The 72,089-nt window shown below is 33.8% G+C and overlaps 2 protein-coding genes across 3 annotated transcripts; one reads left to right on the forward strand and one right to left on the reverse strand.

Moving 5' to 3' along the window:
- Window positions 1-22,042: 22,042 nt before the first annotated feature.
- LOC131595703 (protein indeterminate-domain 5, chloroplastic-like) lies at window positions 22,043-28,380 on the reverse strand. Of its 2 annotated transcripts, none has more exons than XM_058868140.1 (4): window positions 27,935-28,380; window positions 27,418-27,814; window positions 23,939-24,768; window positions 22,043-22,478 (listed from the first exon to the last, which is right to left on the reverse strand). In XM_058868140.1, the coding sequence occupies exons 1-3, from the start codon at window positions 28,077-28,079 to the stop codon at window positions 23,985-23,987; spliced, it is 1,326 nt and encodes a 441-aa protein (XP_058724123.1). In that variant the 5' UTR covers window positions 28,080-28,380; the 3' UTR covers window positions 22,043-22,478; window positions 23,939-23,984. The 2 variants fall into 2 exon arrangements, with proteins under 2 accessions (XP_058724123.1, XP_058724122.1); XM_058868139.1 differs by having other exon boundaries at window positions 22,048-22,488.
- Window positions 28,381-63,570: 35,190 nt separating this feature from the next.
- Window positions 63,571-64,188, forward strand: LOC131598195 (uncharacterized). Its single transcript, XM_058870820.1, has one exon. It carries the CDS (start codon window positions 63,571-63,573, stop codon window positions 64,186-64,188), a length of 618 nt encoding a protein of 205 aa, XP_058726803.1.
- Window positions 64,189-72,089: the final 7,901 nt, after the last annotated feature.

Below are 72,089 nucleotides of genomic sequence, written 5' to 3' on the forward strand. Positions count from 1 at the left end.
AAGTGTCGTTTTATAATTTAATATTATAGTTTGTCATTTATACCCTTATTTTCTCAATAACTCCACCTCAAAATTTTCAATTAGTTATTGGAAAAAGAGAATGTATGATTGAATTTATTTGGAAAGAGAAAAATAAATAAGGGTATAACAGGAAAATTAACTCTAATAATCCACTATCTTGGTTGAAGAGTTTTTTGCTAAAACGACACTTAAAAAGGAACGGAGGGAGTAATATATAACATCAGCAGCAATATCTAGAATAATATCCAAAATAGAAAAAGATGCTATAATAGGTCTAAACATAAAAATAGACATAATGAACATAACATGCATATGATGGTATGGTATGATGCATGAATAGTTATGGTAAATCAGCGGATGAAGGAGCGAGTGCATTATAATTTTCTCACTGGTTGAACATAAGTTTATAACCTTGAAATGATCTAAAACACCTTTCACAACAGCTAGCTCTGCCAAGATCTTCTTTTCGATTGCCTTTGCTTCCTTTCTCATCTTCTATTTTTCCTTCGCTTCTTTTGGAACCACATCAATGTGAGCATGATTAAGAGTTTTTCTAGCTGGAATATCCACTAAAATATTGCTAACCAAACCCTCAAGATATGCCTTAGTATCATCAAACAACAAACCACTAGAAGAACGAGATGAAGTAGATGATGATGGACTAATATGCTCTGGAGAAGCATGATAAGGAACTGATGCAGACTTCTTCCTTTTGGCCGTAGCATCTTCAGGCACTTCAATCTTGTCCTCATACACATACCTTCAAATATTATCCAAATAATAACACGCACGCTTCTCATCTTGAAAGTAAGGCACAAGCTTAATCACAGTTGAATCAATTGGCTTCGGTGCTTCAACTAAATCTTCTTCAGTAGAGGAAATATCATTCTGTTCAAAAATAAACTGAATAAAGAAAAATAAAGACATCTTACGAGAACTCATACAATACTCAATCCTATTCATAATAAAGTTAACCCAATTACACTGATCGGATTTCAGAAGAACCCATATCGGATATAAGTCACAATAATTAGCCCTTGCCCAATTACGAGGCTTCCGAAACAAAATTTTAACAATAATCCAATGCAGAATCCTCATTTCAAACTTAACTTAACTAATATGAAAATTAAAGATGTCCAAACAATCCTTATACACTCACTTCAAAATGCTCTGAACAAAATCAACTCTTACAAAACCAAATTAAATTGAGATACAAACTTCATTTCCTTTAGATTCTAAATGAAAATTATACTTAAAATCATCTAGAGTAAACTTAATGACCTAGTTAGGAAGATGCTTCAAGACCATTACTAGACACCTTAAAATTTAAGTAGAAATTCTTAACTTGATCTAGGTTATACATCCTATTAAATCCAATAAATTTTAAAAGCCTGTGGTTTTCAAAGGGTTTCAAATTTTTTACTCTTATTGCAGACTCAACATACTTGTTCTCAAAATACTCAGCCTCAAAAAAATTTTAGAAATTATTTCACATACAAGTTTTCCATAAGTAATTAGATAAGTGACCTTTTGGGTCATGAATAATGAGTGTACACATAGATATATATTGGTTCAGTCACTACAAGAAAAAAGTTGCATTGCGGTGGTTATTTTGGCTGTTGCGGCGGTTTGAATCGACGTAATTCTTGGGTTGTGACTGTTGGCCACCTGTCGCAGAAACGTGTGTTGCCAGCGTATACCCTTAATTATGTTAAGGATGAGTTACACAAATCTTTCAATCAATGACTTTTTGCATGATTCTCGCATCTCATCTTAGTAAGGAAGGTAGTCTATGATGGATCAAGGAGTTAATGCCTGCATTTTCCATCTTATAGATGCATGATCCATCTATGAAGGAATGAGGAAATTTACAAGCTATGAACGTAGATTTCAAATTAGGTTTCAATACAAGCAACAAAACCATTTACTAACAGGGAAGGTTTTATAAGATGATTAGCAAGTCACCTCGGAATTAGTATTGTCAATTAAATAGATAGCATCTTTTGAGACTGGCAAATACTTTTAGTTTATAACCATATATAAACATAATTATATTTACAAGTAGAGAAACAATTGCGTTGTTATCCTTCTAATACACAACAAGTTGTTAAAAAGTATTATCAAAATATTAAGATATGGTAAAACAGTATAGAAACGATCGTGCCATAATCAAGTGAAATTGCAGTTCTCCAGTTCGCTTCATATATTTGAGATACTACTAGACGTATGAATGTGGTAAGGAGAGGCTCTACTATGTCATTTTCTGGCCATTATTAATAGTATATAACAGGTTTAATTTGGAACATGAATTCAAACAGAGAAAAAAATATTATCATATACTTAGCAAACATATTTTAACGAAAACTATTAATTTTGTATATATAGGTATCTATCTAGGTTTAAACTTAAGTTATGAGTTATTGGGGGCATTAGGGTTTGCTTACCTTACCTTCGTTACAACTTCAAATTAGGAATAACGAGTTCTGCCAGATCTAATTTTCCAATGGACCCAATTGATTCTACAATGCATGGATTAACAAGGAAATTGAACGAGAAAGCCATTGAATATTCGATTTGATAAAAAAAACCCACAAATAATGGTGAGGCTAGTGTTCACTTACCTTGACCTTCGTGATAACTTCAAAGTAGTAAATAATATTTTCTGCAATAATCAAGAGCATATTATTCTTCAATGGCCACAATTACTTATACAATTGATAAACTAACAAGGAAATTGTACTTGTACCCTACCTACGAATTAGTCCCGCAATGGCTTCAAATTAACTAAATTTGAGAGATGAAGGTCTGAGGGATATTGAGAATAGAAGACACTTTGAGAGATGGAGGCAGACTTGGCGAAAATAGGAAAGGTCGAAAGATTAGTGAATGAAAGAAAGATTTTTATATTTTTGGAGTGGAGTTAGTGGAAAAGGGAGCGGGAGATTGAAAAATATTAGTGCCTCTGTAAATTGTCATGGAAAAACCTACAACGGCTAGCAGAAAACTGTCTCAATAATTTTGATATGTTTGTTATATATTTTATAAAGGCGATTAAAGATGCAACACATGATTCAGACTAGAACGACGACTTTGAAACTTTCGCAAATATGTTTTTCAGGCGGTTGATAACTAAATCATCGTAAGTAATCTTTACTTTTTTTCTTTAAAAAAACTAGAGGCAGTTGCACAAAACTGCCGTGAAAACCATCTCAATACATAAAAGAGGACGGTTTTAGCAAAACTGTCGCAACTTATGTGTCGCAAAACATATTTTTTCTCGTAGTGAGTGCTAGTTGATAAGTGCCAAATTGTAGTTAAATTTTTGTATAGTTTTGTGGCACTTATAGACTTATTTTGTTGGAATATCGTAAATAAACCTCAACTTGTATGTAAATATGTACATATTTTGTATAATCGCATTTCTGTGTAAATATTGTATCGATTGATTATTATTTTTATCTCATTTTGTAGGTATTCATGCATGGTTGAAGTATTGGAATCAAATGCAAAAGATTGACTTCAATTATGCAGGTTTTAGAATAAAGAGGCAATAAGGCAAGAAGCTTCTGTCATGGCAATTTCGTCGGGAGAAGCTGGGGCTAAGGGTGTGCATGGTTGGTTATTTTCAAAAACCAAACCATAACCATTTTAAAACCATTTAAATGGTTTGGATTTATAACCATAACCACATTTAAATCAAAACTGGTTATATAACCGGCTATAAATTTGGTTATGATACTTAATGCTAATGCTTCTGTGTTGTTTAGTTGTGTGAGACATCACTGATAAGACAATACAGTTGTTCTCTCAACTTTGCCTTAGCAAAACCTTCGTTGTGGATGATATGTGATGATATTGATGAGTGTCTTAGGTTGTGTACAACTGATCAATAGGTTTAAGTATTTTATGCGTGGATGAAATATGATCCCGACGAGTTTTCTCCTCTCTAAAGAATGCATTATTTTCTTGTTCATATGCATTGGAGCGCGGAACAATCTAGCTGGAATAGTGGATATTGAGGTTAGAGATACCATCTTACTAGTTAAACACTATGACCAGTGTTTTTGGAAGATCTGCTTCAGTGGAATTCACCGTCAATTACAAGCATTGGAAAAATGTCATTTCACATTCATATTTGAACGGAATGGGTACTATTGGTTTTTAGTAAACAATGTCATGGATATGAAAGCTGTTTAAGGAGGCTGGTAATGGAAAGAAATATTTTAAAAATGTATTTCCAGACTATTTTTTTCTAAGAATAAAAGTATGATTCACTTATGTATGTATTTGAGGTATTTTGGGGTGTGTATGGAGAAGAATTTGAAAATATTATTGTATTTTTATGAGATGTGCTAGTAATTAATATATAGGTATGTTAAAAAAATTTCATTTCTTTTTCTATGAACAACATATAGATTGGCCCAATGTATTTATGTGGAAACCTACACAACAAGTTGAAACTATGAGAATGATAGTAAGACGTGTATGTTTGGGTCACGTCTTGTGACTGGTATTTAAACTTTCTCATGACTTCTGATTTTTTTATTTATATATTTTTAAAGAAAATTTGAAAGATAAGTATTGATCTTCGTCCTCCAATAGTTTAATTTTGATGGTATTTGATGTGTAATTTCACTCACATGTCTTATTTCTTGCTAATATGAAAATATAAAATAATTATATGTTGGTCATTAGACAAGTAAAAGAATAAATAAAATAAAAATATAAACGCTTTGTTACTATAGAGTTTTCTTATTTACCACCAACCTCATAATTTGTTTTATATTTTATTATTTTAAAATAAATTTAAATTTCTAATTAATTTTATTCATAAGGCATCAATACTAAAAAAAACTAAGGTGCCACTTATTTTTTCAAAAAATAATTAACTGGTGTTATTTGAGAGTATTTATGATGCAAGATAAATTGAGTGACTAATCATATCACTACTACGAAAAACACCTTTGATAACATAATATTATAACGACAATTTATCCACCGTAATTATATATGTCATTTTTTACGCGTTTTATTTTATTAAGAAAATTTTCATCACAGTTCCTTTAAATAACCGTTATCATATAATTTAGGTGACATGTTTCGAATCTCAGCATCAACATTTTCCATTTTTTCAGTAAACCGTGGTTATATGTTCCATATTTCACTGAGATTGAATCATGCAACCGTTGTGAAATTGTTTCCCACACAATTAAAATATAACAGGTACTTTATTCCTTTCATGATGCACAGGGGTGTCCTAGAGAACGAGATGACAACGAATATCATTTCTGGAAGTGAAATTTTCACCATCTTCATTCATTTTTGGAAGCGAAATCTTCACCATCTTCATTCATTTCTGGAAGCGAGATCTTCACCTTCCTCACCATCCTCTTTGAATATCATTTCTGGTATGTTAGCGAACAGACGACAACGATAGCGAAATCTTTTACCATCTTCATTCATTTCTGGAAGCGAAATCTTCACAGTCTTCACCATCCTCTTCGAATATCATTTCTGGTACGTTACCATACTCTTCTGAATGTTTAGGTTCTTCGCTAGGGTTAATTGTTTCTTTTTTTAAACGTGTAAACGATGCTTTTGTTTTCATTATATTTCATGAATCAGTGACTTATGTTTATGGTCTTCGGAATTGTCATGTGTATCGTTCATATTTTATACAGATTTTGTGGATATGCTATAGGTTTTAGTGTTGAATATGCATATGCATATAATCATATTACGATGTTGTGTGTGTAGCATTAGTGTGTCCTTCACATTAGTCTTTTTATATAAATTTTATAATTCGTTATGGATCGTAGTTAGATGAAAGCTAATAGATTAGACCCGATGTATGAGAAAGGAGTTCTTGATTTCCTTGAATTTAGAAAAAAATGTTCCCTACAATAATGGTGTCTTTTATTGTCCTTGTGTTGTTTGCGTAAATATCAATAAACTGTCGAAAAAAATATGCTATCACCTATCACTACGCCAAATAAGCTATTTAATAGCGTTTAATTTTATTTTTGATAGCACTTAAAAGCGCTATTAACCGCGCCGCTATTGTAAACGTTTTTTTTAATAGCACTTTAAAAGCGCTATTATAAAGTAACAGTTTTTAATAGCGTTTTGTGACAAAGTGCTATTATAGATATGTTTTATCCTTTTCAATATCACTTTTTTTAAAAGTGCTATTAAATTAGGCGATACAAAATATCAATTTTGGCGTAGTGTATGTTGTGATGGAATACGTCAAAATTATACAACATAGACGTGGCATGGAGAAGTGGATAATAATCAAAATGAGACGTCACAAAATGATGAAGATATGGATGATCGAATAGAAGATATGATCTGTGATATAGGAGAATCACCTTATATGAAAGTCCATATTTATGATACTTTATCCAGTTCCAAAGATGCGCCTTTATATAAAGGGTGCATCAGTTTTACACGATTGTTTGTGTAATCTCCGAAAATTTAATTAATTATTTAATTAAATATTTTGGAGTATTTTCGAAATTAATTGTTGAAAAGTATTGAAGTTGGGAATTAATCGGTGTATCTTTATGAAATATTATTTAATTGATGGATTGACGAAGTTGTGGAAAAATAATATTGGATTATAAATGAGAAATTTATATTGAACTAAGTATGGTAGTGGTAGTAAATTGGAGGTGTGCTAATAATAGGCCCATTAAGGAGTTTATGAGAAAATATTATTATTTGGTTTATCAGGTTAAAGGAATAAAAGAATAGAAAATTAGGTTTTGTTGGTAGAATAAGGGTTTGTGAGAAAAAGGAAGTATGTTATGCATATAGAGAGGAAAAAGAAGAAGCCATGGAAAATTGATCGAGGCCGTTGCAGGGCAAAGGTTGAAGCCATGGAAAAGCTTGGATGCTACCGGAATTAGAGAGCGTCCTTCAATCCGAGGTAAGGGTGTGGCTCAATCTCTATAATCAGGTATATGAAAGACTGTATGTGGGATTATATAATTTCTGCTACTATGTACTCCCTCCGGCCTTATTTATAAGCAAAGATTCCTTTTTTAGGTTCATTGAATAATGAATGTATCCGGTCTATTATATAGACCAAATACATTCATTACTCAATGAACCTAAAAAAGGAATTTTTGCTTATAAATAAGGTCGAAGGGCGTATAGATTGAATCTGATAAAATTCCTGTGCATCGATGGACTGTGTTAAGATGTTGTGCTTGTGTTGCTACTGTTTGTTGTTGTTCTATCACGAATTAAATGGTATACATTGTGTTGGTGTTGATTGTGTTGGGTTGTTTAAGGGTGTGCATGAATTGTTTGTCGAGTATGATATATTGGGATTCTGGGAAAATTATTAATGCTGTTAATTTTATTTGTCTGTGGAATTGATAATATGTTTAAGAAATGGTTCTATGATTCATTTAAATCGTATTGCTGTTACTAAGTTGTTGAGACTGTTAATCGGGGCTTTAAAACTGGGTAAATAGAAGAAAAGTGACCGAAGGAAGTGGCAGGAAAAGAAAAAATAATAATAGAAGAAGAAAAGAATTTGGGGAGAGGGCCACACTGCTATGGCATGGGTGACCCACCCTTGGAACATATCTATGGCGCGGGCCCCTTGAATGAGGGATGGGCGCCCCAGCCATCACTTGTTTTTTTTTCTAATTCATAATTTTGCTCACTGTATCTCTTTAATTGGCATAAATAATATATATGTATTTTAATTAAGATAGTATATTCATAAAGGTACCAGAGGTAGTTATCAGTAGTAGCATAAGGGATTAAAATAAATTACAGGTTGATATATTACGGTGGTAAGTTGATTAGTCTAGTTAGTTGCAAAGTGTTGCATTATAATAGTAAATTAAATTGGTGACAAAGTTAGTTCGGCAAATTGTAGGGCGGTCATACTGCTTTTATTTAAGTTAATATTAGACTGAGAATTAAAATAGTAGGATTAGCAAAAGGTAGGAGAAGTATTTTACTAGTAGGAAACAACAGTAGTTGATGTACACATTTTGGTAGTTTAGCAGAAGAAATAGGTGGAGTAGCAGCAAGAATAATGGAGCAGTATAGTTAATAACAGGAATATAATTTAGTAGCATTTGAGATTTAATATCAGGGATTAAATAAATAGAAATGGTGGGAATTAGTAGTACTACTAGAGGTTGATGAAATCAACACCGAATAGTAATATTAGTAGTTTTAATCGGTATAATTGTTTAACCGAAATTAGTAGAAATTTGGCAGAAATAATTCATAAATGGTTGTAGTTATTTTTGGTTGGTTTGATGTAGGGAATTGGTCGAATAGGTAGAATTAAATGGTAAAATTAGTTGTCCGGTATTAGTTGAAAATTGTCGGAGTAGTTTGTATGTATTTATAGATATTATTGGTGGTCTTGTTTTGTTGAAACTACGTCGAATAAGTTGATTTGCATGTATAGTTGAATAAGTTGTTTTGTCCCGATGTATGGACCTTATTAAGTTGCAGGTCCTATGACCAATGTTATTTGCGTTGAGCTGTTGTTATAAATTGTTGTTAATAAGTCGATTAATTTGTAGGTCTATGACCAGTGTTGAAGCGACGTTGAGTACCTCTATTTATTGGTACAATGTTGATGTAGGCCTATGCCTTGCGATGATTATTGTTGTTGTATGTGATTGTTGCATTCATACATTTGCATCTTTGAGTTGGCCTGGATTGACAAAATTTTTAAGTTGGAGCTATGCTCACCATGTTGGCCTAAATAGGCAAATTAGCGACGAAGGCTTATGCTTTGATGCGGCAAGTATCAGATATGCCTAAGAGGGGGGGTGAATTAGGTTTTCAAAAATAATCGGTTTTATGAGAATGTCTTTACTAACTTTTTGGTTAAGTGTTTGAAGGCTTTTGATGGTTTTTATCTTTTTCTTGGTAATGGAGATGAAAGCGGTAAAAGCGGAAAGATAAAGAACACAACGATATATACTGGTTCCCCTCACAATCCGAGAGTACTCCAGTCCCCTTTCAAACACGAAAGAGATTTCACTATAGTTAGAATGATTGCATAAGCCTATGCCTACTATCTAACCTATAGGGTGATCAAAGGTTCTTAACACCTTTAAGATCAATCAACACTAATGTGGATGAAGAACAATCCTCTTCAAACACAACACTTACTTCCAACAATCCTGGATAGTAAGGAAAAAATATTCTTTGAATTTTTACAAGAGTTTTTGTATGAAGTTTGTAGAGCAATATCAGTCTTGGATTGATCTTCTTCTTCAAATAAAAAATTCTCAAAATAAATATAAGTGTTCACAATGTATGCATGAAACTTTGAATGAATTTTCAATGAAAATGTGTATAGAAAGTTTCACTTGAAAATAAGTATTTGATGAACACTTGGAAATATTGAAAGATGAAGATTATGAAATTTATGAATTGTTAATGAAGAAGGTGATTAATGATTATGAAAGATGTAGTATATATAATGTGTTAAACACCTCTTTTAATGGTTATTTTTCCATGAAACAATGCAATGATTAAGTGGTAAGAAAACAAATTCGTTTGAATGAAATCATGCAATGGAAAAACACCATGGTTCAGTAGGAACCGGTTCCTACCTGGGACAACCCGGTTCCTGCTGAACGTTACAGCAGAAAAATTGAATTTTGAACTGAGGAACCGGTTCCCACCTAGGGACAACCCGGTTCCAAGTAGTAAAACACAGAACTGATGAAAATGAGAATGCTGGGAACCGGTTCCCCCATAGGGACAACCCGGTTCCTAAAACCTTTATTTTGGATTTTACATATGAAAAAGGTTTTAAATGAACTTTTTAATATATGAAACTTATAGATGATTATGATATGCATGGAAATATATTTGTGAACAATTATTTGTCAAAGTGAGTATTGTTTATACCTTTGACGCTTTAGCTCGATTCTTGAATCTTCACAATTTCTACAAGACTTTGAAATGATGTGTTTTTGCTTAAGACTTGAAATTCTTTTTGCACATCCTTTATGAAAGCTTGATGTCCACATTATCTTCATCAAAACCACAATATGCTTGTGAAGCTTTGCAATTACATTCTCCCCCTTTTTGATGATGACAACCAAGTCTTGAAATGTTCTTTTTTTTTTTGAAAAAGTTGTTTTGTGCTTTGAAAATATGTTGAATAATGCAAGGCTCCCCCTATGTTAGTGACTCCCCCTAAATCCATGATTTCTTTGATTTATGGTGATGAGTTCATTTGATGTTATGGCCTGCATTTCTCTTTTAAAAACAAAACAACAACAAAACACATGCATATTTCTTCTCCCCCTTTGTTATTATCAAAAAGGATGGGGAAAAAGATAGAATATATATGAAACATAAACATAACACAATTTGAAACAACATAAACATAACACATAATAAACGATACGATACGTAGTTTTTTACGTTTACAACACAAAACATAAATAAATAATCCTAAAGGTCAACTTTGATACAATTTGAATGGAGCAAAGCTTGTTGAACATCATCTCCATTGTATAGCCACCTTCGGGAGGTTGAGGAATTTGTGGCACGGTTGGCTCAAGGTCAACTTTGTAGAAGAATCTACCTTCACGATCCGTAACAATTCCGGTATTCTTAAGAGCGGTGGCGGTGGTGATAGCACACTCTTGTTCATCCATAGTCTTCTTCGGTTCCCTTTGGAGGAGGACACCGGCATTCCGAACAATGTGAGAAATTGCCCTTGCATATGGCAAGCCTCCTTTAAGAGAAGCCATAAGTTGCATGTGGCGCATAATTGAAAGAGCCCAATTTACTTCAATGCCACGTCTTAGAGCAACCAAGACCATTAATTCGAACTCATTGATCCTGGAATGGTTAGAATTCTTTGGAAACAAAACATAAGCAATGATAAGATGGAGCATCCTATCACTTACTGATAGACTTGAACCGAACATATTGAACTTGTTAGCGAGTTGTTGGCGAACCGAATCACGTTGAGTAGGTCGGCACATATCAACAAAAGTATCAATCTTGCTATATGGTAGCCATTCTTCCGGAATGTTACCTTGAAGGAGCACTAAACCTGTAGATGGAATTCCTAACATTTTCCCGAATTCCTCAACATCTAAACATATTTATTTTCTTGAAACTTCAGACAACAAAGTGAAATCACCAAAATCATCGGTCACTATCTTAAGGTTATGGTAAAATTCTCTAACCAAATCCGGGTAATAATCACCATGGTCAAGCACAAAATTAGCTACCCCTGCATTAGCTAGCCTAGCCGGAAAATTGAAGTTGTGATTAGGAAAGTCAGGGAGATTACTGTACTTTGCCTGAAGGAGATTCCGACTATGAGTGTTGAATGTGAGTCTCCGACTCTTGAAAGTTGGATGGATCTCTTGAGGCTCTTCACTTGATTCACCAACTTTGTTCTTCCCTTTAGCATTTCTTATAGCTCTTGGTGCCATGGTTGAGAGTTAGGGTTTTGGTTTAGGATATTTGGATTTGTAGAATGGAAGATTATTTGAGTGATATATGTGAAAGAGTGGAGGATTATATATTGGTTTGAGATAGTGGGTAATTTAAGTTTGAGAGTTATGGTGAGATAATGGAGTTTTAATGAGTTTGACAATGGAGGTGGAAGGGTTGGAGAAGATGAAGATGAATGTTGAATGAGAGTGAATGTGAGTAAATGAGTGTAAATGTGTGGTGTTAAGAAATATAGTATGCATTGAATAAAAATAAGATAAATAAAAGAAAATAACAAAACAATGCTAGCCACACATCTTGTTTTCGTAACAGCCAAAAGATAAAAGAAAATCTGAAAAAATCTGCGTGGGAACCGGTTCGTCCCACATGGGAACCGGTTCCTGAGACACACAAAAACTTCGCCTCTGGTTTTTACTACGGGGAACCGGTTCCTCCCTACATGGGAACCGGTTCTTGGACAGAAAAAGTCCAAAAACTTAAATTTTATGAAATGGAAAGGATATATATCATACATAAACATCAAGACATAATATATGAACATTCATAAAGCACCTTTTGACACATAAAATGTTAGAAATGTGTACCTTTTGATTTATGATAATGAATAACACATTTAAACATCACCTTCATCTAAAATTCCAAGCTCTCGTCGAATTTTGTAAAACGATTCTTTTGGGAGAGGCTTGGTGAAGATATCTGCAAGTTGATTATGAGTATCTACAAAAGTGACTTCAACATCTCCTTTAAGCACATGATCGCGAAGAAAATGATGTCGAATGTCTATGTGTTTGGTTCTTGAATGCATGACCGGATTCTTTGTAATATTTATAGCACTTGTATTGTCGCATCGAAGAGGAATGCATCCGAGATCAAGTCTGTAGTCACGAAGTTGTTGCTTAAGCCAAAGAATTTGTGCACAACAACTACCTGTTGCTATGTATTCTACTTCGGCCGTACTAAGAGAAACACATGCTTGCTTTTTACAAGCCCATGGTACTAATGCATTTCCAAGAATGTGACACGTACCACTTGTGCTTTTACGATCAGTTTTACAACCTGCATAATCCGCGTCAGAATAACCAATTAAATTGCAAATACAACCTTTAGGGTACCATAGCCCAACGTTGGTTGTTCCTTTGAGACACTTCATGATTCTTTTAACCGCCATAAGATGTGATTCCTTTGGGTTTGCTTGAAAGCGAGCACAAAGACAAACACTAAACATTATGTCAGGACGGCTTGCCGTCAAATACAATAAAGAACCAATCATACCTCGATACTTAGTAATATCAATTGGAGTACCGGATTCATCTTGATCAATATATGTACCGGAGCCCATTGGATTCATTGCTTTACAATTATCCATATCAAACTTTTTTCAATAATTCTTTACAATATTTGGATTGATTGATAAAGATTCCATCTTTGAGTTGCTTAATTTGTAGTCCAAGAAAGTAGTTTATCTTTCCCATCATAGACATCTCGAATTCTCCTTGCATCATCAATGAGAATTCCTCACACATTTCTTTGTTAGTTGATCCAAAAATGATATCATCAACATAGACTTGAACCAATAAAGTGTTACTCTTGATTTTCTTAATGAACAAAGTTTTATCAACCTTACCCTTTTCGAAACCCTTTTCACACAAAAAATTGCTAAGTATATCATACTATGCTCTTGGTGCTTGCTTTAAGCCATAGAGAGCCTTTCTCAACTTAAAGACATGTGTAGGATTCTTGAAGTCTTCAAATCCCGGGGGTTGTTTGACATAGACTTCTCCATTAATGTAGCCATTCAAGAATGCGCTCTTGATGTCCATTTGATAAAGCTAAAAATTTAATGAACATGCATAAGCAAGTAAAAGACGAATAGCTTCTAACCTTGCAACCGGAGCAAATATTTCTTCAAAGTCGATTCCTTCTTCTTGATTGTAACCTTGGGCCACCAATCTTGCTTTGTTTCGAACAATTATATCATTCTCATCAAGTTTGTTCTTAAACACCCATCAAGTACCTATGATGTGTTTATTATTTGGTCTAGGAACAAGTTCCCAAACTTGATTTCTCTCGAATTGATTTAATTCTTCTTGCATTGGATTTATCCATTGATCATCTCCGAAGGCTTCATCAACTTTGGAAGGTTCAATTTGAGAAACAAAAGCCATGTGTAAGCAAGCATCTTTGAAATTTAATCTTGTTGCAACTCCTTGGCTACTATCTCCAATAACTTTATCAATAGGATGATCTCTATGAGTTCTCTATTCTTTTGGTAGATCATTGGTGTTTGATTCTTGTTGTACACTTTCTTGTTGAAGACTTTCTTGTTGAACACTTTCTTGTTGAACTTCCGGTGCCTTCACAATTGTTTCATTTGAAAGTTCTTCCGGGGGTAAATCTAAAGGATCATCATCATCACAAACAACTATTTCCTCTTTGGAGGTGTTAGTCTCATCAAAAGATACATGCATGGATTCTTCAATAGTTAAAGTTCTTTTATTATAAATTCTATATGCTTTACTAGAAAGAGAATAACCAAAAAATATACCTTCGTCGGATTTCTCATCAAACTTACCAATATTGTCTTTGTCATTATTGAGAACAAAGCACTTGCATCCAAAAATGTGAAAGTGAGCAATGTTTTGCCTTCTTCCTTTGAAGAGTTCATATGGAGTCTTCTTTAAGCTAGGTCTAATGATTACTCGATTTCCAACATAACATGCCGTACTAACCGCATCCGCCAAAAATATTTAGGAAGATTTGCATCACCAAGAATTGTTCTTGCAAGTTCCACAAGAAACCTATTTTTCCTTTCAACTACTCCATTTTGTTGTGGAGTTCTTGGTGCTGAAAAATTATGAGAGATACCATGTTCTTCACAAAATTCTTCAAAAGATGCATTTTGAAACTCTCCACCATGATCACTTTTATGGATACAATCTTTAATGACTTTTCATTTTGGATTTGTTTTGCATACTTCTTAAAGGCTTTAAAAGCATCACTTTTCTGCACAAGAAACAAAGTCCAAGAATATCTAGAATAATCATCAACAATAACTAAAGCGTATACACTACCTCCGAAGCTTCTTGTCCTTGATGGACCAAATAAATCCATATGCAACAATTGAAGTGGTCTTGTTGTAGTCACCACATTCTTTGGTTTGAAAGATGATTTGGTTTGCTTTCCCTTTTGACATGCATCACATAATTTATCCTTGACAAACTTAATCTTAGGTAAGCCAATAATAAGATCCTGTTTGGTTAACTTATTTAAATGATCCATAAGAATATGGGCTGCTCTTTTATGCCATAACCATGATTCATTATTGTTTACCAAAAGACATTTTACTTTCAAAGATAAATCATTTAAAGAAATCATAAAAATGTTATTAATTCTTGTACCTTTGAGTTTTACCTCATTGGTGACTTCATCGATGATCAAGCATTCCTCTTTGGTGAACTTGATCTTGAAGCCTTTGTCACAAAGTTGGCTAATGCTTAGAAGATTATGCTTTAGTCCTTCAACATAAAGAACATCTTCAATTGATGTAAAAGGTGGTTCACCAACTTTGCCTTTGCCAAGAATTCTTCCCTTATTGTTGTCTCCATAAGTGACAAAACCCTTGGCCTTTAACCTTAGATCTGAAAATTGGTTTAGGTCTCCCGTCATATGCTTTGAACAACCACTATCTAGATACCATAAGTTTGAGGTGGTCTTCAAGCATGCCTACAAAACAAATTAAGTTTTGTTAGGTACCCAAGTGGCTTTGGGTCCATCATAGTTAGTTCCTTTCTTTACCCATACATAATGTCCACTAGGTACACTAAAGTTTCTTACATAACAAGCATTGGGTGTGTGACCAATAATACCACAATAAAAACAAGTAGGTTCAAAGTTACTTCTATATCTAGGAGGATAAGATTTCTTCTTAACAAAGTTCTTCCTTTTAGGATAATGTTGCATTACTTTAGGCTTTTTCACTTTCTCTTGAATTGGTTGGTTACTAGCTTTGACAAAGATAGTCTTGCTGGAACATGGTTTATCAAATTTAGAAAAGCCAAGTCCGCTTTTATCATTGGAGTATCTTTGTGTGCTAAGAACATTTTCCAATCCAATTTGCCCTTTTTCATATCTTTCTAAAACACGTTTTAATTGGACAATTTGGAAGGAAAGTGATTCACAATTCTTGCATGCAACATTATCTTCTTGAACACTAATCATTTTTTCTTTGTCATCTTTATGTTCTACTTCAATTATCTTAACCTTCTCTTCTAAAGATGATATTATTTTCTTTTGAGATGAGATAGTTTTATAGAGAATTTTGCATTCTTTTAATAATTCATCTATTGCAGCTTGTGCACCATTATCAAAGAGAGAATCATCATAACTAACCTCGCCTTCTTCATCGTCGGAGTGGTGTGATGCCATTAGTGCTAGGTTTGCACTTTCGTCACTATCGGAGTCCGATGAGGAACTTACTTCATTATCTTCCCATGCTATGTAGGCCTTTTTATTTTTGAACTCCTTTTTGCCTTTGAATCCATTCTTCTTCGAAAGCTTTGGACATTCCGGATTTATGTGTCCTTGTTTCCCACATTCATAGCATGTAACTTCTTGTGATGAAGTGGATGCTTCTTTATCCTTATGCTTTGAGAATTTCTTTCTTTTGACATAGTTAGTATTATCAATATTATTTTTATTACCAAAAAATTTGCCTAACCTTTTTACAAGAAGCAAGAAGTTTTCATCTTCATCCGATGCATCTTTCATTTTGTTTTCTTTTGAATCTACCTTTAGTGCAACGCCTTTGGATTTCTTCTCTAAGTTCTCATGCTTTTCCAATCTTCCAAGTTCCGTCTCATATTCTTGAAGTTTTCCAAATAGTGTTGCGGAAGTAAATTTTGATAAATTTTTCTTTTCGGATATCGCCGTTACTTTTGGTTGCCACTCCCTTTTCAAAGATCTGAGCACTTTAAGATTAAGTTCTTCGGTAGTAAGAGTCTTACCAAGTGCCTTCAAGTGATTTGTCAAATGTACGAATCGTTTTTGCAGATCGAGAATAGTTTCTCCGGGCTTCATTCTAAACAGTTTGTACTCTTGGCTTAAAGTATTCAATCTTGATCTTTTAACTTCAGTGGTACCTTCATGAGTTTCTACAAGAGTATCCCATATTTACTTTGATGTTGTACATGCCGATACTCGGAAAAATTCATCCATACTAAGAGCACCTTGAAGAAGATTGACCGCCTTTTTGTCAGCAAGAACCCTTTTTCTATCATTATCATCCCATGACGCTTTAGGTTTCTCCGATCCAACACCATTAACGACCGTTATAGGGACATGAGGACCTTGTAGGACAGCCTCCCAAGCTTCTTCTCCTTGTGCTTCTAGATGAGCCTTCATTCGGATTTTCCAAAAGTCAAAATATTCACCACAAAACAATGGAGGCTTGTTGTTAGAACCACCATCTTTGAAAACAGGATTTTGATTTGCGGAAGCCATTCTGGATCTTTAGGAACAAGTTACCTATAACTTGCTCTGATGCCAAATGTAAGTATCAGATATGCCTAAGAGGGGGAGGGGTGAATTAGGTTTTCAAAAATAATCGGTTTTATGAGAATGTCTTTACTAACTTTTTGGTTAAGTGTTTGAAGGCTTTTGATGGTTTTTATCTTTTTCTTGGTAATGGAGATGAAAGCGGTAAAAGAGGAAAGATAAAGAACACAACGATATATACTGGTTCCCCTCACAATCCGAGAGTACTCCAGTCCCCTTTCAAACACGAAAGAGATTTCACTATAGTTAGAATGATTGTACAAGCCTATGCCTACTATCTAACCTATAGGGTGATCAAAGGTTCTTAACACCTTTAAGATCAATCAACACTAATGTGGATGAAGAACAATCCTCTTCAAACACAACACTTACTTCCAACAATCCTAGATAGTAAGGAAAAAATATTCTTTGAATTTTTACAAGAGTTTTTGTATGAAGTTTGTAGAGCAATATCAATCTTGGATTGATCTTCTTCTTCAAATAAACAATTCTCAAAATGAATATAAGTGTTCACAATGTATGCATGAAACTTTGAATGAATTTTCAATGAAAATGTGTATAGAAAGTTTCACTTGAAAATAAGTATTTGATGAACACTTGGAAATATTGAAAGATGAAGATTATGAAATTTATGAATTGTTAATGAAGAAGGTGATTAATGATTATGAAAGATGTAGTATATATAATGTGTTAAACACCTCTTTGAATGGTTATTTTTCCATGAAACAATGAAATGATTAAGTGGTAAGAAAACAAATTCGTTTGAATGAAATCATGCAATGGAAAAACACACTGGTTCAGTAGGAACCGGTTCCTACCTGGGACAACCCGGTTCCTGCTGAACGTTACAACATAAAAATTGAATTTTGAACTGAGGAACCGGTTCCCACCTAGGGACAACCCGGTTCCAAGTAGTAAAACACAGATCTGATGAAAATGAGAATGCTGGGAACCGGTTCCCCCATAGGGACAACCCGGTTCCTAAAACCATTATTTTGGATTTTACATATGAAAAAGGTTTTAAATGAACTTTTTAATATATGAAACTTATAGATGATTATGATATGCATGGAAATATATTTGTGAACAATTATATGTCAAAGTGAGTATTGTTTATACCTTTGATGCTTTAGCTCGATTCTTGAATCTTCACAATTTCTACAAGACTTTGAAATGATGTGTTTTTGCTTAAGACTTGAAATTATTTTTGCACATCCTTTATGAAAGCTTGATGTCCACATTGTCTTCATCAAAACCACAATATGCTTGAGAAGCTTTGCAATTACATATGCCTCAATAAACTAACAATTTTTAAGTTAGGAGTTCTGCTCTAATGGTACCACATGCATGTGCATAGTTGAGTCGCATCTTGAGTTGTATGTTAAAGTTGTGGTTGTTGTTGAATTGTGATAAATTGAAGTTGTATATTATAAGTTGTTATGTTGATGTGTCAATTGATTTAAGTTATTGTTGTTATTAAGTTGTTTTGATCTAAGTTGTTTGTCGGTTGTTGTATAATTGGTGTTATAAAATGGTGAAATTTATATGATTCTAATCTAATATACTGTTTATCATACACTTGTTTATATTGGTTGATATCTCACCCTTTCATTTGTTTCGCCGTTGCCTTTATAGTGGTAACGTGCATGTATTCGAGAATTACGAATTAATTGTTGTTAGCCCAAGTCGGTCTAGTTGCTTTGATACGTAGCACTCGGGGAGATGAATGATATTTTTTCTATGTTGTTGTTACTACTCTAGTTGTTGAATAATTATAAAGTTGAAATTTATTTTAGTTGAATAAAGTTGTAAATGATTTCTAAGTTGAAAGTTGTGATTCCACTGCGTAATTAATAAAAAGGTGGTTATTTTTCCATATGAATAAAGTATGTTGTAAGTTCTTCTACCAAAAGCTATGTATCTATGTTACTTGCAATACATGTTGATTATTTTATGTTGAAAATGTGATATCCCATTGTTTTGTCGAAATTTTATCACTCTAATGTTATTATTATTACCGGGTAGAAATGGGGTGTTACAGTCTGCGTTGTTAAAATTGTTTAATCTGAAGGAGAAAAGCGGGTGATCGGATAAAAGTTTCACATAATTACTTGATTTGTTGAAACAAATGCTACCAAAAGATAACAATTTGTCGGATCATTGTTATGAGGACTATAATAACTTATGAAGATTCAATCAAACCTTAAAGTTTAAAGCCATGCAAGAAGATAAAGATGCACAAGATGGTTTGTTCAAAAGCTCTTCCTCTTAATCAAGCTAATGAAATAGGGTTTGATGATTCTCTGATGGTGGCATCTAACTTAAAGATACCTAAAGCCTCATATCCAAGAAGACTCAAGCATGTGCTTATATAATTGTTTTATTTGACAAAGTCTTGATGGTTTAGAGTATGAAAGAGAGGAAGAATGAAAGTCCGCCTGATTGTGTCTTAGTGATCAGTGTTTTTGTAAAAACACCAAGTGTCTGATTGTGTCCGAGTGATCAATGTTTTTGTAACAAAACACACACACACATGCTCACACTAAAATCATTTTAAAAGCCTCTATATCTCAAAGAAAACAACCTAAAATAATTTTAGAGCCTGACCAGATGAATTAGTTTAGTGCAAACAATGTCTGTAATCAATTAGGTTATTGCAAATAATGCCCGTAATAAAATGTGAGCATATTTCCAATCGACTGGGTTAGTGCAAAAGTGTTCATAATTAATTGTGGCAACATCTTAAAGAAGAGCAATGGCTATATTTGAAAAACTTCCAAAATGGACATTTGTAATCAATTATTTTAGGTTATCTGATCGATTAGGATAGTGACTCAATCGAATGGGACATTAAATTGGCCCATGGATCTTTAACATTTTTGTGTCAACCTCTAGCCTATAAATAGATGTCTATGCCTTCACATTTTCACATTCAGAATTGTGAGTTATCTGACTTTTCTAACTCTCTCCCTAAAATATTTTTCTACTTTCTCTCATTTGAATTTAGCCATTTCGCTTAAGAAATTCCTTGTGTTTATGTGAGTAAATTTTTATTTCTGAAAAGGGTATATTTGTAAATTCAACAAGAGATATTCTCTTGGTTGAATAATTTTTCTTAAGGGAGTGTTTGTTTGGGTTCAAAGCTAAACCCGTTAAAAGCTTTCTTTGGGAAGAGATGTGTCGTAGGTCAGCCACGGTACTGAAGCGGTTACTACTCAGGTCCACCTACTTGCTCTTCCTGCAGATCTATGGCAGGTAGCACTCCTCGTCCTACGCCTCCACGACGAATGATTCTACCGTCACTTCCTCTGCGCTTCATCTTAAATCTAAAAAAAAATAGTTTTTAAAAACTTTTAAAAATATAAGACAAAATCGAAAATCTTTCACAAAAGAAATATGGTAGACAAACAAAGTAATGATTTGGAAAACTTACTGAAGAGTCTTTTGGTGTGTTAAGATTATGGACTAGATAACTCGAAAGTAAGACTTCTAAAGTTGATATATGGACCGGAAGTTTTGAGGGAAAGACTTGCGTGGTGGATTTGTGTTTCGAAAAAATTTGGGTGAAAGACGTCTAGTGTAATTTTGGGTATCGGAAGACTTGGGGACAGACTTCCGATGATCTTTTGTACATCAGAATACTTGGAGATAAGACTTTCCATACAAATTTTTCACGACTTCTCTCAACTTTTTTTTCAGTTGACAGAAAAACTTAAAATTAAAATGAAAAAAAAGAAAAATTTAAAACATGTACTATTTATAGAGGTCAACTAACATAAATGGTTAGAATAGTGACACAATTGAAGAGATATGAAATAAAATTTGACAATTTCTTTATAGATCCCCATAGGGTGAGGACCCCTGCTAAAAACCCCAAAATATCCTTTTATTTTGGAGATGGATCTCCGAAATCATCTATTTTCACATTTTCAATTATTTCGGTGATGCATCTTCGAAAACACCCATTTTGGGTATTTTCGGATATGCATATCCGAAAGCACTTATTTTCCAATTTAAACGTTGGATTTAAAATGTCAGGTGTTTTTTCGGAGATGCATCTCCGAAAAAACCCTTCCCAAAATTTAAGATATTGGTTAATTCGGATATACATATCCGAAATATCTCAATATTCTAAATTTTACGTATCAAATTTTATTAACACACAAATTAAAACACAAACTAAATAAAATAAAGATTATAAACCGTACATTCAACCAAAAATCAAAAATACATTGTAAAAATAAAAGAATATTAATATTCCTAATATGTCATTGGTAAAATAATCAATCAAATATTATAAAATAATTATTATTCCTTTTGTTTTATTATATTAAATAGATATTTTAATTAATACAAATAATTATATTATGGATTCACCTTGATCTTAATTTTTTAATCAATATTGAATTTTTTCTGGATATGTATATTAGAAAAATTTCAAGACCAAAAATTGAGTTATTTCGAAAATGCATCTCCGAATTCACTTTTTTTTAAAAGTGGTATTTTTGAATGTGCAAATTCGAAATCACATTTTTTTCCAAAAAAAGATGCATTTGGAGATACACTTCCGAAATATAAAAACATTTATGAAATTTCGTCGCGGGTTACTAAGGAGGTAGGGAGTTATATAAAGAAATTAAAATTTGTCCATAATTATTACCAAAAGCAAACTCGGGCTTGACTACAAATCCAAGAGGTAAGGCCCATCCCGAAATGGCTTTTCTGAATGATGATCATGTGTCAGCGGACTATATAGCTGAGGCATACATCGAATTAATATCTTTATTTTCTCTTTTTCCTTAGATAAATTACCTAAGTCCATCAACTACAGTATGACAAGTGCTTTGATTAGAAGCCATCACAATAGGACAAATTAAATAGAATCAACTTCATCTCAAATACACTTGTATAATACTAGGAAAGTCAATAAAACTCCCAACCAAACCATGCAACATGGTAAAACACAGCTAAAAAATTAGAGGACAAATTTTTTTTTTAAAGAGAAAATAATATTATAGATAGAAAGAGTAGCAGGATATTCCAACCCTTACAATTAAAGAATTAGAGTACATATCCCTATCTCTCAATAGGCAAAATGAGGATTCAACAACCATATACATATGATGATATAATATTTCTATATATGATATACTATAGAACGCTATGACCTATACTCCAATTTACATATTAAAACGTCTCCGAACAAAACCTATTAAGTTAAACCATGAAAAGTTTACAGAAAAATGTTTGAAATATATCTCAATATTAACTTTCATGTGCTTCCAACTTCCATAACTTTCTTTTCATGCTAGACTTATATATTATATACATGGTTTAACTCCAATATGATTCCGCAATATTGCTCCCAAAAACTGATTTAGATGGACTTATAAGAGTCATTTTCTTATGGAACAAGAAGACATATCCTGCAAAAAGCTAAACATGAAAAATCATAAGTCTTGTTTCAAAAAATATTTAACTATTATTATATTAAACTTGCAGCATCATTTTAATTTTTAATTTAATTGTGTGTTCACCTTATTATTTTAACATGTATGAAATTATTTATCCTAAAATAAACAGGCATCAAATTATATGAAAAGCTAAATAATGTGAATGAAAAGGATGAGAGAAAATGAGAGATATGAAAGAGAGTGAAAAAAGCATCTGAGTAGATGATAAGGGCAGAGACATGTTTGGCCAATGAAATAGAAGGACACTCGTGACTCTGCCAACCCAAAACTAAAATATATCCAAAAATGATGCGAAATTGAAAAGGAGAAGACAGTAGAAGAAACAAAATCCTGCACTACGTTGCTGTCTTCACTCCATGCAAAGTTAATAATATGTCAGTCATCAAACCTTTTTATTTTCAAAACACAATTTAACTGTAGACAGGGTTTCTTTTGAAAATAAAATTCTAGTACACACACTAATTTATTATGAGTTCTTATATTGTTTTTTGTTTTTTAATGATATATATATATATATATATATATATATATATATATATATATATATATATATATTAATGGTCAATAGTGTTCTACTCTCTATAACTTCTTTAATATTTAATTTAATAATTAAGTGATCGAAATTGGTTTTAAATAAGTTAATTTTTATTAAGAATTAGTTGAAAATTAAAAAATTTATGTTTGTATATATATTTTTAAAATTGAGTTGAATAATGAGTTTAAGTGTAATTAAAAATAATGTTTAGAGTTAAAAATGAAATTATAACTTCTAAATTAGAATCAATTTTGAAAACAAATTTTGTATACAGAAAATCATTCAAAAATTTCAAAATAATATTAAGGAGATCATGCGCTACATTAATTAGTCGAAGGATTTTGATACAATTCTTTCTTTATTAATATTATTTCATAAAAAATTATTTTATCATATACTATGGAAAAAAATTTATTTGTAATTAACTCTTAAGCTTTGGAAAAATTTAATTTACAAAAAATAACATTTTATCATTTATAACCATTTTGTTAATTTTCAATTTTAAAAAAAACTTAAACATTCACTATTATTAATAGTGAACAAAAATTTAACATCCACTTGTTGATCAATAATATTAAATGATGTTTAACTAATGTCATTTTTCAATGATATTTATTAGATTATTTTTATAAAAAAATAATTTATTCAATTATTGATTCAAATACAACAGGATAAAAACAGGTTGATTTTAGGAATCTGTCCTATACAAATCCTCATAAAATATAAAATGTCTTTCAAAATTCAACTCATTGTCCAACAAATAGTAAAAGGTACTCCCTACCTAGCACATTTACCAATGAAATCTTACTTTAATCATCCTACATAGAAATAATCAATAATAATAATATACAAAAAACAGTGATTTTTTGTTACGTACCTTTTGTATTTTTCTTCAATTGCATGTCCAACAAAGATTCATACAATCACTCAAAGTTCCCTCCACTACCAAACGCTGCAGCGTTTTTCTCAGCTTCCACGTTGAAGTTTCTTTGCTCTCTTTGTGAAACTCCTCCATTCATGTTTCTCATTACTATTTGACCAACTCCAAGAAAATCTCTAGTGAGTCCATCACCACCATTAACCTTTGTTGCTAGAGAAGAAGAAGAAGATGAACTGCCATAGCTTCTTAGTAATGAAGAAGCACTAGTGTTATTGTTGTTGTTTGTGCTTGATGTTGCACCCATTTGAGAAGCTTTTTGAAGAAGTGCTGTAGCTGACATGTGAGGTGAGATAGGATTTGTTTGGTTATTATTATGATCACACATTAATGGATTTTGAGAAAAGAACTCTTCATGGTTGAAATTTTCAGAAAACAAATTGTTATTGTTGAGTTCAGACAATGATATTAGTCCTTGGAATGTTTGAGATTGTTGATCATGATGATGGAAATTTTGGTTTGGTGGTTGTGTGATGAAGTTAAATGGAGGGGTGTGAAGAGGATGTTGTGGGGGTGGGGATAGAATGTTATGGTTGCCAAAACGCAAGATTTCAGTGGATTGGTTGGTGTCGTTTTGGTTATGAGTTGATGAGATCTGTTGTTGAGGAATTTGAGATAAGGCTAATGACATATTGTTGTTGCTAATGTTTCCAAATAATTGGGAGTTGTTAATGGAAGTGTTGGTGATTAAGGTTGGTAATTGTGGTTGTCTTGAACTTTCTTGAGCAAGTGCATCACAAAAGGCTCTATGTGTGATGAAACTGTCTCTTCTGCAAAAATAAACAAACATCTCATTTTAAGAAATGTTAATTTAGATTAGATTAAATTATACATTTATACAAATTTTTATAGAAAATAATTTGAAAATTAAAAAGTTATAACTAAAATCATATAAATGATCATTTTACAAGACATGTTCTTGGTTCAAACCAAACCGAACCAAATTGTTCTAGAGTGATGTGTTATATGATTCATAATTTTGAGATTCAACAATTCTAAACTACAACGCCGTATTAGAGGGTGCGCAAGAGAGACTATCTTATAAGATTCAAAATTTGATATGTTTTAACTAAAAGGAAACTAGTAAATATTTTTCACAGTTAAACCATAACAAAATTGAACCCTATTTAATATGCCATATTTAAATCGTGGTTAACCTATATACAAAGTTGTCACATGTTTTTTTGAGGTCTTGTGTAAGTTAAGTGCGATTTAATCTTGACAAAATAAATAGACTCTATTATACTATAATTTATTTGTGACAATAAGATTCTATTTAACCATACTTTAACTGTAAAAGTATCTGAATCATGTGCGGTAGTTCGTTTTGCACACCTTAAATATGCTTTTGTCTATACCTGGCCTCTGAAAACTTGACCCTGACTAAGGTGAAGATGTGGATATTGTGGTGGTAGACAATTTAAGTATGGTACTCTCTTTGAGTAATTCAGAAGGCATCAAAAAGAGAACATTTGAAAGTAATGTCATGCAATGTTGTGTACTCCTATAATTGTGAAACAATGTGTTGTAGGTCAGCTCCTCCATCAACTCAAACAATAATGTACTACTAAAGAAAATGAAATAGTACAAACATGAAATAGAGGGGAAAATCGAGGGAGTGTATTAGAAACTGACGTTATCAAACCAAAAAAAGCTCCTGCAAAAGAGCACGTTACTGAAACTCAAACACATTTTGCCAATACACAAGACAACAAATATGGTAACACATTTTGCCAATACACAAGACAACAAATATGGTAAAAACAACTCAAAACCCCAGTTTCCCTACTTCAGTGCAGTCGAAAGATCCCGCAATAAAAACTTAATTATTCGAATTTTAATAATTTTTCAATCAAGATGAAACATTTTAAAATTTATATTTTTTACTTGTTTTATTTTGATCCGACGATGGTAGAGATTCGAAATAGGTGGTTTCCTTTAGAATTCCCTTTCTTTTTTATACAACAATTTGTAAAATTTCAATAGTATTAAATATTTTTCTAAAATACTTTTTAATTATTTTCCTATAATTTTATAATTAATAATAATAAATATTATATTAAAAAATAATGTTTTCTCTAAGAGTATATATTTAAAAAATAATAAAAGTTGTAAATAAATATAATACTACTATTAATTTCCAGATTTTATGTCACAAATTTCTGTACTTTTAGAAACAATATGGGAGGTTAAAATAGAGATTAATTCAATACAGGTCTTTAAAAAACAGTTAAAAAATGGACCATTTCAATTTAAGTAAAAAAAATAAGTTTCATAGGTAAAATACATAAATAAATATGTTTCTTTTTTTTTTTTTTTTTGATGAAGGGATGGGCCTAAGCCTAAAAGAAAAAATTACAAACGGGAGAAGTTTCTACCCGTGTTTCCCGTTTGTAATAAATATGTTTCATTATAATGAAAAAATAATAATATTTTATTTAAATTTATTAAAAATAATAAGATGCACGATAAGATTTAGTACATATTAAAATAGTGATGTTTTTTGTAGGTAAAATGAGATAAAACTTTTATTTTATCTTTTTCAATACTTTAAAAATTTTGATTTTTTTTCCTTTCTTTTGATTCATAGAGTTGTTTCTTCTGTGTGTTTTTTATGAATTTCAAAGATTATTCACGTGGGGGGTGTTTCCTTCCATTTCACTTGGTCACCTTACAAAATATGAGGGCAAATAATGACAAAGGAAAGCTTACGAGAGAAGAGAGGACACAGAATCTTAATCAAAATATGGAAGGAAACCAACCTCTATATAAAAAGAAAAGCATCTAAAGCCTTTTCCTCCCAAGGCCACCAAAAAACCTAATATGCCCTAATCCTAATATCAAACCTAATGTTCACAAAAAAAATAAAATCAAACCTAATAAACTAAAGCAAATCAAACAATTATTACTTCATGTTTCAAATCCAAATTCACCCATGGACACGCAATAGTAGTGTTTAATTTCTCGTGAGTGCATTTTGCCGAATATAGTCTCCTTCAATTTAAAAAATTAGTATTTACAGTTGCACGCAGAGAATACTCTGTTTACATAAAAAACATTTATTCCCTCTCTACTGCTGCTCATTACCATGTTTTAAATTGCAATTCTCTACTCCTCCAACTGTGATTTTAAGAGTATGTGACTCGGATAACCTCTATGCTCTATCCATTATGATTTTAAATTGTAGTCCGCAATTGCAGACATATATAAAAGATTTTGAAGTCAGTCCAACAGATATTGCAACTGTAATTTTTACTCGATTTTTTAACATTATAAGTGTTTGCAGCTTGATTGCAACAAAACCGTAATTTAAAACCATTCTATAAACTCTATATGTAAAATTGCATGAACAAAAGTGAATAGTGAAAGAACTAGTAATAGGTAAATGAGAATTGATTAGTTAGGTTTTTACTATTTACCTTGAGAAGAGAGTTCCACAGTCACATCTATACTCTCTAGTCCCACAAGTCTTAGAATGAGCTTTCCAATCAGATTGAACAGCATACTTCTTAGAACACTTTTCACATTTCCACTTTTTCTCACCGTGCTTCCTAGAAAAGTGCTTCTTGATTCCAGTTAGGTCTCCAAGAGCTCTAGAAGGGTCATGATGAACACAAGAAGGCTCAGGACACAGATAAACCTTTCTCTTTGGCTCTTTGTTACTCTTCTGCTTTAGCTTCCAAGGTAGATTGTGTCCTCTTCTATGAAGTTGCAAATTTTGCTCTCTTTGAAACCCTTTTTGACACACCTCACATACAAATCTGTTTGTTGCCATTAGGCTCCTTGGAGATAGTGCTATCACCTCAGCATCTGGATCTGTTTTCATTGAAAAAAGCCAAACAAAATTATAAAAATTGAAATTAGGGTTTCCTACCAGAAAATAATGAAACAGATGAAATAAATAAAAAAGATGGATGAAAGATTGAAGAAACTTGCATGGTGTTCCAGGTTGGTTTCTTCTTTTCTTCTGAGGTGGTGGTGCAGGTGGAGTTGTTGATGATGATGAATTTTGTTGATTCATCTCATTCTGATTCTCTTCTGGGATTGTAAAGAAAGATGCTGCTGAAAATGAAGCTGCCATATCAGAATGAAAAACCTCTAGAAATTTGAAAGGAAAAGAAAAAACTTGATATGATTTTTTTTTTCTCTCAAGTAGGCTTTTTATAAATGAAAAATTTCTGAGGTAGAGTTATTATGAATCTCTTCATTGAATTTGGTGTCATGCATATACACCAACACCTATCACTCATGCACCATTTTACTTGTACTTATTTGATTATTTTCTGGCTTTTTTTTTCTTTGTTGAAACTTTTTTCCAGATTTTGGTGAATGCTTTTATGAGAAATGAATTTGATAATTTCAATGAGAAGTGAGAGAAGGTATGGCCTACGGTTTTGTGGACCCAAATTCTTTGTCATGTAACGACATATAGGATGTGTAAGCAGCAAGGAACAGCTATAGCTATATACACCACACAAACACACTCTCTTTCTTGTTTAGCATATTCTGATTCACTACTAGACAGACTTTCACTGATCACCCTGCCCCACTTGAACCTTACAAAAATGTTCAAGGAATCAGAAAAACAAAAAGTGATGAAACTGAAAGTAAAGTTACTTTTAAATTCTTAAATTAGTAAATATTAAGAGGAAGACACATATTTTTGCTTACCTAAAAATAGAATGATTTTCTCAAATATGATTTATATTTTGGATTTTTGAAATACAATCATAGAAGAGTTTGTTCATGTATTTGATTGTAAAAGATTAAGTATGCTGGATTTTGTAGAATGAACATGAGTTTGGATTCGGCGACTCAAATTATTTATAGTTAGGTGACATAGGATGACGTCCGTCCGGTTCCTTTTAGGTCTCTTGCAACTTCTCTGCAGATTCTTTGACTGCTTCTTTCTAGATTCAATAAAATTATCTCAATTCACACGTTCACGATTAATAACTTCAACAGATCTGACGCCAAGGGAAAGATACATAAGATGTCCAAATCCTTTGGTACCCAAGATGTCTATGCCCCATTGGTAAAAAGGTCAGTGACAGATGACATGATGGATAATCTTGATCGGTGCATGGAGAATATTGGAATGTTTTTGACATTTGTTGCTTTTTCTGACGTACTATCGACTTTCCTTCATCAAGGTTGGCAAGTAATAATTGGCCATAAATAGTTTGAAAGTGAGTGCTCACCCACCAATATGACTCATGCATACTTCTTCATTGACCTGTGTGAGTATCGAGGAAGTTTCATCATCGCTCAGACACCTTAGCATATGGGAGGCTTGTACAACTTCCCTCCAACCATGCCATATTTCGCAACCAACCATTTTCTTCTTTCTTGCTTCGGCTTCTTCTGAATGAAGCTTTTCTATTATCAACTTGCATACTATTTAGGCCATCAAATTTTAGGTGTTGGTGACGCTAATGGTGATGAATTCCTCCTTCTTTGTGTTGGGTGCGCAGAAAGTTTCTTATATTACTATTTTGTTATGGCTTAGCTTCTTGGTGCTAGCAAGCTTCGATGAAAGATTTTCCTGGGAATTCTACTCTCTAAGCACATGAATTATCTCAAAGAATTTGAAATTTTAAGCTAATTCATGCACTTTTTGGAGATATTTTACGGGTTGGGCCTCATTTGTCTTATACTCGTCAACCACCTTATTAGCAATCAATTGAGTCGATTTATGCTTTGAGATTTGAAGCGCCCATTTCTGTGATGAGGTTTATTCCAACACCATATTCATATTGATAATTACTGGCCATGAACTCGAACCTCAAGGATTTCTTTATAAGGATGTTGTTCGGGCCTCTGATACTACGTTGGTGCCACTGGCCTTAAAGTTTGAGAAGTCGTGTATGTGCTGGTAAGATCCAGACGCTACCTCCTCGTCCACTAAGAAGCTGAATTCTACTATTAGGTACGCCAAAACTTGAGATTCTACGTTTTGTATGAAATTGATATAATATTTAGATAGTTCTACTTACCAAGTCACCATTTTTCTCTGTAACGCTCGAAAAAATGATTATTTGCTTAATTTAGTCATTTGTGATATGTATTGATATTTTTGCATTTTGGGACGATTTAGTCGGTATTAGTTCGGAATAGCGGAGCGATAGTTACTCGAAAATTTTAATAATTTTAGTATTAGAAATATTAATAAGTTAATATTTAGCATTTTGGGAATATTCCGAGTAATTAAGATTAGATCGAAAATTGAGAGTTAAGAGCTAGAGGGGGTATGCATTAATTAAATTAATTGGGCTTAGTGAGCTGTACGTGTGAGAATTGATTAGGCCCAAGTTGAAAACAATGATGCAGTAAACCACTTAGGTTATAAACTCTGAAAACATATTCTGAGAATCAATTGGGAATAAGCATAGCTGTAGCTGAAGAAGAGGGTTTTGGAGAAAATAGCAGAGAAAGAGAAAGGCACGTAGAGAAATTGAGAGAATTTCGATCGGGACGAATTAGAGCAACCTTAAATCCAAAGGTAAGGGTGGGGTTCTTGCTCTATAAACGGGGACATGATGGATTGTATGTGGATTTGGGGAATTTTATTATCTCTGTGTTTCGATTGAAATTTTCTGATATGTATGAATAATTGTGTGTTACTGTGTTGAATTTTGATCGATGTTAATTTTGTGTTGGAAATGATTTATGTGATGTTCGTGATGTCTGTTTCGTGGAAAACTGAGACCGGGATGAGAAGAATTGAATTTGGGAAGAAGGAAAATGTTAAGGGACGGGGGCCACAAGGGGGGGGGGGCGGTCGTCCCTTAGGTTTGTGAGGTGGGAAAGACCCAACTTAGCACGTGGGGCAGGCGGCCTAGGGGCGGGTGTCCCATAGTGGGGACGAGAGTCCCATGTTCCACTTTTCACTGTGCTACTTCTTTTGGCCATTTTAGTATAATTAAAATAGTAACTTTCAATTAGTATAATTTAGGTATCCAATAGCTTAGAACAGACAACATAATTCCAAGTGTAGCGGATGAACAAAATAGATGGTTTCAAATATGATGATTGGAAGTAATTAACAGTAGTTGGTTTCATTGGCAGATGAACAAAGTAGAGGAACCGTAATAGTGTAGCAGACTAATTCCAAGTGTGGACTAGCAAGACAATTTTATTTAGTAGTAGCAGAATAAATCGTATGACATTAGAAGAACCAACATTGAGTATGTTAGTGACTGAACTGAAATTAATAATACACCAAAATTAATTTAACCGAGTAGTATAACTTAGGCGAGTCCGGAAATGATTCGGTATACGTACTTTCGCGACGTTTTTGGCGATGTTGTGACGTAACGCATAAATTGAATTATTGCGAGTTTTGTGGTTTTGCAGGAAGTTAAAGTGACGATTATTTATCAATGATTATTGATATATTTTGGCGATGTAGGCGAATGCCTTTGCGATGTTATTCTGTGATGTTTGTGATTAGTTGCATTTCATCAGTGTCTCATGAATTGCATGTTTTAGCAACGACCGTGATTTGAAAACTGTGACATAGGTTTATGCCTGTTGGAATGCCTCTATTTATTGGCAATTGGCGATGGGGGATGAAGCCCTTGGTACCACATGCATATTGCATATGTCGTGTCTCATTCATTTGATTTGTTGTGACGTTGTGTGATATATTGTGATTTGATTTTAAATCGTTTTTGGTGGAAATTGTGAATTGGGATATATTATAACTTGAATCGTAATATACTTTTTATCATGACTTCATTTATATTGTTTGATATCTCACCCTTTATTTGTTTCCGCCGTTGCCTTTATACTGGTAACGAACAGGTGATGCTAATGAGTGAAGATTAACCACCATGAATTGACTTGGTTGTCGCTCTGATACGTAGCACTCGGGGAGGACAAGCGAATGTTTTCTTTAATTGTTTAATTGCTGAATTGTGTTTATGTTTTGGGTTGGTTTATACTTTAATGTTAAATTGAGAAAGATGTTATAATGATGATACTAAAGTTTGGTGAAGTTTTATGAATTCCGCTGCGAGGTTATTTTTAATTGCTGAAGTGCTTTTAAGGATTAAATTAGATGTTATAAATTGTCCGCTCTCGTTTAAGCGCTATGTATCTATGTGAAGGCATGTTTGTCGTATGTGAATTAAAATGACGAATGTGACATCCTATTTTATTGTATGAAAATTTATACTCTAATTTTCGAAATAAATATTCGGGTAGATTTTGGGTGTTACATTAGTGGTATCAGAGTAGGTCGGTTCGTCCGGCCAAGTGTCATGTCGTAATTTGTCTAACAATCGAGTATTGTTATTTGGTTCTAACCATTGTTTGTGATGTAGAGATAAGTTGAGATGGATGGAAGAAACGATGTTACGATTGTTGCTGCATTGGAGGCTATGGCTCAGGCTTTGGGGAATCAGCCGAACATCGGTGAGAATGCTGGATCTCGTAGTTTGGCTACCTTCCAGAGAGATAATCCGCCTGTCTTCAAGGGTACCTATGATCCTGATGGTGCAATGACTTGGTTGAAGGAGATCGAGAGAATCTTCCGTGTGATGGATTGCACTCCAGAGTAGAAGGTTCGATATGGTACTCACATGCTAGCGGTGGAAGCTGACGACTGGTGGTTAGAGACTCGCCAGAGGTTGGAAGTTGCTGGTGAGGAAGTGACTTGAGCTGTGTTTCGTAGGGAGTTCATAAGGAAGTACTTTCCTGAGGATGTTTGTGGCAAGAAAGAGATCGAGTTCCTTGAGCTGAAACAGGGAAGCATGTTGGTCACTTCTTATGCTGCGAAATTTGGCGAGTTGGCTAAGTTCTATCAGCATTATGATGGACTAATTGGAGAATTCTCGAAGTGCATCAAGCTTGAGAACGGGTTGCGCCCAGAAATCAAGAAGGATATTAGCTATCAGAAGATTCGAGTATTTGCTGATTTGGTGGATAGTTGCCGGATCTATGAGGAAGACAACACTGCTCATTATAAGATGATCAGTAAGAAGCGGAACAAGAATCACCAGAACCGTGACAAGCCCTATGATACTCCAGCTGGCAAGGGTAAATAGAATGCTGCACAGGGTCAGAGGACTAGTGGGGGAGATGCTCCTGCTGGTATAATATGCTTCAAATGCGGAAAACCTGGCCACAAGAGTAATGTATGCAATGTTGAGGCGCAGAGGTGTTACCGTTGGGGGAAGACTGTACATTTGGCTCCTAATTACAAACACAAGGAAGTTGTATGCTTCATTTGTGGTGAAGAGGGTCACATCAGTACTAAGTGTGAAAAGCCGAAGAAGGCGCCGGGCAGTGGAAAGGTGTTCGCTTTAGCTGGGACTCAGACGGGCACTGAAGATGGACTCATCAAAGGTACATGCTTCATCAATAGTACTCCTTTAATTACTATTATTGACACTGGTGCCGCTCATTGTTTTATCGTTGCTGATTGTGTTGAAAGATTAAACCTTGCGTTGTCTGCTATGAATGAATAGATGGTAGTCGATCTTCTAGCTAAGGGGTCCGTGACTACTTCTCTTGCGTGTGTAAAGTGTCCTTTGTCAATCTTCGACATAGACTTTGTTGTTGATCTGATTTGCTTACCTTTAAGAGGGTTAGATGTAATTTTGGGTATTAACTGGTTAGAGAATAACTATGTTCATATTAATTGTCATGATTAGTCGGTGAGGTTTTCTATTCCAGAAGAGGAAGCTAGTTTGTTGACGGGCAGACAGTTGCGGCAGTTGATGCAAGAAGAGGAAACTCAGATGTTCTCGTTAATGGCGACATTATCAGTGGAGAATCAAGTTGTAATTGATGAATTGTAAGTAGTGCGAGATTTTCCTGAAGTTTTCTCTGATGAAATTCCTGATGTACCACCTAAAAGAGAAGTGGAGTTTACGATTGACCTTGTACCTAGTACCAGACCTGTTTCTATGGCACCGTACATGATGTCAGCGTCCGAATTGGAAGCGTTGAAGAAGCAATTGGAAGACTTACTTGAAAAGAAGTTTGTGAGACCAAGTGTATCTCCGTCAGGAGCTCCACTGTTGTTGGTAAAGAAGAAGGATGGAAGCATGAGGTTATGTGTCTATTATAGACAGCCGAATAAAGTAACTATTAAGAACAAGTATCCACTTCCGAGAATAGATGACTTAATGGATCAGTTAGTGAGTGCTCGTGTATTCGGTAAGATTGATTTGAGGTCGGGTTATCATCAGATTAAAGTGATGGATGAAGATATTCAAAAGACGACGTTTAGGACACGATATGGGCATTATGAATATTCGGTGATGCCTTTCAGTGTTACTAATGCGCCAGGAGTATTCATGGAATATATGAATCGTATCTTTCATACTTATTTGGATCAGTTTGTAGTAATGTTCATTGATGACATTTTGATTTATTCAAAGTCGGAAGAAGAGCATGCTGAACATTTGAAAGTAGTGTTGCAAGTACTGAAAGAGAGGAGATTGTATGTGAAGTTGTCCAAGTGTGAATTTTGGTTAAAAGAGGTGAGTTTTCTTGGACATATTATTTCAGGTAAGGGAATCGCTATGGATCCATCTAAAGTAGATGCTGTGTTGCAATGGGAGACTTCAAAGTCGGCTACCAAGATTAAAAGCTTTTTAGGATTAGCCGGCTACTATAGACGTTTTATTAAAGGGTTTTCTAAATTGGCACTTCCATTGACTAAGCTGACTTGTAAGGGTAAGGCTTTTGTGTGGGACGTTCAATGCGAATAAAGTTTCACTGAATTAACGAAAAGGATGACGATGGCTCCGATTTTGACATTACCTAATCCAGGAGGATTCTTTTGTAGTGTATTGTGATGCTTCCAAGATGGGTTTAGGAGGTGTACTTATGCAGAATGACAAAGTAGTTGCTTATGCGTCAAGGCAATTGAGGACCCATGAAAATGATTATCCTACGCATGATTTAGAACTTGCTGCAGTTGTGTTTGTATTGAAGATTTGGAGGCATTATCTTTATGGTTCTAGATTTGAAGTGTTCAGCGATCATAAAAGTTTGAAGTATCTATTTGATTAGCAAGAGCTGAATATGAGACAACGAAGGTGGTTGAAATTGCTAAAAGATAATGATTTCAGTTTTAATTACCCTCCGGGTAAAGCGAATGTTGTAGCGGATGCGTTATGACGAAAGACTTTGCATATGTCGGCAATGATGATTAAAGAGTTGGAGTTGATTGAACAGTTACGAGATATGAGTTTGGTGTGTGAAGTGACACCGCAAAGTGTAATGTTGGGTATGCTAAAGATTAATAATGAATTTCTGGACAGCATTAGAGAAGCTTAGAAGCTCGATGTGATGTTGGTAGATTCGATGGTTGGAATCGATCAGTATGATAATAGTGATTTCAAGTTGGATGCACAAGGTGTGTTGAGATTCTGCAATCGAATTTACATTCCTGATGATATAAAGATGAAGAAGATCATTCTTGAAGAGAGTCACAGAAGCAGTTTGAGTATTCATCCGGGAGCTACTAAAATGTATCAAGATTTGAAGAAGTTGTTTTGGTGGCCTGGAATGAAACGAGATGTAGCGCAGTTTGTTTATGCGTGTTTGACTTGTCAGAAATCAAAAGTTGAACATCAGAAGCCTGCAGGATTGATGCAACCGTTGGAAGTTCCGGAATGGAAGTGGGATAGTATCACGATGGACTTTGTGACAGAATTGCCTAATACTTCAAGGGGGAATGATTCTATTTAGGTGATCATTGATAGGCTTACGAAGTCGGCTCATTTTATTCCTGAAATCAAATACAAGGACCTGAAACATGGTCTAGTATCTGACGCTGAAGAAACTAGGAAACTAAAAGCAGAAAATTTTGAGCTAAAAGAAAACCTTTTTAAACATAATAATGAAAAATTTGTTATTAAAAACGAATTACAAAAAGCTCAGAAAGAATCTGACTCATAAGTTTTAACTAGTTCTGATATCATCATGAAACAATATGATCATAGTTTTCAAAAATTTCTAGCTAAAAGCATAGATAGAAGAAAAATGGCTTCAATGATCTATGGAGTTAGTAGAAATGCCATAAAAGGCATAGGATGTGTGAAACCAAAAGGAGAAGAACCATATCAACCTAAGCATGTTGATGATATGGTCATAAAACTCACACCGTTAAACTCTTATTTCATATATGGACACACACTTGATATAAAATATACTAGTAAAGCTTTTTCTATAAATTCTCTTGAGAAACCAAAACTTGATCAGAATTTAGTAAACTCTAACAAACAAGGACCCAGAAAGATATTGGTACCTAAGGATAAAATCAATTATATTGCAGATGATTTTAACAACAAGATTGAAACACCAATCATGGTACCTAGACTATGGATGCTCTCGACACATGACAGGAAGAAAGCATATGTTCCAAAACCTGGAACTTAAAGCTGGAGGTTACGTGGGTTTCGGAGGCAATTAGAAAGGAAAAGTTATTGGCTCTGGAACCATTGGTAACAGTACACTTCCCTCTTTATCAAATGTTCTGTTAGTAGATAGATTAATGCATAATCTGTTATCCATAAGTCAATTAAGTGATAACAGTTATGATATGATCTTTAATCAAAAGTTCTGTAAAGCAGCTAGTCATAAACATGGATCAATCCTTTTTAATGGTAAGAGGAAAAACAACATTTATAAAATAAAACTTTCTAAACTAAAAAGTCAGAATGTTAAATGCCTTATGTCGGTTAATGATGAGCAATGGGTCTGGCACAAAATATTGGAGCATGTTAGTATGAGAAGAATATCTCAGAAATTACAAAATCAATCTGTTCAGAGAACTTCCTAACTTGAAGTTCGTCTCAGATGCTCTGTGTGAAGCATGTCAAAAAATCAAGTTTGTAAAACCGTCGTTTAAATAAAAAATGTTGTTTCTACCTCTAGACCATTAGAACTTCTACATATTTATCTGTTTGGACCAGTGAAAACTGCATCCATCAACGGCAAGAAGTATGGATTAGTAATCATAGACGACTATAGCAGATGGACATGGGTAAAGTTCTTTAAGACACAAGGATGAGTCACACTCTGTGTTCTCCACCTTCTGTAACCAAGTTCAAAATGAAAAAGAGTTTAGAATTGTAAAATTCAGAAGTGATCATGGTGGAGAGTTTGAAAATAGATGTTTTGAAAATTTTCTTAATGAAAATTGATTTTCTCATGATTTCTCTTGTCCCAGAACTCCTCAACAAGATGGAGTTGTAGAACGAAAGAACATAACCTTACAAGAAATGGCCAGAACTATAATCAATGAGACTAACATTGCTAAACACTTCTGGGCAGAAGCAGTCAACACAACATGCTATATTCAGAATAAAATTTCTATAAGACCTATTGTGGAAAAGACTCCATATGAATTATGGAAGAACGGAAAGCCCAACATTTCTTATTTTCATCCATTTGGATGTACCTGATTTATATTGAACACTAAAGAACATCTGAACAAGTTTGATTCTAAGGCACAAAAGAGTATATAACACAGAAACATGAATTGTAGAAGAATCCATTAATGTAAGATTTGTTGATAAGCTTGGTCTTCAATACGTAAAGCAGTGTGAATCTCTTGCACATATAGAAGTTCAAATTGTCGGTACTGAAGTCAGAACCCCTGAAAATAAAGGTTCATAAATTCAAACAAGTACAGAAGAAGACAGTACAAACGTTACAACAACTTGTGAAGAACCCATCCAGAAAAGACAATCTAGAAGTCGCTCAGCACATCCTGAAGACAAAATTCTGGGAAAGATAGATTATCCAATCAGAAGAGTCTCTCATGGAATTAGTATCTCTGATCGAACCTACTTTCATTGACAAAGCACTTTTTGACAATGATTGGATACTTGCAATGCAGGAATAATTAAATCAGTTTAGTAGAAACCATGTATGGGATCTAGTTCCTAAACCCCAAGGCTTCAATATCATTGGAACCAAATGGGTCTTTAAAAACAAGCAAAACGAACAAGGAGAAGTTGTCAATAACAAAGCACGATCGGTGGCACAAGGTTATAGTTAGCAAGAAGGGATAAACTATACAGAAACCTTTGCTCCAGTCGCCAGGTTAGAAATCTATTACTTTTAATTTCATTTGTTGTAAATCAAGACATCATTCTTTATCAGATGGATGTCAAAAGAGAGTTTCTAAATGGTTACATTGATGAAGAAGTCTATGTTAGAAAGTAAGCCATCCAAAACTCCTATGCATCCAACATGCATTCTAGAAAAGGAAGAAGTAAGTAAAAACGTAGAACACAAGTTCTACAGAGGTATGATTGGTTCTCTCTTATATTTAACTACTTCAAGACCAAATATTCTATATAGCGTTTGTCTCTGTGCCTGATTTCATTCAGATCCTAGATAATCTCACTTAACAATAGTTAAGCGAGTTTTCAAGTATCTGAAATGTACTACTAACCTTGGTCTATGCTATAGAAATTCCAGAGAATATAAATTAATCGGGTATTGCAATGCTGACTTTGCTGGAGATAGAATAGAAAGAAAAAGTACTCCAAGAAGTTGCTAGTTTTTGGGAGATAACTTAATTTCATGGTCCAGTAATAGACAATCCACCGTCGAACTATCAAATGCTAAAGCTGAATACATAGTTGCAGCTGTATATAGTACTCAGATGCTCTGGATGAAGAATCAGCTTGAAGACTTCAATATCTATGAGAGTAACATTCCTATCCTCTATGATAACATTTCTGCTATCTTTCTTTCTAAAAATCAAATGTTTGTTACCTTCTAAGGCTAAACATATATAAATTAAACATCATTTCATTAGGGATTATACTCAGAAGGAAATTCTTTCCTTAAAATTTATAGATACAGGCTATCAATGGGCTGATATCTTCACAAAACCCCTTGCTGAGGATAAGTTTAATTTAATTTTGAAAAATATCAGTATGGAATTCTGTCCAGAATGAAAATTCAGTTTTTGTATAATTTCTACTCAGAACTTTGGTTGCCTATTTTTTGAACATCTGAACAATTGCTCTTCATAAGTCAGAAAGAAAATTGTCTCAGAATCTATCCAGAATATAGCACGGTGCAAACCAAACCCCTTTCCCTTTTTTTCTCAAAACCCTAAGTCTGAACAATGGCTTCTCAATAACAACAACAACAGTCTCAAGATCTTACATCTCAAATCAACAACGAAGAAAGATACGTTGAACCCACAAGAACTCTCCTCACTCCGGTTGATTCTCTTGAAGTTCTCTTTGAAATGATAGTATATTTTGAAAGTATGAAAGAAAATGGGTTCGACCTTACTCCGGATGTTGAATTTCAAGGATGGACAAGGTTCTTTGATCGTCTAATTGGACTAGTTTTCCAAAAACTGGTTAAAGAATTCTAGATTCACGCTACAACTTCAAACCATCAAGCAACATCATATGTAATGCGGAAGAAGATCATCATCACTAAAGATCTCATTGGAAAGCTTATTGGTCATGATGGAAACAGCATTAGATGCACTGAAATGGCAGAAAAATGCTCTGAATTAACTCATGTATCCAAAGAAATTTTCTCTTTTGGGAAACCCTCTAACAAAATCGAAGATCTGAAAAGCAATCTCAGAATATGGGCCAGAATCATTCTCGAATGTATCAACCACAGAAAGCATACAAGCTCTCCAGACTACATCAATGTTGATCAACAATATTTGCTGTACTTAATCCTAACCAAGGCCAAAATTCATCTCCCATACTATCTATTCAATCATCTGAAAACAAGTGTCAAGGAAACAAGAGAAGAAGAGAAAACCAAAAGAGACCGGATTCCTCTAGGAAGATTAATCTATGATATTCTGACAGAGAACAAGCTAATAGAACATCTGACTGAAACTCAACAAACTGAAGTTATGAAACCAAGTGCTGGAAAACCCTTCAATGTAAATAAACTCAAGAAGATGAAAATTATAGAAACCATCGAGTCTGTCATTTTGTCAACATCTGAAACTCCTTCATCTCCCAAACTTGCTGACCACCCTTCACCATAAACCATTGATCATTTTGACATAGAAATTGACACTACTTTACCAACAAATCCTCTGAATAATCCACCCTATATACAACCAGAACACGCACAAGTTCTCCAAAATATTGATCAATTTGATCCTATCTTCGAAGCTCCCCAACCAAAAAATCCAAATAACACATCTGAACAAATACCAGACCCCACATCACCTGTTCCTGCTATAGACTTCCCTCTTAATACCTCCTAGCCACCACATATTCTCATCAACACTTCAAAAGCCTTCATCATTCCTGATATTCCATATCCCTATGAATCAACACCACCTAACTCGCCTACCTCGCCTATCCTCATTTCAGATTCTCCATCCCCATCAAACTCCTTAGAAGACCCCCTCAGAACCATTATTGACTTAGAAGCTTGGGACAAACTTGTCTCATCTTCTCATAAAATAGCCATCCCCAATCCAAAACCAACACCATCCAAATCAAATGTTGGTAAATCTTTGATGGTCTTTGAGACAGGAATACATGGATGGGTTAACTCTCAGAAGGACGTTTGCATGGAGAATCTTAATCCTTCTGGTTCTGACTATCTCTGGACTCAGTTTAGAAAATTGTTCAACACTAAATCTCTGAAGATGAAGGAACTTAGCTACGACATTGCACAATAAAGCTTCTATGATTAGTTGAAGATCTATAAGGATTAAGTTCTATGTCTCTAGGAAAAGAAACTTGTTCGTCATTTAGACAACCAACCCTGGGAAAAGCTACAGGAATCAGAAGTTAAGGAACCAACTCCTGAACCTCAACCTGTGGTCGTCTTTGAAGACAAAGGCAAGTCAACTCCAACAAACTCTGAGAAGGAATCTGCTGTAGTGGTTTTTGAGAATCAGATTCCTTCAGTTGAAACAACTCCATCTTCTCTGGTACTGTATGAAGGAGTGAAAAACACTTAGAAAGGGTGGAATTGAATAAGGGTTGTTTCTAAAAATGGCAAATAAAAAATAATCACACAATTATTTTTATCCTGGTTCGTTGTAAATCAAACTACTCCTGTCCACCCCTTACAGAGTGATTTACCTCAACTGAGGATTTAATCCACTAATCAACCTTGATTACAATGGTATTCCACTTAGACAACTTCTAAGTCTTCTAGAGTATATAGATCACAATTTGATCACTCTAGGAATTTCCTTTTACAAATAGTAAACAATATTACAAAAGTTTAATGTGCTTCTTAATAAGCTATAATCACCAAGTGATTTTTCTCTCAATATTAAGTTCTAAAACTCACTAAGATAATACAAGATTTGTTAGGTTGAAGATGAAGTTCTTTGCTGTTTGTGTGATAGAGTTATGAATCAATTTTGACAGCGTAAGTTCTCTTAGCGTGTGTTGTTTTCTTCAGCAACCAGAACTTCTCTTTTATAGGGAAGTGCAAAATGTGACCGTTGAATAGCATTAAATGCTTTACGTGAATAGTACACTGCTGCATCTAATGTTTCACTCTTTTGTCAACTACCTCAAGCGTTGTTTCAACTGCTCTTGCTGACTTTTCCTTTTATAGCTTCTAACATTCCTTTTGTCAGTCAGACAAATTTGACGTTGTAGCTTTTTCATCTTGTACTTGCTTATGGACTCAGACTATTAGAATGAAGTTTGAATATCAGAGTCTTCAGCGTTAGTGCAGATGTAACTTCAGTCATCAGACTTTGGAAGTTCTTTGTAGCGTGATACCATCAGATCTTTAGAGCCTTGCTTCTGATTTCCATCTTCTGATGCCTTCTAGACCATGTTCTCCCCAAGAACATCTTCTGATGTCTTCCAGACCATGTTCTGATGAAGCCATCCAGATCTTCCGGGTCAGAGCTTCTGAGTGATGATTTAGTGCATACTCTTTTAGACTTTTCCTGAAAAAGGAAAACGTGAATAATTAGAGTACCATACTGTCTTATAAAAAATTCATATATAATGTTATCATCAAAACTAGAAATATTGATCAGAACATTTCATGTTCTAACACTGTAAACTTTGGATGAATTGAAGAAAGAAAATGAAGTTGTAAGGGCAAGGCTAGACAAGAAGGATGAAACCAACGAAGAGATCAAGGAGATGTTAGCCATGCAAGAAGAATCCAACAATCAGATCAAGAGTCTTCTGGAAGCACTGTTCCCACGACTTCCAACTGCCTTCCAACCTTGGTTTAATCTGCTCTTTGATAAATTTTTCTGCCTATTTTCTTCTATTTGTTTAATTTGATCTATGAATGCATAAATTTTTGTTTAATATGCTCTCTGTGTTTTTATTGCTTTTTGAATAATGACAAAGAGGGGTAAAACGTAAAATATTTTGAAATATAACAGTGCACTGGGAGTAAGTCTCAAACATTTTATATAAATTAATATCTGTTTCACTTGTTAAAAAGCAAATAGGATAATAACTACTGGAAGTAACTCATGACTATCAGAACTTCCATCCAAAAGGCTTTATCAAACATCTTCAGGGAAGTATCTAATTTTATCTTAGTATTTAACTCAGTGGGAGATTCTAATACCTTAAATTCTTATTTGTTTCATCAAAATATATGAGTTTTTGTCACCATTAAAAAGGGGAAGATTGTTAGAACATAGTTTGGTTCTACATCCTTGTAATATTTTTGATGATAACAAATACATAATTTTTAATAAGAACAAATATACACTCTAATCATATACATCATATATGCATAAACATGATAGAAGTTCTGAACGACTCTAAGAGAAAACAGAGCTATGAAAGTGATTTCTTAGAAGCAGAAGGCTGCATTGAGGGAAGTTTACAAGAACAAGAAGTTCTAAAACTGGAAATTTACGAGAACAAGAAGTTCTAAATTGGAAGTTTACAAGAACAAGAAGTTCTGATGCTAAGACGCTTCACAAGCACCAATGAACAAAGCTCTAACTTATACTCTAATAAGAAGCTTCTGACTATTCTTTCAAGTAGATACAATACTATGATAATTAGAAGATCCTCTTTAAAGACATTAATACAGGAACAAGCAAAGTAATGGTTGGAACTTTAATTCTACGGACAAAATATCTATGTTTGGAAAGAGCATTTAAATGACATTTTATTAACCTTCCAAATCAAGCGAAAATGTCTTTCAACGAATCTCCAAGCTCACTCTATATAAAGGAGACAATGACCAAGAATCAGGCTACAACACTCACGCACGAAAATACTGAGAGTGCTCATAATTTCTTCAATCTTTATATCTCTTATTTTTATATTGTGCAAAAATCTTGTGTATACATCACAGTTGTGATATAGCTTTCTAGAAGAAATTTGTTATCACACTAAGTTATTATCTTGTAATTGTTGTTCCTTGAGAAAACTAGATTGTGGTTTGATCTTAAGAAGACGTCGACGATTGTGTTTGTGTGTTGCAATCAAAGTTTTGATTAGTGAATTAAGACCTCGTAAGAGAGAGGCGAAATCACCTTAGTAGGGTGGACTAAACAAGTTTGAGCTCAAACGAACTAGGATAACCAAACGTGTCATTTAATTTAATTTTTGAAAACCCAATTCAAACTCTCTTTCTTGTGTTTTTCGTTTCTTCAGTTTCTCTGAACGCACCGAATGCATAATTATTATTATGTTTCCGGGCCAAGCCCTAAAGTTTTGCCCAGTTTTATTCTAGAGATGTATGTTTTTAAAATTTATGACGATGTATTTCTGAAGTGTACTGAAGCAGAAGCAGAAAAATAGAAATAAAAAGCAGCATTTTAATAAAATAAAATTACCATTGATATCATAAAATCAGTAATATATAAGGGGTTTTAACATAGAGCAAACATCACATTTCAATATCCATTGGATGATGCAATAACTTGATAATATCATCGATCGATCTCGAAACAGTCTCATCTAGCTTGATCAAAACTTTTGATTTGAAACACAAAAAAGTATTCCACGTACCCCTTAAAACAACACCTGTCTTCATGAAACACCATAATGTAGTTTTGGAATGAAAATTTGATTGAGAATGGAGGGGTTTTTGGAAAAATGGATATGGGGTCTGATCATTCAAGTGACTAATTTTAGTGATTACACATTTGATTTTTCTGGATATGCATCTCTAGAATAATCTGACTTGCTAAGGTGACAGATTATCAAATTCCCGCTTCGATTGTTGGGAGATACATCTTCGAATAACTCATTGGAACATGTAAAAAATTCATTGAATAATGTCTAACGGAGATGTATCTCCAGAATAAAATTTTCCTTAGCTATAAGCATTAAAACGAATAACGCTTTTCATGACGAAGCTTTCACGTCATTGTTGCACCCCAATTTTTGACCTCTGAGATCCCATCATTTTCTAAGTGTTATGATCATTATTGTTATACCCCAAAATTCGCCCGCGTTCTTTTTTTTCAAAGAGAAGTCAACAGACTTCTGTCTAAAAATTTGGAGTTTTATACAATCTTGGATTTTTTTTCATAAATATCCTGATTTTATAAATACTCAGTTTTTAGAATTTTTTATACAGTATTTTGGTTCGCTGTTAAATCTTTTCTTACATAAAAGCCAAATACTGTTTATCACTTCATACACTGTTTATTTGAGATTTATCTTCAGATAAATAATGCTGACGCAGTTGGTACAGAATTAAAATTTGTAGGCGCGGAGTCCGGGTTTCAGATTATACTGGTAACAATTAAATTATTATTGGTTTTATTTCCCACTAATTTTTTTTATACTATATTATTTTTTCAAAATCTCTTTCTTTCTTTTCAAATATCTTTCTTTCTTTTCAAATCTCTTTCTTTCAAATCAAATCCTAGCTTTATTCTACACCCCTTTTCTTTTCAAAACCTACCATACTTTTTTTCAAATCCTACTACTATTCAAAACGGTAACACTCCATTCCCAACGTCTCTATCTCTCTCTTTTCACTCTATAAATACTCCTCATTTTTTCCATAAATTTTCACATCAAATTTCACTCATCTCCCAAATTTCTCAAACTTCTATCTCATAATTATTTTCTCTTCTTCCCCGGCAAAAATGGCAAAGTGGATGGATACACTTTTTCTTATAGTCATCACTATTTTTACGGTGATCATGTCCTTCTTCTGTCTGCATAGTCCTGAAAAATACGGACCTGCGATGGTTACACTTCCGATCATCTATTTTCTGTTGTTCATAGCATGGGTTTTTAATCGTCATTTTTAAAGTTTGTCGTATCTTTCGCTTTCAAATAATGTACCGTTTATTTTATTTGTCGTACTGTTCATTATATTATGTAATATTTGTACTGTTAGTATTAAATGTTGTACTATCTGTCGTACGGTAGTTTAATTATCAAGATAATATTATGTGTGTTAAATATTTATTTTTATGTGCATTAAATATTTTTTCAAGGTTATTATCGGTAATTTCGTTCGCGTACAATATATTTTATTTATTTATTATGTTTGTGTTTTTTCTAACAGCTCAGGTAAATAATTTTTTCACCATTAACACAACAAAAAAACAAAAAGAAAAAATTAACTTTAACTGTTGAATTTTCACTTTAACTGTTACGTTAATGCCCGGACAACCAGTTAACAGTCAAACCCGCTGACAGCAAAATTCTCCGTGTTTGCACTATCATTCAAATCAATCTTTTGCATTTCAAAATTTCAATATTTTTGTTCTAGAAGTCTTCTGATAATCACGTGATCAACAGAGACTCAACACTGCATAAAAATCAGGTACGCCTAACTGTCTCCTACACAAACAGTCCCTAACTAGGGTTTTTGTTTTTTCAGGAGAACAAGTTTTTGAGACCTCAAATGGATTTCATGGATCTACATATGTCTCAAAGTACCACCAGACAAATTTTCAAACTTCAATTTGCTCGGACGCACAGTCAACAGCTCAAACAGTCAACAGACGAATAGTTTGACCAAAAAGTCAACAGACAGTAAAAAATGCAATTTTTTGTCAACATCCATATTTTGTCAAAAGATTCATCATGTGAGCAATGGTTGATCATAATTCATCAAGAAAAGTTCAGAAATCGACAAAACTCAAAATTGCAAAATTAGAGTTTTTTACCTAAAAGTCAACTGAACTTTGACTGACCATAACTCTCTCATAATTTATCCGAAAAATTCCAACCAAAGCTCATTCTCAAGGAAATTCAATTCTCTACAACTTTGATGTTGGGACCAAGGTCAAGAAAAACTTCCGCCTAAGAGATATAAGCCAAAACATTACAGGTCATTTTCAAAGTCAACAAAAAGCAGTTTTTTGTCAAAGCCCATATCATCAAAATAACTTCTCCAAATGCAAAAACGCTTCCAAAGTGACTTGTAGAGGACATCTTGGGATTTCCAAAAAGTTAAAGAACACTTTCATAGGATCAAAATTGAGGGAGATATGCCTTGATGAAGTTGACCTTTTTTGGAAAAATGCATGAAACAAGTAATGACCAAAATTTGATTTTTTTTCAAAAAGGCCAATTCTTTTTTGATTCAATCTTGATTCCCATATGTCTAAAGGGCATCCACGACCTATCCATGATTCATGACACTTTTATTTCATTTTAATTAAATATTATTCATTTAAAATTCAATTAAAGTGAGATAATTCAAAGATATTATCAAAGATGCTTATGGTTGCCAATCAAGACCAATTCTAAGATGCTTCAAGATAATATTTGAGATTGGAAAGAATAACACTTGATTGTTTTAACCATGGTTAAGAAATGCACTCATTGAAAATATTCCATTATCATATTTTTTCCACAAAATCAATCATGAAAATTTCAACTTGCAAGGGTTCAAGATCAAATCATTTGCCTATAAATAGAGTTTCATTTCATGAGAAGGAAAAAAAAGGGGGAGGAACACAAAGAACAACAACAATCACCACAAAGTCATAATTTAAGTTTATATTTTTGCAAAAGTTTCAAGAAACTTGTAAAAATCAAGGCTCATTCAAATAACCACTTTCAATCAATTTCAATCACTCTATTCCACTCTTGGGACATCATAGAGTAAGTACAATGTAATTTTTAATATGTAGTAGTGTTAGGAGTTCATGAATTAAAAACTCCATATTTATGCATATTTTCAATTTCTCAAAAAAAAAATGTTTTAATTTTAGTTTTAAGTTGATAAAATGTTTATTTAATTTTTAACATAAAAATATTTTATTTCTTTTCATAATTAATTTATTTTGCTTAATTAATTAGTAATTATGTAAATATTGCTTTTTTTAATTATTTTCAACCAATCAAAAAACTCCAAAAATATTTTCCTTTTACATTTAGGTTTACATTTTTTATAATCTAATTTTTGACATATAAAATAATATTTTGCTTGTTAAGTTTAATTATTTGTATAATTATTTGTTTAATTAGCTTATTAATTAACTTAAAATCAATTCCAAAAAAATCACAAAAAGAATGAATTAAGTTTAATTTGTTTTATATTTACTTTTGTATATTATTTGATATTATTTGATATTATTTCTTATCTTTTTCCTTTGTCCCGAATCAGAATAAAAGATCAAATATGGCAGAGATTGTATGCAGTTGATTTAAGACTTTTGGAAATTTATCGTGTAGTCGCTATGATTCTATCAAGCTTCTGATAAATTTTCATTAACTTTAAATCCGAGATCATCATTCACTCACCATCGATCTTCACTAACATCGTGAATATACTTGACTAGCTTCAAGATGATTCACGTGCTAACATACTAACAATGGACTTTAATTTCCGCATTTTATTATATTGTTCTTTATATTTCTTGCTTTATGCTTTATTTTATTATTTATTATTTTTGTTTCTGTTATTTTTTCTTTGTCCATTTGGACATATTATTTATATTTCTGTTATTTTTTCTTTGTCCATTTGGACATATTATTTATGTTTCTGTTATTTTTTCTTTGTCCACTTGGACATATTATTTATATTTCTGTTATTTTTTTCTTTGTCCATTTGGACATATTATTTATGTTTCTATTATTTTTTCTTTGTCCATTTGGACATATTATTTATGTTTCTGTTATTTTTTCTTTGTCCATTTGGACATATTATTTATGTTTCTGTCATTTTTTCTTTGTCCATTTGGACATATTATTTATATTTCTACTATTTTTTCTTTGTCCATTTGGACATATTATTTATGTTTCTGCTATTTTTTCTTTGTCCATTTGGACATATTATTTATATTTCTGCTATTTTTCTTTGTCTACTTGGACATATTATTTATGTTTCCGCTATTTTCTCTTTGTCCATTTGGACATATTATTTATGCTTCCGCTATTTTTTCTTTGTCCATTTGGACGCATTGTCTATGTTTCCGTCATCTTCAATTCTTCTATTTTTAAATCAAAAGTGAGCTAAGCAATTAAGAGCCCATGGATAACCATGGATACAAAGGGTGCTTAAAACCTTCCCTTTGTATAACCAACCCCCCGAACCCAAAATCTGTCAAAAGGTCTTTCCTGTTCTTTTATGCCTTTCCTATTTGGATAAAATAAAAGTCGGTGGCGACTCTTGCAAAAAATAAAAAAAATAATAAAAGAAAAAAAGAGCAAGGAGTCAGTTCGCCTCAAAAAACCGAGTTTACAGTCATCTAGAAAAAAACCGAGATTTTATTCCGTGGAGCGCCATATATATATATATATATATATATATATATATATATATATATATATATATATATATATATATATATATTAAAAAAACAACTTGTTGCCTCGGTTTTTATAAAAACCGAGGTGATATATCATTGAGAACATGCTTCGAATCTCAATTAATGCACTTTATATTTTTATTTGTTATCAACTGTAAAATAAATGATTTAACCCTTCGATTTCTTTGATAACCCGAGGGATAAAATAATAAGTTTTTACTTTAAAACACTCGCTGAACAGATTTTACCTAATGCTATCTTATTTGTAGCCGCCCCACCGCCTAATGCATCCTTTATTAAAGATGGATTGCTAAACTGAAAAAAATGTTTCTCTATCTTGAACAAAATATTTTTTCATCTTTTGAAATCCATCTCAAATAATGATGTTGATGTTGTTGTTGTTGTTGAAAGTTTTGAACAACTATGATTTATTCCAAGTGTTTACTAATGGATTGCAAGTGCTGAAAAAAGATTTTTCAATTTTTGGAATAAGTACCTAATTAGAAGTTAAATGCATTCCAAGCATGCAAATTGTATACACTAGTGAAAGCAATGATAATGATATCTCAACAATCAATATTGGTGAAGGCAGGTCTGACATTCAAGGGTAGATCTCTAGCATCTTGTATGGGACTTGGACATGTTGTATTTTTAATATTATGGATAAACAATTTTGATATTCTGCAAAGATTTGTTGCATACAATCTATTTTTAATATTCTGGGTAAATAATGTAAGAATTTTAAAAAATAAAAAAAATACTCTAACCCCTCGATTTTGTTTTAAAACCGAGGTGTTTAGAGTAATATAATTTCTTTTACAAAAATGGTTACATTGTTTACCCAGAATATTAAAAATACATTGTATGCAACAAAAATTATATGGGACCTGCTCAAGTTGTAATTTTAATATTCTGGGTAAACAATATGATATATTGCGATTATTTATTTCATACAATGTATTTTTAATATTTTGGGTAGACAATGTAACCATTTTTGTTAAAAAAATTATTTTACTCTAACCCATCAGTTGTTTTACAAATTGAGATGATGTTTAAGTGTTTTTTTCCATTATTTTCAATCAACAGCCTTAAACAAATATTTACTGACCATATAAAGGTTATCAACACTCAAGAATCCACCATTAGTTATCATACTTGGTTATTTTGTTATATTATGTGTTTGTTGATTCTCAGCTGGGTGGTCAAGGGACTTCCAACTGTGATGATATGTGATGATTGTTTTTTTTCATATTGGACAATGAGGAAACCCCAGATCAATGGTGGATCCGTATTGATGCATGAACCCTATAGTACTGAGAGGACCCATAGGATACAGGGACTCACTGAGATTTTGTAATCCCACCCCATTCTTATTATCTTTTTTCAGGTATAGTGGAGAAGCGAAGGAACTGTTAGAAGGTTTTTACTAAAGACTGGGTTGAGTAGATGATATAAAGACTTTATGAAGATTCTTATCTTGCTGCTATGTATTATTTTAGGAATTGCATTGTATATATTTTAGCTATAGAGTTGAATTGTATATGATTTGATTTTGTATCAGTTCCAACTTTTGTATGTTTCTATGTGCCAAACAAAGGGGAAAACAATTATCTATTAAAACAGAACATGAATGCTGCAGTAGAGAGTTTGAAACTCGTAACTTCTAGTTTCATTCATTAGAACTAGTAAGTCTCATTCATTCACACTTGATTGTTAAATTCATATCAAGCCAATACTGTTTTATATGAATACTACATTATTTGAAATCCTTGAAAAGAAACTCCAAAATTACAAAATTATGTGGAACCACCTCTTAAATATATCTTATGTGCACTTGCGGTCTTAGCTCAAGTGAGAGATCGTCTTCTACTCTTTTTTAAGTCCCTTCGAGGTGACAATTGCTTTTGGCTCGAAGAAGAAACTGTATTAGATTTATGATAAGTTGGAATTTCTTGCATTGGACTGGCATATCGAGATTGTGAGCGGTGTTTAATGAGTGTCCCTGAAGAACATAAACTTGTTGCGGCGGTGTTCAAAACAAAGGCGTTAGCTCAAAGATTTTTTGTATTGTTGACAAGAGAACTATCAGAATCAGAAGACGAGGGGCTAGTAGTGTTGTCCATAGCATAAATGAGTTTGTCTCTCATTTGTGGCAGCTGAGTTTCATGTGAAATATTGTAGAGAAGGATGGTCGACGAAGCCTTGTAAACTACATAACCTGATGTCAATTTTGTAAGAGGTATTAATATAGAAACATTTCAAATTTATAAATATGTAACCCTTCTTGTTTTGGTTGTTTTGAAAGCTAAAAATAATGTGATATTGGAATGTACTTCATAACAATCCAAATTTGTGGCATGTAATAGAATTTGGTCAAGCAACTCAAATATGTCAAATTTGTTACTCCATATTTTCATATCTACATGTATTAGTAAAAACGATATTAGGGAAAGGGGAAAATAAGTTGCCATTTCCAATTTAAAAAGGATAAAAGTACAAATATTACCTTTCTTTTAGCAATCTAGAGGAGTTCAGCAGAGTGGTTAGCCCATTTAGTGTTGGCTCCTTCTCTTCGAAGTTGGTTTGGGACGGAACATTGAAATTCAAGAAGGATTGTAATGCATTAGAAGTCTTGAAATGCTCATTTCTTAGAGTTGTAAAAAATAAATATAATTGTATCTATTATATTTACTAAAGTCTTGAAATGCAACTTAGAAGTCATGATGTTGAGCAATGGATGACCCAACGTCAGAGATTATGATATTAAGAAATTTTGGATGACGCAACATCGCTTGCTAAATGATCTCTAAAGGTATTTGATTGTTCTAAATATTTTAATGAATCACATTAACATTTCCACAACATGTTTATCAAGTTAAGAATTATAAATAACATATAAATGATGGATATTATATTTGTCAGGAGAATATGACAGGCGGAACAATATAGTTGGGAAGTAACAAAAGGTATTCATGATAATATGCTTCAAGTAGATTCCATCATGAACACCTCTTATTATTTGCCAAAGATATTGTTTCGTGTGTCTTATTCTTTCACATGACAAATGTAATATTCATCATTCGTATGTTTTTCATAAACTCTAACTTGATAGGCAGTGTTATGGAAATGTTGAAGTAATTCACTAAAAGATCGATGGCTAAAATTATATTTATGGCTTAGTTGCATTTCAAGCCTTTTGTAAACATTGATGGCTAAAATTATATTAATTTTTTACAACTCTAAGGAGCACATCAAAACATCAATAATAAATTTCTATCATTAGTGCAAACTTTTATCTTTAGGTAAATTAAAACTGACAAACATGAACTGAAAAAACACACTTTGCACACATGTAAGATAAAAACGTTTTACATTTATCTAAGATCTTGTAGAAAATTCTGTTTGTTTCTAATAAGAAATGTAATAAAAAAAATCCCTTCCTTATGATAGACATTATGAAGAGGACTTCCCACAAAATAGATCGAACTTTGTTTACTAACCATATTATCGATTTGTAAGCTTGCGTAAAAAAAAATGAAAAATACAAAATAATTAAAGTTTTGTTAATGGCAAATTTACTCTTACAAAAATGATATTGTAAATATGGAATGGATGGAGTTATTGGTTTTTAATAGTATGATGTTGGTTTTTGTCAACGGTAGTCCTACGAAGGAATTCGAAGTGTCTAGAGGGTTGAGACAAGGTGATCCTCTCTCATCTTTTCTTTATGTCTAGGTGGCGGAAGGTCTTTTGGGGTTAGTGAGGAAATCCATTGAAGTTGGGGAATTTGGGAGTTTCTCCATAAAAGGTTCTTGTTGGGTGGACATCCTTCAATTTGCGGATGACACTTTGATTATGGGAGAAGGGATGTGGAACACATTTGGGCGATTAAGGTGGTGCTTAGGGCGTTTGAAATTGTTTCGGGCCTTAGAATTAATTATCATAAAAGCAAGTTGATAGACATGAATTCAGGGGTTCGTTTTTGGAAGCTGCTTCTTTATTTCTCTCTTGTAAAGTGGAGGAGAACAACTTTTATTTCCTTGGTATTCCTATTGGTTTTGATCCTAGGAAGGAATCGACTTGGAATCCTCTCTTGTTGAAGATGAAAAATAGGTCGGGGTTGGAAAAATCGCTTTCTAAATTTGGGAGGTAGAATCACTCTCTTGAAGTCTATTCTTTCTTCTTTGACCATAGTCACTATGTCTTTTTACAAAATGCCAAAGAAGATGGGAAAGAGTTTAATAGGATTCAAAGTAAATTTTTATGGGGTGGGGGTGGTGGAAGAAAGGAGAAAGATACATTGGGTTATTTGGAAGAATATGATTTTACCTTTTGACAAAGGGGGATTAGGTGTAAAAAACATTGAAGTCTTTAATTTAGCCCTCCTTAACAAGTGGAGATGGGGTTTTCTTCAAGAGAAAGACTTGCTTTGGATGAACGTGTTGAAATCTCGGTATGGCGATTTATGTTCTCATGTATTTTATGGTGGACGTCGCACTAAAGATTCATCTTTTCTCTCTTCTAGGTGGAGGGATATTATAAAAATTGGTACTTGTTCTTTTATGGATTCTATGGTTGAATGTTGCAGTTTTTCTATCCATAATAGTTTTAATATACCTTTTTGGGAAGCAAAATTGTTTGAGGGAATTATCTTGAAGGACGCTTACCCGGATTTATACAAGGCTTCTAGATTGAAGGGGGTGTCGGTAGCGGTCATGGGAGGGTGGAGAGAAGGGAGGTGGCAGTGGATCGATTTTGGGATTCCCGAGGCCATTTTGGAAGAGTTCGGCCTTTTGGAAGTTTCCACTCGGTTTGGGGAGAGGTTGGACTTTTTTGGTAGAACGTCGGAAGGAAAAGATGTGGTTTCATGGTCTTTAAATTTCGACTTGTATTTTTAGGTGGCTTCGTGTTACGCATTTAATGGGAAGACTCATATTCCTTTTGGACCATCGAACAAGTTTGATGATGCTTTTAAACCTGTGTGGAAATCGGATGTGCCTTTCAAAATTAAGGCTTTTGGATGGAGGCTCCTTATTGATAGGCTTCCAACAAAGGATATTTTAGTGTATAGAGGTATTTCTATTCCTTTAGATAACTTAAAGTGTATTTTTTTTGTGAACTTGGTGTAGAGAATAGAAATCATTCTTTTTTTGGTTGTTATGTTGTGAAGAACTTGTGGAGTGTAATAGCTCTTTGGGTATGTAAAGTGGATAGTTTGGAGGATGAGTGTTTGTCGAATTTTATGGATTGACATTTGTTCTTTTGTAAACAAAATGTTAAGGAAAGTAAGGTAGATGTTGTTTGGCTCGCCACCACTTGGACTTTATGGTTGGTTAGGAATGGGGTTTGCTCACGGGAGGAGGATAGGAACTTCAACGACACGATGTGGAACATAAAGCTCTTGGTTTGGAAGTTTTCTTTTTATGGGAAAATTACACATTCCAATTATTCTTTTTACGAGTTTAGCAAGGAACTATTATGTTATCTCTCGTAATTTTAATTGGCTGTAATTTTTTCATTTTTTGTTGGGTTTTCCCGTTTCTTTGTATAATTAGGTTGGAGAACCCTTAGTTCTTCATATTAATATATTTTGCTTACACAAAAAATACTTGAGTCAGTTTCTTGTCTAGGGACAAGAATATTGTTATATGTCCTACAACATTTAGAAAGATTGACCATGCAGTGAAGATTTTTTTGTGTAAGCAAGATATTATAAACGGGAGAACTAAGGGTTTTCTAACCTGATTACACAAAGAGACGGGAAGACCCGACAAAAAAAATAAAAAATTACAATCCAATTAAAATTACGAGAGATATAACTCGTAAAAGGAATAATTGGGACGAGTAATTATTCCATAAAATGACCACTTCCTAACCAAGAGCTTTATGTTCCACACCGTGTAATTGAAATTCCACCTCTCCTCCTGGAAACAAACTTCATTCCTAACCAACCATAAAGTCCAAGTGGTAGCAAGCCAAACAACATCAACCTTCCTCTCTTTAACCTTTTTTGTATTGAAAGAATAAAATGTCAATCCATAAAATTCGACAAACACTCATCCTCCAATCTATCTTTTTACCTACCCCATTTAGCAATTTCACTCCATATATTCTTTACCACCCAACAACCAAAAAAAGAATGGTTCCCATTCTCTACATCAAAACCACAAAAAGCACACTTTAAATTAACTAAAGGAATCAAAATATCTCTATACACCAATAAATCCTTTGTTGAAAGTCTATCAAGAAGAAGTCTCCAACCAAACGCCTTGATTTTGAAAGGCACCTCCGATTTCCACACAAGGCCAAAAGCGTCATCGAACTTATTAGGAGACCTTAAAAGGATAAAAGCATTTCCATAGAACTTGTAACAAGACGCCAGCGAAAATTCCAACCCGTAATCATAAGTCCAAAAAACCATATCTTTCCCATCCGAAGAAACACAAAAATCCTCCAACTTATCCCTCATAGAAAGAACATCGCCTATAAGACCGGAATTTTCCGTTAAAGCCGCGGAAATCCCGAAATCACTCCAACACCATGTCCATTCTAATCACCCCCCCTTGGCCGCCACCGACACTCCTTTTAATTTAGATGCCTTGTAAAAATCCGAAATCCTTTAAAATAATTTCCTCCATCCATTTTGCTTCCCAAAAAGGAGTATTAAAGCCATTATGAATATCAAACTTACTACAAGCAACAATAGGGTCACGATAAGAGCATATCAAATCTTTAAGATATCCCTCCACCAAGAAGAAAGGTGAGAAGAAACATTTGAAATTTTAGTGCCACATTCTCTACCTAACAAAAGAGAAGATAAATCACCATATCTAGAGTTCAAAATTTTAATCCAAAGCAAGTCATTCCCTTGAAGGATTCTCCATCTCCATTTGTTAAGAAGGGCTAAATTATAAAGGACAAACATTTTTATTCCTAATCCCCCTTTCTCCAACGGTAAAATCACTTTTTTCCAAGTCACCCAATATATCTTCCTCTTATTTTCCACTCCCCCCACAAGAAGTTACTTTGGATCCTATTAAGCTCTTTCACCACCTTCAACGACATCTTGTAAAAAGACATAGTGAAAATAGATTGAGAAGTGAGAATCGACTTCAAAAGCGTAATTCTTCCACTCAAATTGAGAAAACGATTTTTCCAACCCACCAACCGATTGTTCATCTTATTCAAGAGAGGACTCCAAGTCAATTCCTTCCTAGGATTAAAGCCAATAGGAATACCGAGAATATAAAAGTTACTTTCCTCAACTTTACAAGAGAGAAAGAAAGACGCGGCTTTCAAAAAGAACTTTTAGATTTAATACCAATAAATTTGCTTTTATGATAATTGATTCCAAGCCCCGAAACTAATTCGAACGCCCTTAACACCACATTAATCGCCCAAACATGCTTCCACACCCCTTCCCCCACAGTTAAGGTGTCATCCGCAAGTTGAAGAATATCCACCCCACGAGAACCTTTAATTTGGAATCTCCCAAATTCTCCTACCTCCACAGATTTTCTCACCAATCTCGATAAACCATCCGCCACCAAAACATAAAGAAAAGGTGAAGGAGGATCATCTTGTCTCAATCCACGGAAAACATCAAATACTTTAGTGGGACTCCCGTTACAAGAACTGACATATAACTATTAAAAACCAATAACTCCATCCAACCCCTCCATTACTCACCGAACCCCATTATTTTCAACATATACCACAAAAAAACTCCAAATTACTTTATCCTTTGCCTTTTCAAAATCCACTTTGAAAAGAAAACGATTCGCACCTTCTTTTCTTGCATAATCTACCACTTCATTAGCCACTAACACTCCATCCAACAATTGTATTCAGGGCACACAAGAGTTTTGGCAAGGAGAGACAATGGAATGAAGAACCCGTTTTATTCTCCCCGCCAAAATTTTGGCAATCGCTTTGTACATACAACCCACCAAGAAAATGGGTCTATAATAATCCAAACTAAGAGGATTATGCGTCTTCAGAATCAAAGTCAAAAAAGAAGAAGTGATGGCCTTTAAAATAACATTTATGGAGTAAAAGAACTTGGAGAAATTCACAAAATCCTCTTTAAGGAAATGCCAACACCTCTTTATAAATAAGAACGTATAACCATCCGGGCCGAAACTTTTATCTCCCCCGCATCCCCATACCGCTTCCTTTATTTCACTTTCTAGAAAAGGTTTTTCAATATCCACTGAAACTTCCTCACTAATACTTCTAAGTGCAACACCATCCAACCTCGACTTCTCTTCCAGTTCTACAAATTTCTTCCCAAAATGGTAAAATACCGCTCCCCTAACATCCTACACCGAGTCCACCATACACCCCTCCGAAATGATAGGTCCGATGTGATTAATTATCCTCTTTCCTTTCATAACCTTATGGAAGAAACCGCTATTAGAGTCTCCCTCCTTCATCCAATTCAACCTTGATTTTTGTGTCTTTTAAATGCCTATTGTTGTTTGTTATGTAGAGCAGGTTGTCTCTGTTTTATTTTACGAAGAAATCAAGTTTGGAGCCGTTTGATATTCGATTTGATGAGCACGTGCCAAAGGTTGCATTTCCTCATGGTATGATGATACGACTTGATTCTTTTAATACAATGTACCATTCTCTTGCGTTTTGGGCTTTGATGCTTTCGATGTCGGTTAGCATGACTTCTGATATTTTTAGAGGTTATTGGGGACATAGGCTTATTTGGGAGTTGGGGTTATGTTTCTGTTTATGCTCTGCTACTGTCCATATTTATGACAAAGTTGAGGCATATCCCTTTCGGAGGAGAAAGATCTTCGTGTGAACGTCGGTTGTTTAATCAAGTATTTGGGTGTGTGGAGATCAGATAAGCATAGATTGTTTGAATATTCTTTGAAGTGAGGATAAATATGTATCTTAGAATTGATTAAATGGTCTATTGTAAAACTGATTTTTGGTTATTTTATAAATATGAAATTGCTTTTAAGTATTATTCTAAATATTTTAGTAATTAAGTATAATTTAAATGAAAAAATATTAATAATTTTTTTATAATTTATAGCTTCTTGGGTTTTGATTAGAAGATTAAAAATTGGAATGAGCCTAATTTAGCTTGAGATTTACTATGAAAATTTTATGGCGATATTGCAGCTATTTAGTTTGAAAACATTAATATAAGACGGATAATTTGCTACATTTTTGTTTTGGTTTAAATGTAAAATATTAGCTTGAATTTTGCTAGGAAAATTTAGTCTAGATAATTAGCCACTCAATCCAAGCTACGGTACATATAGTAGTTAATCCACAACTAACCTCAGCCTAAATCAGTTTGATAGAGATTTACTTCAAATTAGCTACGGTTTTGATCGTAGCTAATCACAGGTTTTCTTGTAGTGATTCTCTCTAATTCGTTTTCACATTTTCTTAAGTGATTAATAAGACACTTACTTTAGGACGATTGTAGATCTATTTTTTTAAATAAATATAAATTTTAAGTGTCATTTCTTTTTACAAAATAGTAAGAGAATAAATTTGAAATTGAGGTGGGAACATAGGTGTTTCTTATATAAATTCGTCAATGAGTGGACATCAGACCGGGTTAGGTGGTTTCAGACCAAAAATGTCATCCAGTTGTTTACTTGGGAAAGTGGTAAACTTTGCTGGTCTCATTTTAAAGGTCACTTGCAAGATCGACCAATGAATCTCATAACAGCGTTTGTATTTTCAAAGAGTTTTTTTTCTAGGTTTTAAGTGTCTTCTTTGTAAAACAAAGTGTTCGAAACGGCGTCGAACCTTCACGAAATTGGAAATTTAAATTAGTGGCAATGTTTAAACAAAAACGTGTAAGGAGAGAAAATAAGTTTGAATGTAAAAGACATGATATTAAAATTTGCAGAAAAAGTAAGTGGTTCTAACATACATAGCCTTTGCTTGACTCATTTCGCTCGTTGCTTGGGTACTCTGAGTGTTTAGCGTGTAGGAGTTTGTAAAATAGTAAACCTCTTAAACTATGAACAAAGTTATTTATTTATAGTGTATAAAATTAACTACTTTGTGGAGGGTTCTTGATCCACTTAAGACTCCACGTTCGCTTCTTATAACATCCCTTCATAAGGCCCCACATTCTCCATTCATATGCTATTTCTCTCCAAAATTTCCCACTTCGCGTGATATGACCGATTCGTTTGAATTATTGGGCCTTTACTTGCTTCTTGGGCTCTTGGCGCTTTTGAGCTTATCAAACTATTTTGGCACTTTTGTCTCCTAGTCGACCAGGTGTGGTTCAGCACAAAGAACCTCTTCAATTCCTATCCTCCTTTGGTTGGATTTTGATCTTGGCCTAAAATCTCAGCCAGTAAATTTTCCCCCAAAATGTCCTTTTCGATTGGAAGAAAAAACGAATATTTTTCAGTTACTTTTCTTAGTGCGAGCTGACGTCATTTTAATGATGTCTTTCTTTTCAAACGTCAAATCAGTGCGCATGCAGCCACTTCCCTACTTTTTAGCATCAACTCCCTAGGATCGACGTGCCGCCAGCTCCAACAACTTCCTCAATGTTTGCCATTATCCTGACATGTGTTTGCCCATGTACCACAACCATCTCCACTTCCTTCCCAAACGTTTAGATTTTTTGTATTATAAATACCTAGTTAACTCTTTCAGCCTTCTTTTTACGCTCACCCGGTAATCTTCAATACTATTGCATTCTTTGCCTCTTTGTTTCAGTTTCTTCTAAGGTAATGCTCACGCCCTCCTGGGCCCAATTCCTGATGAGGTGAGGACTCCTAAAAAACTAGCGAAAGTTTTCCCAATCCATCCAAAAATAAGGTCTCTTGTTTATCATAGGAAAACTCTCGACCTTAGCCCCTCTTTTCGGGCTGTCAAGATTTTTCGCTCTGTACCTACTGCTAACCAGGAATATCTTTCTTGGTTGACTAATATTGAGAAGGTAAAAGGCGGCATTTGGAAGCAACAGGGTATTTTTGACCTGATTCAGCTTTCTACTGCTGGCTTGACCTATTGTCCCCATTTCCTGGTTTCTTCCCTCTATTTATGGGAATGGTCGACTAACAGTTTCCACCTCCCCTGTGGCATGCTTACGCCGACTCTGTTTGAAATTGTTGCCATCACTGGGATATATCCCACTAGCGAATCTTTCACGCCAACTGGCGAAGACGAGAATGTCATTCAATTCGACAAGGATACTATTGGATTTACTAAGTATATTGAGAGCTTCCATAACATGCAAATGGCCTCAATTTTTGATGAAGAGCACATTGCTTTACTGACTTTGTGGCTCTCGAAATTTGTCTTCTGCTGCCGCTCTTTGAAGGTAGCTAATAGATTCATTGTTTTGGCCCATCTACGTCACCAAGGCCATAATATTTGCCTAAGCGAATTAATCTTAGGTTCTCTTTATGGGTCTCTGAGTGAGGGGGTCGATCTAATGATTTGTGACCCATCAAAGCCCAATGCCAACTACTTTCTTGTTAGCCCATTATGGCTACTTCAGCTGTGGCTAAATGCTACCTTTAGCCATAGCCTAAAATTCCAACTTTCTGAGGCACAGGAAGTGTCTTTCGGTGGTTGAATCATCGAGGGGCGTCGACTGACTGCTATGACGCCTAAAGACGAAGACTTCTCCCTAAAGAGCTCTGGTTTTAATCAACCCTCTTTGAACCAATACAGGATATAGTTCAGTGTAATTCATGGGAATAGGATCAAAGGTTATCCTATTGCGATTATGATTAACAGCTTGAGGTTGGGGAGCTTGAACTTGCGGAGTGCTGATTATGGGAGCAAGATCAGATACTTAATGTTGAGCATAATATTGAGGCCTACGATGAAGTCTTTTGTCTTCATCTGAAACAACATTTGCTTTATTCTCCAACTTCTTGTGGAAGTTTCCATAAGGTTTCTTCCCTCCCCCCGAAGATTCAGCATTATGAGCAACTTTTCCACTCCTTATTCTCACTTCGAGTCTCTGACCAATGGTAACAAAGTATGTAAAGTTCGAAGATACACTTTCGATCATATTCTCCCCAAAGAAAGATGAAGGGGTATCTATAAACATGCGAGTTAGTTCTTTTTCATCCAAGGGTCACTCCACTTGAGAAGCTATCTCTCTCCAGCGTTGAGCGTACTCCTTGAAGGATTCCTTTTCTTTGTGAGATATACTTTGTAGTTGTTGGAAATCAGGTGCCATGTCCATATTATATTTATATTGATTCATGAAAGCATCATTCAAAACTTGAAAGCAACGAATATTGTTTCTCTCAAGTCCCATATACCATTTTAGCAAGGCACCACTCAAACTGTCCTGAAAGCAATGGCTAAGAAGTCCGTCATTCTTGGTATAGACAACCATCTTGTGATAGTACATGATCAAATGATTTCTTGAGCAAGTGTTTCCTTTGTACTTGTTGAACTTAGGAGTCTTGAATTTAGCAAGCATGACAACGTTGGAAACCAAATACATGTTTACAGCAGCAACCCCAAAGTAATCATTAGGTGATTATAAAAAACATGTTTTTGACATAAAAAGGTTATTATAGGTGATGTCCTTTAAACATAACATTTTTCTAAGCCTATATGGTTAATGGAAGTTTTGGTATAATTTATATGGTTAATTTAAATTTTGAAATAATTTATATGTTGTGCTTATTTTTTAGGGATTAATTTTATGGCGATGGATGATAATGAATTCGGTTTAGTCACACCCTTAAAAGTCTTCAATGATCAAGAAAATACGTCTGAGGAATGAATTCATGTGTGCGATGATGAACTCAAACTTGTGATTGGCAGGGTATTTGATACTTTAATAGAAGGGTAATTTTATAAAAAAAAATTATGCACATGCAGTTGGTTTTATTGTGTGTAGTTCGTCTGAAATAAAAGATAGAAATAGTGTTAGGTGGAAATATTTTCTTTGCTCAAAAGAGGGTTTTAAAGAGGTTAAAAAGATAGACCGCCTAAATTTCCTTTTAGTGAATGTAGTATTTCTAAATATAGAAAAAGAAAATTAACACGTGAGGGATTTAATGCAAAAATTGTTTTTAAGAGAACTATTAAGGGAAAATATGAAGTCTCAAAATTTTATGAAAGTCATTCACATGGACTAGTCACACTTAGAAAGAAATAATATTTAAGACCAGCCAGGAGTGTAAACGGTGTTCATAAGAGTATATTGTTTTCTTGTGGTAGAGCTAATGTGGAGACTTCAAAAAGTTATCATCAAATAATAAAGGAGCAAGTCGGGAGCTGTGAAAATATAGGATGCACACAACAAGATTTGCAAAATTATTCAAGAAATGTAAAAGAATTGATCAAAGACTCTCATGCAGATATTTTTATTGATAATTTAAGAAGAAAGCGTGAGATGAACCCTTCAGTTTTTTTATGATTATGAGGCTGATAATGAAGGAAAGCTTAAATGTCTGTTTTAGGCTGATGCTATTAGACGAAAAAATTACTCTTTGTTTGGCGATGTGATTTCATTCGACACAACTTACAGTACAAATAAATGTTTTATGATTTTTGCACCTTTTACTAGCATAAATAATCATCGTCAAAGCATAACCTTTAAAGATGCACTATTAACAGATGAAACAAATGAGTTGTTTGTGTGGTTATTTGAGGCATTTTTAAAAACAATGGGGGACATAAACCTGTTCTAATAATAACATATCAAGATCCGGCTATGAAGAATGCCGTTGAAAAGGTTTTAAATGGGTCCTCATAGATTTTGCATGTGGTACATTCTATAAAAACTTTCAGAAAAGGTGGGTGGTTCCTTAAATCAAAATAAAGGGAAGTTGTTTATTGTCTTTCTAATAATATTGCAAATTGTTCATGTAAAAGGTTTGACTCGAAAGGCATGCCATGCCGACATATTCTTTTTTATTAAAGGGGAGAGGTTTTAGTGAAATTCCAAAGCACTATGTTGTAAATAGCAATGGAGTAAGCGTTTTTGTTTAATTTGGTTTGTAGAAATTTGAAATTGAAAGGAGATTTATTTATATTAGAATGGATTGTTTAGACATACATAATGGATTCTCTAAACTCACACAAGTTTGCATAGTAGAAGTAAGCTACATTTATATGTACAAGTGTTTGATTCCCTTAATAAACTTTGATGCTACAAAATTATGCCAATTTCACTCAAAATGTAGCTACAGTCATTTTCCATCGAATATAACAGAAGCATTATATCAACTTGTGCCAAATGATATTAAAATCCCACGAAATTGCTTAGTAAGTTCAAAGTCTAAATCCACGATTTCAATAGAAAAATAGATGAAACATTTACATGATAGTTTATTACAAGATTACATACGCAAATTTAGATTGAGTTGGGACAGACCCATCCAAGTTCTACTACCCAGACATTTTTGATAAATTAACTAAACTATGAACAACAACAACTAAATTACGCTTAATAAAAACTACATTTGAAAACTAAAAAATTAAAATTAAAGTATCTCTCACCAGCCCTAACAATATAGTCTATAACAGCAACATTGGCCTTTAACACCAACTTCAGCATAAGTAGCAGTATAAAACTCCGAAGTTAACGGTATATATCAAGCTCCAAAGTTTATTATTTTAGTATCAAATTGAAATTGGGAAAATTTAATATTAAAATTGAACGCATAGAATCCATTAAAATTGATTAGATGAACAAAGTGATTCATATGAGAAGAGATAAAATTGGAGAAGAAAGAGTGAATACCGGGAAGAAGAGAGAGAAATCATGTAAATTTTGAGGAAACTGACATTTTTAAGATTGTGCAAAATAGTTTCAACGGCGGCTTTCATCCTCCTTCTCAATGCCATTTGGACGGCAAGGAACAAGGTTAGATTTCAAAACATTTTCTGTTCGGTTGAATCTTCCATCTCTTATATTCATGCTGCAACTTCCATGGCGGGGAACAGTTCTACTGCTACCTCTTTTGTTAATATGGAAGATTTTGTTATTATCAAGAGGTTTAATGTTAATATTCGTCCGCCTAGAGCGCCAAACATTTTGGAGGTTATTTGGAAACCCCCTCCTAAAGAGTGGATTAAAATTAACTGTGACGGCGCTGCTATTTCTTCGGGTCTTGCTGGTTGTGGAGGTATAGTTAGAAACAGTGATGGTATTTTTTTGGGAGCCTTCGCTTCTGGTTTGGGTGAAGCCAACTCTCTCACGGCCGAACTCTATGGTGCTATTCTTGCAATTGAGTTCGCCTTTGCGAGAAATTGGAATAACATTTGGTTGGAGACGGACTCGACAGCAGTTGTCAAGGCTTTCAACTCTCCGCTCAAAGTTCCTTGGCATATTAGGAATAGATGGTTGAATTGTATAGATATAATTACTAAATGGAATTTTATGGTTTCGCATATTTTTAGGGAAGGCAACAGTTGTGCAGATGCCCTCGCTACTCATGGGCTATCTTTACCTGACTATGCTCTTTTTTCCTCTATTCCTCCTTTCTTAAGGGCTGATTTTGTTAAGAACCGGTTAGGTATGCCGTTCTTTAGATTTGTATCTTCTTGATAGGGTTTTGGTTTGGTCCCCCCTATCTCTTGTAACAGTTTTTTGTGTCAATGCATCTTCATTTAAAAAAAAAAAAAAATCTTACAAATTAATCTAATGGCTGTAATTTATTCTCATTTTCTCATATAAATATACAATTCTCATAATAAAAGTCGTTATATTATATAATTGGAATTGGAACGAAAACAAGATCTTTTCTTTTGTAAGCAAGATATATTAATAGGGAGAACTTTTACACGAAAAGACGGGAAAACCCGATAAAAAAGAGGAAATTACAACCAATTAACATTACGAGATAAAAAGCAACGGATCCTTAATAAACTCTAAAAAGAAAAATTGGGATAAGTAATTTTCCCACAAAAAACCACCTACAACCATAGTCTTTATGTAAAACAAAATATATTAATATATATTATATTATTTATTATTAAATTAAATTAATTAAATTACATTATACTATCTGGAAGGGTATATTTTTGTTAGAACTATATTAATATTAGATAAACGTCCCTAAAGATAGAATAAGGGATGCTTATAACCTATTGCTAGACAAATTTTATTGTTAAAGTTTAAAAATTGTCCCCTAAATTATTTTTGGTTACATTTTTTATATGTTGGATAAAAGAGTGTTGTCAAAAGACAATAAATATTGTAGTGTTGTGATATTTAAACAGCGCCAAATCAACCCTCTGGCTGTAATCAAAGTCCAATATAATTTGTGGGAAAAATCCTCTTCCCAATCTCCATCGTTGGAGGTGGACTCTTGCTTTTTACATTTTTCATTGAAATATATAAAATTTTCTTCAGGGTCTTGGACAAAGGTATAATATTTTTATCTTACATGTGTAAATGGTATTTAAAATAAAAGTTTGCACTAATAATAAAATTTTACTGATGTTTTCATGTGCTCATTTCTTCAAATATGATGAGTAAATATATATTGAACTCTTGTTTCTTCAAACACCAAGAAATTACTCCTGAACCCAGGCTGAACACATAACCAGAAGTGCTTTTCATGTCACCAAGACTTCTGGCCCAATCACTGTCACAGTAGCCTTTAGCTTCAAGTTTAGAATTCTTTTCAAACCGGATTCCATGTTCCATGGTTCCCATGACATACCTTAAAACTCTTTTTGCTGCTCCAAGGTGTAAATGACTTGGTTTACTCATGAACATTGAGAGTAAACTAGCAGCAAACATCAAATCGGGTTGTATAGCTATTAGATAAAAGAAACTTCCAACCAAACTTCTATACATGCTTGCATCTACTAATCTTCCACCATCTTCCTTTTTTAATTTTTCATTCACCACTAAAGGAATATCAACAGGTTTGCAGCCATTCATGCCAAACATTTTCAAAATATTTTCAGCATATCTCCTTTGACAAATAAAAACTCCATATTCATCTTGGTAAACCTCAATACCAAGAAAATGATGCAGCAAGCCAAGATCACTCATCTCATATTTTTTCATCATTTCTATTTTAAAATTTTCAACCATTTTCTTGTTGTTACCCGTATACACCAAATCATCAACATAAAGGGCAACAAGAAGGATATCATTTTTAATTACCTTGATGCTTCACATACAAGGTATGCTCTCTCTGACTTCTTTGAAATCCTTGTTGAATGAAGTAGCTCTCAATTTCACTATACCACGCTCTAGGGGCTTGTTTCAATCCATAGAGAGCTTTCTTCAACTTGTAAACTTTTTCTTCTTGGCCTTTAGTCACAAAGCCTCGAGGTTGCTGCACATATACCTCTTCTTTTAATTCTTCATTCAGGAAAGATGACTTCACATCAAGTTGGTACAAGTTCCACCCTTTCTGAGTTGCTAATGCAATAACTGTCCGTACAGTATCCAGTCTTACAACTGGGGCAAAAGTTTCACTATAGTCAATTCCAGGCTGTTGTGCATAGCCTTTTACTACCAATCTAGCTTTGGCTCTTTGAACTGACCCATCAGGATTATGCTTCAATTTGTACACCCACTTTACTCCAATAGCTTATTTGTCATTTGGCTTTTCAACTAGCTGCCATGTTTTGTTTTTCTCAATGGCATTTATCTCTTCTTGCATCGCAGTCCTCTAAACATCTTCTTTGATTACTTCGTCAAAAGTTTCTGGTTTCACAACACAATAGTTGCATCTTGCATAAATATCACTCAAATCCTTCAATTTTATTGGAGTTGAGTTGGGAGATGATGAACTTGAACTCGGTGAACTTGGAGAGGATGAGGAACTTGGTGTACATGGGGCTGGTTGCTCATTTTCAGCTGCTGATTTTAGTTGTAATATGATTGCAGGGACTGTTTTCTCCTTCATTTTGTCTTCTTCCCAATTCCAAGAAGCGTTTTCATCGAATACAACATCCCGGCTAATGATCACCTTGTTTGTCTTCAAGTTGTAAAGTCTATAGCCCTTTGACATGGAACTATAGCCAATAAAGACACATCTTTCACTATTTTCTTCCAGCTTTGTCCTCTTTTGTTTAGGAATTTGAACATAGAAAACACATCCAAAAAATTTAAGATGGTTCACCGATGATGTTCTTCCACTCCAAGCTTCAAATGGAGTCTTTTTCCATACGGCCTTTGTTGGACACCTGTTCATCGAATACACAGCAGTGTTAACGGCCTCGGGCCAAAAGGTTTTAGGCAAGCCTTTCTCAAGTAGCATAGATTTCGCCATCTCCATCACAGTTTGGTTCTTTCTTTCAGATACACCATTTTGCTGAGGTGTTAAGCCAACAGTGAGCTGTCTTTCAGCACCTTCATCTTCACAAAATTTGTGAAATTCATTTGAGGTGTACTCCTTTCCTTGATCACTTCTCAGCATCTTTATAAATCTGCCACTTTGTTTTTCAACTAATGCTTTAAATTTCTTAAAGATTACAAACGCTTCAGATTTTTGTCTCATTAAATATACCCAAGTCATGCAGGTAAAGTCGTCCATAAACAAGATAAAGTACCAATTTTTTTCATGAGACATAGTATTCATAGGACCACACACATCTGCGTGTACAAGTTCCAACACTTGTTTGGCTCTCCATGCACCTTCCTTTGGAAATGGTAGCCGGTGGTGTTTGCCTAGGACACATCCTTCACACACACACACACCAGATTTTTCTTTGATTTTTGGCAGCCCATACACCATCTTCTTTTGATAGAGTAACTTGAGACTTTCGTAATTCAAATGTCCAAGTCTCCTATGCCATAAACACGAGTCATTCTCTTCTCTGTCCATCATGCTTACATTTTTCTCATAGTTAAAAGATAGTGGAAAGCTCCTGTTGTTAGTCATCTTCAAAACAACAACACTTCTTCTTTCTGAGTCCAAAATTCTGCACTCTATATTCTCAAAGTTTAGAGAATAGCCGTGCTCTAGAAGTTGTCCAATGCTAAGCAAATTTTCGTCTAATTTCGGCACATAAAGCGTGTCATGTATGACTTTGCTTCCTTGCTTCGTGGTGACTCCAATGCTTCCTTTCCATTTCACTTCGACATGTTCTCCATTGCCCAATTTGACTTTTGAGCCGAATGAAGAATCAATGTTTATAAATGCTTCCTTCTGTCCGGTCATATGGTTGCTACAGCCGCTGTCCAAATACCAAACAATTTTACCTTCTTCATGAAATGCTTTTTTACAAGCATAAAACAAGTTTCCTTCATCAAATTCTTCTTCTGCATACGAAGCATGTTGCTGATTTGCAAGATGAAAATCCTTTTGAAGGTGCTCGAAGCTCTTGCAATTGTGACATTGCGGTTTGCCTTTGTTCCAACAGTCCTTCTCGTCGTGAGTGCCGCTGTTACAAATTTTGCACCATTTGTCACCTCTAGTTTGTATTTGGGGCTTATTTTCACCATTGTTGGGCTGAATGTTGAGTTTAGATTGAAAGGCACTTTCAATTGATTTTTCAGAATGTCGGAACATTCTTTGCTCGTATCTCAAAGACCCCATCAACCCTTGAACAGTCAAGGTTGATAGATCCTTGGTTTCTTCTATCACACCCACCACCGGGTCAAATCTTGCTGTCAAACTAATCAGAATTTTGTAGGATACTCCAGGCTTCTTTCAATGATTTAGATCTCATAATCCTTGGGAAGATGGATAAAGAGACACCTCTTTGAATCATCCCAAGAACTCCAACATCTGTGATCTTCTTCTTTTTCAACTCATCAAGCCGTTGGCTTTATTCCCCAGCCTTTTCTTTTGATTTTTCAGCCTCTGTTGGTGCCGGTTCTTCATACCCGTTTTTGACATACTCTAGAACATCCAAAGATGTGAATAGAGTCTCCATTTTAACAGCCCAAAAATCATAGTTCTCTCCTTCAAATAGAGGAACTTTGACATTGCGGTAAGTTGCAGAAGGATTGTTTATCGAAGCCATAACTTTTGTTGTTTTTGCTGCAGCTGCAAGGATCTGCAGCTCTGATACCACTCTGTTGGTGGTATTCAAGAGGTGGTATGTTACTATGTTATAAATTATAGTGTTGCAGGATTCTGTAGAGGAAAACTGGTTTTAGTCACTTTCTGCACTATACTTCTACTGGTAGAAGACCATTGAAAAACTGCTGATTTTATTGAATTCACCACCCACTGCCATATATTTCTTAGCATTACAAAGCCTCTATATAGGCTTGAATTAAAACTGACTTAGAAGACAATAAGATGATAATTAAGATGAGGACTCTTTGGTTCTCTCAATCTTAATGATACAAATAAAAACAATCATTATAATGTGATGGTTACACTTCTTTCATAATGCTTACTAATAGTGGTGGTTACAACACATTAATTTTAACAGTATCAAGCTCCAAAGTGTATTATTTTAGTATCAAATTGAAATTAGGTAAATTTAATATTAAAATAGAATGCATAGAATCCATTAAAATTGATTAGATGAACAAAGTGATTCATATGAGAAGAGATAAAATTGGAGAAGGAAGAGTGAATTCCGGGAAGAAGAGAGAGAAATCATGTAAATTTTGAGGAAACTGACATTTTTAAGATTGTGAGTTAATCTCAATCTTACAAATTGATCTAATGGACAGACCCATCCAAGTTCTACTACCACACATTTTTGATAAATTAACTAAACTATGAACAACAACAACTAAATTACACTTAATCAAAACTAAATTTGAAGACTGAAAAATTAAAAGTATCTCTCAACAGCCCTGAACAATATAGTCTATAACAGCAACGTTGGCCTTTGAGTTGATAAAATTAACAGCAACATAACAGTATAAAACTTCAAAGTTAATGGTATCAAACTCCAAAGTTTATTATTTTAGTATGAAATTGAAATTGGGTTAATTTAATATTAAAAAAGAACGCGTAGAATCCACTAAAACCCAACCAATCTTAACGGGAGAAGGAATCGTGAAACGCGGGCATTAAGACATACGAACACGATTCAGCTGCGTGGGCGGCAACAACAATATAGGACGACGACAAACAAAGATAGTATTTCACTTCATATTCCTTTCTTCCATTTTCAATCATCATAGTTTCTCTCTGAAATCAATCTCGTCCAAGCTCTCCGTGAAGTCGATTGGTCATCGCCGCCGCGTCCTCTCTTCCGAATTCTTCTTTCGATTCACCGTTCCAAGATCTTCCTCCAAATGGAAACAAATCACATTACAGATACAAACTCTTTTCACTGGCAATTAAAACAACAAAACACCGGCAAAGCATCGCAACGATGGAAAAAGATAGTGAGTTAATCTCAATCTTACAAATTGAGATTAACTCACTATCTAATAAAGATATAATTTAACTTCTATGTAGTATCTTTTACCTACGTTTTAGCAAGAACCATTTTTAAAAAGATTTAAAAATTTTATTTGGCGTTATTTGATTAGAAGCTGCATTAAGAACTTTTTCAACAATGACACATAAAAAGTTAATTTCTTAAAATACCAGTATATATCCACAAATAATAAAATTTGAAATGCATTTTTGTTGGAATGAGTTATTATTTCTATTTACTAAATTAATATTCTCTGAATTCATAACTTGTTTTTCAGGAACCATTCATTCACCAAGACCTTACAACAACAGCTAATAATTCATCATCATTCCCTTACAACAACAACGCTTTTTCCTTTTCTTGTTTGTGTTTCCACCCAATATTACTTGTCAATGAAAGATTTTTCCTTTTTATAGTAAGTTCATGACCGGCAATTCGTTTTTTTTCACCCACCTTTTGAACCCACCTATATTAATGATCTGAATTTCGACGAATCATTCTCAATGCAATAGTGCTTATTAGACTTTCTTGTACATATTCCATTTTTCGTAAAGCAGATGGGAAATCTTGTTTGTTCCGTGCAAGTTGACCAATCCAAAGTTGGTATAAAAGAAGGATCTGGAAAATTTGAAAAGGTGCTCCAACCCGGATGCCATTGTGTACCATGGTTCTTTGGAGAGTCACATGACCGACAATTCTTTTTCCAAAAAACCATGGTACACACTGGCATCCGGGTTGGAGCACCTTTTCAAAATTTCCAAATCTTTCTTTTATACCAACTTTGGATTGGTCAACTTGCACGCAACAAACAAGATTTCCCACCTGCTTTACGGAAAATGGAATATGTACAAGAAAGTATAATGAGCATTATTGCATTGAGAATGATTCATTGGAATTCAGATTATCAATATAGGTGGGTTCAAAAGGTGGGTGAACCAAAAAATGAATTGCCGATCATGAACTTACTATAAAAAGGAAAAATCTTTATTTGACAAGTAATATTGGGTGGAAACACAAACAAGAAAAGAAAAAAGCGTTGTTGTTATAAGGGATTGATGATGAATTATTAGCTGTTGTTGTAAGGTCTTGGTGAATGAATGGTTCCTTAAAAACAAGTTATGAATTTAGAGAATATTAATTTAGTCAATGAAAATAATAACTCATTCCAACAAAAATGCATTTCAAATTTTATTGTTTGTGGATATATACTAGTATTTTAAGAAATTAATTTTTTATGTATCATTGTTGAAAAAGTTCTTAATGAAGTTTCTAATCAAATAATGCCAAATAAAATTTTAAAATCTTTTTAAAAATGGTTCTTGCTTAAACGTAGGTAAAGGATAATACATAGAAGTTAAATTATATCTTTATTATATGGTGGACTATTAAAAAAGTATTAATTTAATAATTATAATTGACTGTGAGATAATTTTTGAATTGACCAAAGACTCAAATGGTCATCAGTTATCCAACTGCATCCATTTGTGATTTCTAATTGGAACAAGAGCATTTATTTTTAGTTCGCGATCAAAACAATGGTGTCGTATGTGGGACTCGACTTTCGATTCCTACGAGTTTCACAAATCCCTGTTCGATTTCCAACTCTATCACGGGAACACAAAAGATCTAATGCTGGATTCTTATGATCTCATAGCCAACCTCTAATTTGCTAGTTCGCAACCTTTTTAGGTCACCAAATCAAGAACAAATCAAGACATGACAAATAAATTCGAATCACGAACAAAACAATTGTGCCATATCTAGCAATTTAATGGGAAAACTCTGATTTAATTAGGGGTGAGGGCGAATGCGGAGAATGCTCCATTTTTAATTGTTGGTTTAGGGCCGGGTTGGGGATGTGCTAGTTCCTGCCCCGTCACAATCCTGCCTCGTGTCCGCCTGTTAACTTTTGTTTATTAATGCTATAAGAACTAGGAAAGGAGGTAATTCGCTTTGTTCTCTAGTTAGTGAAAAGGGTAGAGTGGAGGAGGTGAAGGATGTCAAAGACTACATTCATGATCACTTCAATGGTTTCTTCAAAGAAGATGTGGAGAGTAGGCCGGTTCCTAATCTTCTTGGTTGGAAATCATTAGAGAATTCGGAGAGGGAGAGGTTGGAGAAGCCGTTCTTGGAAGAGGAGGTAAAGGA

This window comes from Vicia villosa, linkage group LG4 (genome assembly GCF_029867415.1).
Source record: "Vicia villosa cultivar HV-30 ecotype Madison, WI linkage group LG4, Vvil1.0, whole genome shotgun sequence".
Taxonomy (NCBI): Eukaryota; Viridiplantae; Streptophyta; class Magnoliopsida; order Fabales; family Fabaceae; genus Vicia; species Vicia villosa.

What these genes read in the sequence shown, in the direction of transcription:
- LOC131595703 (XM_058868140.1), bottom strand. Translation starts at nt 28,079, where the DNA reads ATGGCAGCTTCATTTTCAGCAGCATCTTTCTTTACAATCCCAGAAGAG. An exon ending in AAACCAACCTGGAACACCAT is followed by an intron (nt 27,815 to 27,934) that starts GCAAGTTTCTTC and finishes CAATGAAAACAG; the next exon opens with ATCCAGATGCTGAGGTGATA. An exon ending in TGTGGAACTCTCTTCTCAAG is followed by an intron (nt 24,769 to 27,417) that starts GTAAATAGTAAA and finishes TTATTTTTGCAG; the next exon opens with AAGAGACAGTTTCATCACAC.
- LOC131598195 (XM_058870820.1), top strand. Translation starts at nt 63,571, where the DNA reads ATGGCGGGGAACAGTTCTACTGCTACCTCTTTTGTTAATATGGAAGAT.